The sequence below is a fragment of the Scatophagus argus genome, chromosome 17, assembly GCF_020382885.2.
Source record: "Scatophagus argus isolate fScaArg1 chromosome 17, fScaArg1.pri, whole genome shotgun sequence".
NCBI lineage: Eukaryota > Metazoa > Chordata > Actinopteri > Scatophagidae > Scatophagus > Scatophagus argus.
In genome coordinates this window covers 16689319-16759992 of record NC_058509.1, presented here as the reverse complement: position 1 = coordinate 16759992, position 70674 = coordinate 16689319, and the positions used below count along the sequence as shown (strand labels likewise).

The window sequence follows — 70674 nt, the reverse complement described above, 5'->3', positions numbered from 1 at the left end:
TTTGTGAATTTATCCCAGGGGATCAATAAAGTTTTATTGTCTTCTACAATACTACATCAAAATTTATTTGAAAATATGTTTTATTACTAGTCTGAACTTATGAAATAACTAAAGGCATCAAGTAAATGTTGTGGAGTAGAATTACAGAGACACAGAAATGGTACAGGTACCTCAAATTTGCACTAGAGTAAATGTAGTTAATTTACACCACTGATAATGCAAGTGTTTACACAGTCTGTTTATACAGTCACATTGTGGGGACCTGGACAAAATGCAAGTCCCCACAACATAAATCATTAAATATTAATGTGAAGACTTGTTTTAAGGTGAGGCTGCAGTTAGAGTTAAGGTAAGGGGTAGGATTAGGCAAGCAATGATTGTTGTTATGGTTAGGTGGTGGTTAAGTCTCCAGGAAATGAATGGAAGTCTATGTAATGTCCCCAAAAGTGATGGAAACAACACTGTGTGTGTGTGTGTGTGTGTGTGCGTGTATGTGTGTGTGTGTGTGTGTGTGTGATTGCATCCTTGCACTGAGTGGGAGGCAGCAGCAGCAGTTGTTTTCTGTCACCTAACTGCTAGACTCTGCCCTGCTGAGACTAACTAGAGGTGAGATTTCTTCCTGTGCTGGTTTATCCAGGTCACAACTATGCAGTCTGGGTCTGACAGTCTCACCAATGCTGCCAAAGCACTGCCAGGGAGCCGGACAGAGCAGAGGAACAGACACGCATAAACAAAAGAACCCATGGAAAAGCGTTTGTTTCAACCTCCCATATTAAGGATTGGGGTCTCTCTGTCTCTCATTCCTCATTCCGTTAACTTTCACTCTCTTAGAGGGGGGAGCAGCATTCGCTCTGAGGCCGGCAAGGGAGATAGTAAATTTAGTTTAAGTCTCAGTGGAGTGATTTTTCTAATACCTTGCTACCTCTCTGAGCTTGAAAATATACCAAGTCAGCATTTCTGTAAATGCACTAGAGCAGGCCTTGACAACACTTTCCTGGAACAAGAGCATTTCAGTACTGAGGGATAAACACAGACCTTGAGTCTTTAAAGGCAGCATTCATGCAGAAGTAAAAGAACAGCTGGAAGAAAGAGTAATTCGATATCCTCCTTTAAAGTATTGCAATTTACAGCATACTTGATTTTAAATCTGCTTCAGGCAACACAAATGTTTCTAACCTCTGAATCCCTAAACCCCTTGTAAGCAGTGCATTGCACATGCATATTAAGCTATGTTCAAATTATAATCACATTCAGCAATGTACTGGCCTAATTCAGTGAAAATGTCTATAAAATGGAGCACAAGACTAGATAAATTTCCTACCTCAATTTAATGGGGCCACATAAGAAAACTGTGTCCATTTTAAAGTGTATGTGACTTTGATGAAGCACGGGAACAAGCAGACACAGAAAATACACGGTGCAAGTGGAGAGGAACTTTTATCTGGCTTTGAAACCGCTGAAGAAAACTTGAAAGCAAACACTGAGAACATTTGAGTTCAGCTGGTTTCAAGAAACATGTACCATAAGATCTTAACAATATGATTCAAACTGATTGGCACAGTTTCTGACTTTTGTATCATTTTATTCTTCTACTGAATTGTCTCTCTCTTTTTCTACTCCATGCATCAAACATAGTGAGTGGGGATAACTAAGCAAAAATCAAATACTGAATTTCTTAATATGTACATTGCATTTATATTAAAATATATTAAAGTTAAACAAGCTTCTGTTTGAGAAACTTACCCTGATGATGTCATCAAGGTTATCTCAGCTTGAGCTTGGATACTACAAATTTAAAATGGAAAACCTGTGCTGCAAACTACAGATTTCAAAAGATGTTCAAATTTACCGGGCTGGGAGCCTGATGCTACTGATGCATTATGGAAAATGTAGGTAATGTTTTTGAGGCATTTCTCCTACAAGGAAACAAAAGTTAGCATCTCAACTTCTGGTTGCTTCAGTTTTCTCCATATATTCTATTAAAATCTCATATGTTTTTTTAAATTCCTCAGTTTTATGGAAGCACAATATTAAATTGGTGGAATACTTACCAATGCAAAAACAGTTTATAATACAGAAATATATGAGCACATAACCTGAACAATAATAATACTAACTTAGAATGACAGTAATTGCTATTTGTTAGCTCCATCTTTGCTGACAGTGAAACATGTAAACATGTCTTGTTGTTTCTCCAGAGAAATGAATGTTTGTTTTAATCTCATCTCATCAACACTTCATGTAAAATGTACATTATGAAGTCGCCCCCTTGTTGAGAGAGTTGTTTTCAGAGTCCTTTTGACGGTGACAGGAAAAGACGGGGGAGGCCTTTGCAGAGAAATGTTTGGAAGTGATTTCTAAAGGATGCATATTTTACATTTTCAAGCTGTTCTTATGTTTGTTATAAGTTCTGAAGTCTTCATTTTGACTCGCAAGAATTACCTTCACAATATTTATTCTGCAATTTGATCTTGTCAAGTCATTTATTTCTCTATTGGGTGTTAGTCTGCTCGGTCATTATTGTTACTTCCCCCTTCAGCTCTGGCAAAGCAATCTTTGCTGGTTGACATAAAATCCCTACCGGTGTGTCAACACTGGAAATTCGCCACACGCCATATTTAAAAGGTCTGGTATACTGCAAAATACAGAGAGATTTATCTGGCAGTGGTAGGCTTAATTAGCATTGCATGAACTCTTGGCAGGGGCTTGAATGTAACAGACGTTTGTTTGCATGAAGAAGTACGGCACTTCAGGTTTGGTAGATCTAAATATGTTTTGTCCATTAACAAAAATAGCTCTCTCTCTCTCTCTCTCTCTCTCTCTCTCTCTCTTTTTCTTTGTCCTTGTTTTTTAGACTGCAGCTGTTGAGCCCAAGTGACCATGTTTGCCCTTGATGTATCAAGGCAGAAAGTAAGGGTGTGGACGTCAGAGTTCACCTCTGATCACAATCCTGCAATCAGTGTGTTTTTTTTTAATTAACTGCGACCACCGTCAACTGTCCTTGTACATCTGATATTAACTGCATTTTGTTTACAGCCACAACATACATATCTGACCTGTAAATCACTTGCCCTGTGTTCTCCTTTGTCCAAACAAAGGGAGGAGAAAATACTTTGTATTAAATTGACAGTACACACCTATGTGGATGGAGATTTTATTTTGATACAGCCAATCAAATCTTGCCCAAAGCAGTGATATCAGCATTCTGACATAGACAGAGCAAACACCGAGCAAGACAGCCTGCTACACAAGGAGCCACAGACTCTGAACAACAACCTTACAACAACAGAACCTTTCCTGCTGAAGTCTTAAGTCTAAAGCAAAGTGACCGAGATAGTGTTTGTTTACACTGTATTCTCTGTATTTAACACTATATCTAAAAACCAAAAGCATACCCTAACCGCAGTTTATTTCAATAATCATCAACTGGTGGCCCTTGAGTCACATCTGGTCAGCCAAAGCTTCCCATCTGGTGCATAGAATATTAATGAACTCAGAAAATAGGCACATTTACCGTTACTCAACGGTGGAGGAAGCCCAGTCCTTAGCCACTTAGCTTACCAACCCCCGGCAGCAAGCCAAAAAGTATGTTATTCATTGTTCAGCTGTTCCATAGAATCTGATTATTGTCCAACTCCATCCCTTCTACTCCATGAACCCACCATCAAACCACCTGGCTCCCAGGCTGACCATTCCCTGAAGCTGATACCAGCACATTCACTGGACTACAGTGAGTAACTGCGGAGTGGTCAGAGAGTCACTGTGTTCCTTTGTTGGCAACAAAAGACATCATTTAGGTTCATTTTCCATGAAAAATATTTTTCATTAGTTGGCCTGTTGGATTGTATTGTTTCTACTGAAGTATCTAGTTATCACTCTGGATTTCCCATCTTCTCTAGTCTGGTCACACTGATATAGGTTACTAAAAATAATATTAATTTTGAAGAAAGCAAAAATCTTCTTGTGTAGATATTGCAGAAGACAATATTTGACAATTTTGTAGAATTGCTCTATGATCCTGGGTGCCAAGAAGATTACAATAACGTTACAAGAGATAACATCTTTTATCTATAAATATACAAGACACCATTGGCTCTGACAAAGTCTCATTCATTTTCCCATAGACGATGATATACAAATAAATGAATGAGTTACATCATCAGTACAAAAGATGAACAATATCTGGTTCTCTGGATAAAAAGTCTGAAAGTACAAGCCTGTATACATAAAACCTTTGAAGTAGAAGCTGCATTTTGGCAGTAACTACCCAATCAAAATGCTAAAATTGAATGTGACGCTTGAATCAGTTCAGTTTTAAATTCTGGATAAATCTTGGATGAATCCACCAACTACAGGGGCAACGAAGCTTTCTGAATTTACTACTGCTTTGATTTACACCTCTGACTAGCTTCTTATTCCAGCTGATGCTCCTGGGCACAGTAACGTTGTGAGTTGTCTGGCCAAATGATGAACAAATCATGATTTCTCAGTTAAAATAATTAAAAGTGGCAGACATGACATAAACTCATATGATTGTTACACCATCCAGAAGAGTGTTATGAATCTATGTGAGGTAACTTGATGATGTCATCAGAAAGAAAGAGTCCAGAGTGCTCAGAAGTTTGGTAAGGCGCTCTTTGGTAAGGAACACAAAAGTTCAAAAAAGATTCAAGCCACTTTTCTGGAAACATCTTTACAAGCCTTTTTATCACGGCAAACACAAGGCTGTTTGTGCCACTAAGTGTGAGTTGTTTGTCATTTTTTTAACATATATTGATCATGTTTTCAAGAAACTCACCATGAAATAGCCACCTGAATACAGACCTAAACATTATGCCAGCAGAGTTCCTTAGACCCTGCTTTTCTAACATTGAAGAAATGTGTTTAAAGAAAAAGAATTTAAATTAGATGGAGAGAATGGGGGGAAAAAAACTTCACCCTCTCCTCAACTCTCTCTCCTTCAGCTGCCCATTGTCAATATATGAATTCAGGAAACAATGTTGTCCTAATTACTGCCTTCTTCAAGCCTTGATGACAGACCGTAGCATCTCTATTTCTTCATCTCCAAGGTCACATCAGCATTTTCTATTTCACTGTAATAACTGCTAATTTTCAACCAAGTTCATTTTGCAATTATTTTATGAGACAACCTTAGAGCACCAGCTTATTGCTGACTTTTTGGGTTGAATCTCTACCGAGGGAAGTATCCAATTTGAATAACTTTTGCATTGTTTGACCTTGCAGAGATCGTCAAAGCGCAGACTTATACATACACCATGTTGGTCCATGCCTTGCCATGCCATATGGCAGCAAATGATCAAAGATCCTATATTTGACTTTGAGATTTCTCCTGAGAAAAGCAGCACTGCATTGGAGAGAAATTCACATTAAAAAGTCTCCAGCTGAATCTAATTGCTCCCCAGCTCCCCTCATTTCTTTAAGATGAAGCTCCTGCCATGCTGTGTGTGTGCGTGTGTGTGTGTGTGTGTGTAAAGAAAAAGCAAATCGGAGAGAGAGAAACCCTGAGGAATATTGGTCCTATGGTATGGTGGATATTACATCCCTTAATAAAAGGCTGATGCCACAGGCACAGAGGGGCTGGGCACAAAAACTGGAAAGAGAAGACACATTTGAGGAGACAGAAAAACATTCTTCACTCTTATGAAGACTTTGACTTCTATTATCTGCAAGATAGAAAAGATCTGCCTAAAATAACAATCAAATAAAAGATGACATTGAAATTAAGCCTCTGGTGAAATGATTAATGAATTGATTACAGAAGAAACCGGTTCAGAGAGTTTCTAATAAAAATGAATGTTTTTATTTATCCCACCAAGGGGCATCTAGCAGAGGATTTTCATCCTCGGAATCATAACAGGGACAGACGAGTTGAGATAATAAATTCAATGATCTTGAAATTGAAATAGTGCTGGCTTCTACTTATTGCAAACTTTGAAAAAACTGCTGTATTTTTTTCTCTGAGTTGACACAATCATTATTCCAAATCAGGGCGCAGGAACATAATGAAGCAAAGTGTTCTGTGTCATCTGGGGGTGAGTCATTTGATTTCAAGGGAACACAAAAGCACTTCAGTGGGCAGGTAGCTGGTGGAACAGGAGTCTGATCAGTTTTTCAGATAGCTTGCATCTGTGTTTCTCTTTTAAGAAAAAAGGAGGGACCTGCAGGTCTTTCTGCAAGGAGCAAGTTTAGCTACAAAATTACAGGAACATTGAAATGCAGTTAAATTTTGGATATGAACCTTGGTGAGGCTGTATTTCTTCAGGATCAGTTATAAGGTGCATGTTCTGATCATCTTACATTGGCAAGTGTGGTTATAGCTTACCAATATACACAAAAACATCTATCAGTCATTCGTTAGACAAAGTTAATCAAAATTTCTAACGACTTGCATACACCAGGCTGAAAGGCAGCGACCGAAAAGAATTGTGCTCTGATGAACACACCCAATGGTGAGTCACATCCCGTGCTTCATCACAGCAAGGTGAGAAGTTAAACCACTGGAGTTCAGCAAAGACAGATTCATTTAGCTGTCACTCTCCTACCAGTAGCTGTTTGCAGTATTGCTGTCTGCAGACACATTTGAACATTTGGTTTATAACATGATGACTGAATCAAAATATAGCTTATCTCAACAACTATGAAGGAAACATGCCATTAAGGAATTTTTATGTAGTTATAGGATGAGGATAAGTTAATAATAACTTTGGTTATCATCTGACTTTTCCTGCAGCACCACCATGACTTCTTCATCTTTTAGAGTGATGTCTTGATCAAAGGGATTACTGAGAAATATGGTATAGATGTCCACAGTGGACAGAGCATGAATACTAATGACTTTGTGGATCCCCTGACTCTCCCTGCATAGTATCCACTGGGGTATTGTGACTTGATTTTGAGCTATTCAAATAAGGATAACTTGACCAAGAGGTTGATGTTTGCGTTTTTTTTTTTTTACCTCTATTGGTATACATTTATGTTACCCCCAGGATGAATGGTAAAACCCCCTTCAGTTCATATTATTAATTTGTTCAATTCTTTGGTTTATGACCTGAAATACTAATGACATTCCCATCATCTCCAGGTGTGTTTTGTGTTTAGTGCTGATCAACATATCGTCATGCGAACACTCAGCTAAGATATGTTTGCATTTTTTGGCAGGGGGTTTAATCTTGATGTTAACATTCAGTTCAAAGCACGCTGTGCATAATGCTGGATTTGATTTGTACTCATATGTCATTTTCCGAGTTGATTTCAAACTTCTGAAAGTGGAAGTGACAAATTGAACGCCACCTGAAGTCTGATTTCCAACTTGCCAACTCAGTCAACCTCAGAGGACACCGACTTCTCAACCCAAGATAGCTGCATAGAGCATCCACTGTGAATAAAAGCTGTGGTTTTGCATGGTTTAGCACATTTGTCTTTTTTGTGTCCAGTATAGTAATCCGTCTACACAATACTTTCTTACTTTCTTACTATATAGGCATATAGCTATGGTCTTGTTAGGAGTGCAATGCAGCGTAATGTGTTGTTTATCAACTGATGCTGCTTGTAACCAGTCAATGTCGCTATAACAGCAATAGCTAAATAACGTTACAAAAAAGCTTGTGCTGAGACAAATCGAACACATCCACATCACATCCTCAGCTGTTGACGGATGTGATGTCTCTCCGAGTCCAGAGTTACGACTTACGAGTACAAATCGAATACAGCAAAAGTACAGCCTTGCAGAGCTTCTAGCATGGCTGAAGACTGACATGGGCACAAATACACCAAATACATACAAAATTATCTTGTTAGAAATATTTGCTCATGAATTGTATCAAATATTTGATTAAAATAGGCCTACAATTTTTAATTTGAAAGATACAAAAATCCTTTTTTTTTTACAAACAGATATCGTCACATTTTAGGCATTTAGTAGTCTCAATATTGGTCTGACCTGAATCCTGACCTAAAACCTGAGTTATTGGGTAATTAGATTTTGGGAAATGATTCCAAATATCTGACATATGTTGCAAAAATGTTTTGCTTGCTGTGATCAAAACCTGTTGTTGAGAATGTAATGAGGCAGAACTGCAAGTAACAAATGCTTGCATGATGCACACACAAACAGACACACACACAAACATGCCGCAGATAAAAGAAAAGACACACTGATGAGGATCCTGTGTGTCGAGCCTGCCAAGTGCTTACCCATAATTAGGTGGTGATGTAGTGGCTTTTGTTCTCTCTGATTAATTAACAGCAGCTTTCAGAGTGTGTGGAAACAGCCAATTAACTTTATCCAGGTTCTCATTCAATTACTCAGATGCTACATGTTAAAGGTCAGCAGAGGTTGGATTTGGTTTGGTAGCAGTCAAAAAGAAAGAACAAGAAAGGCACTTTTCAGGCCCGTGAAAGGGCACAAAGCAATTTGCTAATCCACTTATCATCAAGTCATGCTGTTTTTTCCATTTTCCACTCAATCTGCCTGTTACATCAATAATAAAGTGCTTGAAAAATAAGCAAAGGCGTTGCGCTGTTATGTGCAGTACAGGAATACATCCTGTTAAGTGACATGTTGTCAGGCCTTGTTTCTTGAATTGAACTTAAAAGCCATTTGTCAGTGTTGAACTAAATTGTTTTCTGTGGCCATTAATTCTACATGTCCAACACTTTTGAAAACAACAATTAACACTGTACAGGAGAACAAGAACACCAAATGAAAGGACTTTTAATTTTATTCAGTGAATTTTGTGTCCTGTCAGAAACTATTACGCTGCAGAGACCCCTGATTGACTGGTGGAGAGACTCTTTGGTTTCAGCTGCAGAGTTAATTAGATAGATTTACTGGAGGAAGGTGATTGTGGCAGACCAAGATGATCAGACCCCTGTCAGGGTCAGTGGTGGTGTTATTTACAGAGATGTGTGTGTGTGTGTGTGTGTGTGTGTGTGTGTGTGTGTGTGTGTGTGTGTGTGTGTGTGTGTGTGTATGTGTGTGTGTGTGGGAGGGGGACTCATAGTGCGGCAGGTCCCTCATTACCTCCTCTCTCCAATCACAGGGTGGATTTATGGCCGCCGCAGGGAGCCTGTGAAAGCCCCGTAGTGAGGTAGTTAGGCACTCCGACACATCCACAGACATGCACATCACCTTTATGTCACTCCTGTCCGTTTCTTATATCAAAGCCAACTATAGTGGGGCTCAAAATACTTGAGATCAAACATCAAACAGCTGCAATTAAAGTGTCCCTGCCACAGTCAAAGCTGAATAATTTGAGGGCTATTTCTATTTCTGTTAGGTTTTCTGCAGAGGAAGCATGACAAGAGGTTGACCGGAGAGAGAGCAGGTATTTCAGGGATTATGCACAGCAGAGCTGAATGCTGTGTTGTAAATAGGGAGGAATAGACATGGTGAAACCTCCCTTGATAGCCAAGGACTTTAGAGCCACTGTGTGTTACTTACTGAGACTCTAAAAATACAGATACAGTCATCCCCCATTCCCCATTACCATTGGCGAGGAGTATTGCAGGTAAATAAAAGCACTTTGAGTTAATAGGCCTTATTGAGCAGCTTCGACTGGACTCAAATTGGCTTGTAAGCTTCAATTGAGAGGAAGTCCTCCCAAGCCACGTGTTCATCAATTACAGTGCGTGCACAATAATCGTGCCATATTGATCTCTTTGCTTGGTCTACTCTGCTTCATTCCCAAGTGTTCTGATTCAGGACTGTCCTTCCTCCCCTCCCTCCACTCTCTGTATCGTACTGACTCTTTGGCATCAGACTGGTGAATTACTCACTCGGTGATGCTGTCCCATTTCACATGATAATTTGCCTTGCTAGATGAGTCATCAAGCAGTCACAAAAAGACTTGGGGGGCACAAGAGGATGGGTGTAGGTATGATTTCCTTTGAGCTCTACACAATCAGTTATACAAACTTAAACAAGTAACATGGACAGGATAATAAAGTTAAAAAAAAAATAAAGAGAAAAGACAAAACGTCCAAAGTGCAAACAACAGTGACAAAGCCCCCATCTAACCGAAAGACACAAATACAGACATACACATGCACGCACGAACACACACACACACACAGTAAAGTTGTACTAAAATAAGTGAAAGAACCCTCATTAGATAAAAACAGGATAATAAAGTCGTATCTAAATGATGAAGTTAGGGCTCACAATGATCGAAACAATTTAGCTGAAATGTTGTCTGGTGGGCGGCACGGTGGTGCAGTGGTTAGCACTGTCACCTCATAGCAAGAGGGTTCCAGGTTCGAATCCCGGTCTGGGCCCTTCTATGTGGAGTTTGCATGTTCTCCCTGTGCCTGCGTGGGTTTTCTCCGGGTTCTCCGGCTTCCTCCCACAATACCAAAAACATGCACATTAGGTTAATTGGCTACTCTAAATTGCCCCTAGGTGTGAGTGTGAGAGTGTGTGGTTGTTTGTCTTTGTGTGTTGGCCCTGCGATTGACTGGCGACCAGTCCAGGGTGAACCCCGCCTCTCGCCCGTAGTCAGCTGGGATAGGCTCCAGCTCCCCCGCGACCCTGACGGATAAGCGGTATAGAAAATGGATGGATGGATGTTGTCTGGTCAAAGGGACAAGGCAAATGTGTTTGTACTTTTTTCAAATAGTCATACTCAAACACATGGTAAATTGTAAAAGTGGGCATATATATATATGCACACACACACACTTTTGGACATTGTTTCCTTAAAGATCTTTGTGGTGTTGGACAAAACATGATGTAAGTACTTGTGTGAAATATGGAAAAAAACAAGTCCTGATTGGATTGTAGTTTAAGAAAGATCAAGGAATCAAGACTCCAGTTTAAGAGAAAGATGCAAAGTGAGATCACACACAACTCTATTAAAATGTGGTTGTCATATTTGTTGAACGACAATGTAATTTTCAGTCTCCGCTTTTAATCCACAACTACAGATTTGTCTCCCAAGTGTTTTATCCTGTGTGGAGATAGTTACACATTGGTATTCAAATGGTTCCTACAAATCTCCCTCTCACATACAAAGAATGATTGAATGATCCTTAAGAATATTTGAAAATCACCTATTCAGCATTTTACTTATCGGCCCCGCCACCTGGTTGATGTCAGAAAGCCAGGGGGAGACAGGGGGATGGGGGTGGAGGGGTGTGGGGGGATCTCAGTTGTCAGATAAAAAAGTAAGAAATGGACAGTGCTGAATGAATTTTCAACACTATATTATGAAGACATATCTCCTCTTTTCCATTCACGCCCCACATTCACTGACACAGTACTCTTGCCACGCGCTATCCTCCCCATGGCGTTATCTCGCTCGCCCTTTATTACTCTCACACAAAGCGTTCAGTGCAGAGTCTTGCAGATGTTCTCTCTCCCACAGGCAGCCTAACCACGTTCTCACGTTTCAGCAAACTAGCCTTATTATCATACTGGGTGTAATTGAATTAAGGAGCAGTTTAAACTAGGTATATTTGCACCATCAAATAAGCACCATCGAAACTAAACTGCTTTTGACGCTTCATAAATGAGTTTTTACCATGTAAACATGTTCCTTGATGTTGTTATCTTTTGTATGTGCACAAATTATTTTGTCTGGGAGGAGAGAATGTACAGAGCAGATTTTGTTTTCTTGTTTATGTATAGGCAGGTGTATCCACCTGCAGAGATCTGAGTCCCACTTGATGTTTTATCATGGATAGACTGCCAGGAGCATGATGCAAAATGATGCATACATTTGCCAATGAAACTTCTTTGCTGGATAAAGTTCAGAATCTCTACAAATTTAAAGGATCTATCTCAACAGTCAGAAAAACATTCAGCATACAGGTTCAGATCAACGGTGAAAGCTTTTTTAAATGCAGCAAATCTGCGCAAAAGGTGACCAAAAAATGGTTCAGCTGAAGAAATATAATTAACGAGCCCTGTTTTGTCTTTTCAGAAACTAATTTTGACAAAATGGCACTTAATAAACATCTTGTTGCTCTCATCATACTGTAGCAGCATTGTAAATTTGCTACTTGAAAATGCGGTGCAGTTTTTCAGTATTGCCGACTCAGTCTGGACAGGCAGTGGCCAGTAATAAGGTTTGCAAGAGAGGTCTTTCTGTTTGTTAATTCAGATCTTTTTTCTTTTTAATTTACAGCAGTTTCAATTTGGCTGAAAAAGGAGGATATTGCTTGTGGTGTTTATTATATCTAAATTAGCCGCTCATAGTGAGTGGCAGACCTCAGCAGAGGAGACCAAGCCCTGTCTACTGCAGTTTAAAAATTTTCTGTTATATGCCTTGCTTGGCTCTTATGATTCGATTACAGAGGCAGTCTTTACTCTGTGGCATTGACTAATGGATAGCCTTTGCTGCTCTGCAAAGGGTAGGCTACTGTATGATGTGCTTCAACAGGCCTAGAAATGAGAAAGATAAAGAACCCACAAAGGAGGCCCTGTGAAATCAGAGTCGATGAGCCCCAGTTACAGCCCTGCAAACTGGATCTAAGAACATTTGTATGCTGCCTCCATGCCACAAATTGGTCCTGTGTGTTTGTGCTGCTTGATTCCAGTGGAGATCTGCTATCTGGCAAGCTTTTCTTTTGATTCATCTCCACGCCAGCACACCTGCTGAAGGCTGTGAATTGCCAGCCCTCATAGCTCATCTGAGTGAAGCTCAATCCCATGTCTATTCTGTAAGAGCATGCATCAATGATCAGTATTGGTTTTTGTCTGGCTAGAAACTGTAATCATGGGAAAGAACAGTGCGGCAACAGTTGACTTGAACTCCCACACCCTTGGAAAAAAAATGTTCTATTACTTCCACTTTATTTGTACAACATTGCCCCCTAAAGTTTTTTTTCCTGGTGTATCTCCCCGGATACCTGAGGGGGCCCATGTCAGAGGACAATGCCTCATCACAATATAGTGCAGTACTTTACCACTACATGCTTCTACCAAATTGACCCTGGATGCTCCTCACTTGTATTACTCTGTCGCATTCATTTTGAGAAAAACACTGGGGAACCATGTTCTGTTTACACACACAGCATTACAAAACTGGAGGGAGTATGCAAATCCACGATGGCTGCAAAATAGGTAGAGGAGTGAGAAACTGAGTTTGAAAGATGACTGCAATGTATAATCATTTGTCTTTGCCCTCCACAAGAACAGGTATGGTGTTTCAGTGAAGTATGAATGGTCCAGCATAGCAGTTTCAGATCCATCCACAAATTAGTTTGAGAATTAAATTATTTCAGTTCTAAATTTATTGTGAATGTGTATGGTTGGTATTGTATGGAGGTTCTATTGTGAAGTGGATAAATGGGACAAGTTTGTTTTGTGAGGCTGGTGCGTCCCCTGGTGGCAGAAAGTCGGAGTTATAGTTTGACGTTTCCGTCTCCGGCAGACATATTGCTTACAGGAGCAAATTCTGGAAAGCTAGAAGGGAGAGAGGATTTAAAATTGATTTATATCTTCACAACTTGATACATTGAAGCCGCATAGGAAACAATGGGTAAGCTGTTCGTCAAATCGAGAGTACAGATATGTGTTCAGGTGATGAAAGATACGGCAATGTCATTGGGAGTAATGACTTATGAAGTCCTCACCCTGTCACTGTTGTTCAGCTAGTTAGCTACGTCATTAGCTAGATAGCCAGTCAACCATGCTACGTAGTAGCAAAAGATGAGTTGCTGTTTTACGCTAACCACCAAACTGTCCAATGTTAGTTCGACCACAATGTTTCGTGTATTATTAAATGCCATACAAGTTGTATTAACATAATTCTAACCCGAAAAAACAAGCACTGTCGTTTGTTAGCCAACTTAAGCAAACTTGGCTAATGGCTAACTATATTAGCACTGCGCTGTACCGTCCTTTCTTTCGTGGAAACACACACGCATGTCTTAACTCGGGTGTTAAGTTATTATCAGTGTTATATCCATGTTGTTATGTCAAGATATTTTCCAGTCCCTTCTTCAGACTGTCGTGTTTTTTTACCGTACAAGTGATAACAACAGTAACGTTAGCAAGTTGCTGAGGTACAAATGCAACGCTAGTGCTGTATAGCAGAGATGTCAAGCGGTATGTTGCGTTTGTTCTGTGCTATTTGTTTGTCGATTAGAAGTTGACAAGAGACTTCCGGCGACTTAGGAAGGCCATTACCTACAAGACGAAACAGTTTAATAGACATTATTTGTGATGCGCACATTTGTGTACAGTGTGTGCAGTGGCTAGCGCCAAAGTTAGCTTAGCTTTGTTAGCTTTGTCACTCAGCATTGTCCCTCAAACTTGTGGAATCACGATGCTGTGTTAATACAGTTTAAATTCGCCATACTTCGTCTTTGGGAAGACATCAGTGGAAATCAGCGCGCTACTAAATTCCATGCAAGATGAAAACATGGAATATTTTTGACAGCTTGCTAACATCAGTGAGCAATAATATATCATATCTGATGACATCCTTTAGTGTGTACATGTGACACCAGGGATCCCCGTGTTTTCGAGACTGTTCCCGCAGAGAACGATTCCTGTTTTGTTTGATTTATTTGGTGTTTTTCATTTCAAATTTACAGCAACATTACTGCAAACTATGTACTAAAAAGACGGATAAAAGAGGGTCAGGGAAAGTCTTCGAGATAGTTCATTGTATGTGTCAGATGGACGTGTCACACACTGAAAGAAGCTAGATGTCATATCTCTGGATTTATTATTTTAATCGCCCGTCCCTCGGCTCTATTATATTGATTTGCCTAAGTAGGCTGTTGCTCTCAACTCAGTCAGACTTAATTGAAGGGGCAGGTTGGTTCCCCTAAATCACAGACGCAACAAATGATTCTGTATAACTATGCAGACGGTTTATGATTTATTTGCAGAGGTGTGGTTTAATCTGCTGTTGAGATTTCTGCCACCACTCTGCAGGAGGTTTCCAGAGTTTAGGTCTGTTGTTTTAAGGTGGTGGCAGAAATCTCAGTAGTGGCTAACCCAAATCTCAGCAAATAAAACAGCTTAGCTGGATATTACTAGGTAAGTCAACGAATACTTGCAAATGCAAATGGAGAAGCGTGCTCTCAGCAGGGCTATTTCTGTGCCATCCTCTATAAACAGCAAACAGTCAGTGCAGTTCACATATAGCAGCTAATTTAACGAACAGGAGCATCCAGCCGCATCCTGTGCTTGTGTGTCATCCATGCCTGTGGCTTTACCATCTGGACACATTACACACATGCATAACCTTTTATGAGCCTGGTGGTGCTAACACCCCCCAAACCATAACATGACCTCAATTTGTGCCGCTTGTTTCGATATTTAACCTCGGAAACCCCCGCTGTTGTGATTTGGGGGGGGGGGGGGGGGGGGGGGGGGCTTTTGGCACAGAAAGTTGGCACCATCCTTGTGCTGGTGGCAAGTTTCAATGTTGTCCCCACCCCTCTTTCTCTCTCCTGTATCCCCGGGTGACTCAGGGATCTGCCCTGTTCTGGTAACATGACTGCACAAATGCAGAGAATGGGCAGTTTGTCCTGTGTGGGCACCAGTTTATGCTAACTCTGCGATTTAACTCTACTGAATAAATACATTTGTTCTGCCTGCCAGCTGTGTGTGAATGAGAGAGGGAGAAAGAGAGAGCTTGTTTATTTGAGACCTTTTCATGTAGGGACAGATGTACATGCAGTTTCATTTTATGACCTGTTGTTAGAGGAAAACAAAAACAAAAGTCTTTGTCACATGTTCACTTACTCTTCTCTACTCATGATGACATAATCCTTAAGTTCAACTTGGATGTAGCAAATGGAGCACAACATTGTTTCCTACTGTCTTAATCTACCTACCTTAATTTATCTGTGTCTGTGGCCCACCAGAGCCGTCAGCCAGTCCGGCCAAAGATAACTACAGGATGAACCGCTACAAGAACAAAGCACTGAACCCAGAGGAGATGAGGCGCAGGAGAGAGGAGGAGGGCATCCAACTCAGGAAACAGAAACGAGAACAGCAGGTATGACATCAGATCCTTCATCTTCCTGTTTTAGATTATATCAATGTGTAGCATATGTATGCTTAAAATAGTCTTGTTTGACTGATTTTTTTTTTTAATCACAGCTTTTCAAAAGGAGGAACGTGGACATTCTCAATGAAGAGGAAGCCATGTTCGAGAGTCCTCTGGTGGACTCCTACCTCAGCTCTCCAGTGACCGTGAGTGTCTGTTGTCCTAAAGCCACTCACACAGTATAGACAAAAAGAAGGCTCATCAGGACCAAAAAGAGGGTGATTTTACCAGAACTACACTGACTACAATTTTTTGACCTGCTGATATGAATTTTTGCAGAAGAACTTTCATAATAAAAGAAATTATTAAACTTTACAGTTTCATCTCAAAATAAAGTGCTCTGCAACTGGAAAGCACTACAAATAACAATTAACTGAAAATGAGCTCTCCACCCAACTTTATTAAACATCAATGTATTTGTCAGTATATTCAACTTTATCAAACAAAAGCACGTGCAGCTGATTTATGTAACAAAACAAATGTCAGTTACTGTACTAAAATCATTTTACAGTACGCTTATAAATTCACCAGGGCTGAGGTAATTTATCAGATTTCTGAAGCCTCTATTCTCAACTATGGAGAATGACTGATCATCCAGGGCCATGAATTCCATTTCCTCGTAACTGCTTTGGTCTTGTCACTCCTCATACCAAAGAAACATAAGACATGCTGCTGATTTGTGTCTAGCACTGAGCTCTGGCTAGTTTTAGCTTTAGCCATTTTTCCTTTTCTAGCTTCTTCAGACTGGGCATGTTCCTTGTGGTAGTCCCTCATGGTTTACTTTAGCGTTACATGTATTACAAATTCCGAGCTTGGTGTCTTCTTCACTCACAGTGAAGATCTTCCATGCTAAAGACATGTTAGCATGCAGCTGTGACGTTATTGCCAGTACGACACATGGTGCACGTGTAAAATGGATTGACTCAGAACAGCAGGCCTCCGCTCCAGACCAGGAACACTGAAAACCGTCTGATTCCGGTCCCTGACCAGTTGATTGGTGCATCTCTACATTTTACATTACAGCTCATAGTTATTGTTGCCTAGCCTGTGTCATGTGAATTGTGGTATCTGTGCTAAGTGTTGGACTGCTTGTGAATGTGTTGTTGCAGGAAGGAGTTATTACCAGGGACATGGTTGAGATGCTTTTCTCAGAGGACCCAGAGCTTCAGCTCACCACAACACAAAAGTTCAGAAAACTGCTTTCCAAAGGTATCTATTGTGTTTTAGTAGTGACTACATAATTTAAACCAATCATGAGGTTGTCACAGATCGAACAACAAAAACAAAAATACTCACATCCAGTGTTTCATGTTTTCATTTCAGAGCCCAACCCACCAATTGATGAAGTTATAAACACACCTGGAGTAGTGGAGAGGTTTGTGGAGTTCTTGAAGAAAAGTGTCAACTGCACACTTCAGGTAAGTTTGTACAAATATTCACTTCCACACTTCAGAACAATACCTTCTGTGAACAGAACATGTACATAACAGGCTTTTTGCATGCCCTTAAAAAGTCTAAAATTCTAGTTATATTCTGGTCAATTCTAGTAATTAATTTAAAGCAGTAAATTTCCCGATTAGTCATCTTTTCTGGCTGTTCTGCACATAGCTGTGAAGTGAATGGATCAGTACTGTAAAATGAACTGAAATTAGTGTGACCATTTGCTTAGCTGACCCAAGGTTTCAATAAGGATCCTAAAGTTTCCTCTCCTTTAATGAAAACATGTTAAGACTCCAGAGTAAAAGATGTTTAAAATGCTGGGGGTTTTTTTTCTATATTTGTTTCTCCTGCAGTTTGAAGCAGCTTGGGCACTGACCAACATAGCATCAGGCACATCCATGCAGACGAAGACAGTGATTGAGGCTGGTGCAGTGCCAATCTTCATAGAGCTACTTAACTCTGACTTTGAGGATGTCCAAGAACAGGTAACGCACAGAGTGACGGTCCGTCTTGATAACTGTTGTGTCTGTAGCTAATGTCCACAGGTAACAAAGGTTTGATGTGTTATGTTTTCTGCAGGCTGTGTGGGCCCTGGGAAATATTGCAGGGGATAGTGCAGTGTGCAGGGACTATGTGCTGAACTGCAACATCCTTCCACCACTATTAATGTAAGCCCTCCCTTTTTGCTGCTCTATAGTCAATACTTAGTCATAACATATTTATCATGCTGAGTTTTGCTCTTCTTTGTCATTTCAGGCTTCTGACCAAATCCACTAGATTGACCATGACAAGAAATGCAGTGTGGGCTCTGTCTAATCTCTGTAGAGGAAAAAATCCCCCACCTGCTTTTGAAAAGGTATCAGTTCCTCTCACGAAGTTATTACCAGAAATGATCATTGATCTGCGAAATGGCTAACGCAGTGGTTCACATAATGCTTGGACACACGATAAAGTGAAGGATTTGTCAGCCGTCAAATTACTGTGATTGGAATTCATGCAAAACCTGAGTCTACAGCTTAAATTTTATACATATTTTCAAAAATGATGACTCTCTCTCACCACAGCTGAGTTAAGTGCTTTATTGTCATTGTACAGTGCACAAAGAAATTACGTTTCTCCAATATTTACACTGGAGATCGAATGAAAAGTGGAAAGATGTTGTAACTTTATGTGATTTCTTTTCTTGGTCATCTTACAGTACAGTTGGGTTACCTGTATATATTCATTCACAGCAACAGTAGAGGCTGGTTGATCCCAAGTCACATCTGCTGTATGTGAAGGATTTTTGAAGCTAATGATGAAAGTCACAATTATATTTGAATACTCCTACCCTGTGATCTCATGACCAGCACTGTAAAATCACTAAACAGAATGTACATATTTAAGATATGTATAGCTGCTAATGTTCTGAAAGGTGTGATTTGATGTGTCTCTGTGTTTCTTGGGTCATTGTTGAAATCATTTTGTTTGTCATCATGAACATGCATTATGTCTGTGCTGTCTAGGTGTCCCCCTGTTTGCCAGTTCTGTCCAGGCTTTTATTTAGCAGTGACCCAGACTTGCTGGCAGATGTCTGCTGGGCCCTGTCCTACCTCTCAGACGGCCCCAATGACAAGATCCAGGCTGTCATCGACTCTGGTGTCTGCAGGCGCCTTGTGGAGCTACTCATGTAAGTCCAGCCTTGCTTTCCCTGTTATCTTTCTCACAGTAAATATACCCTCTGAATATTTACAGTCCTCTGATGATTACACCTCAATGTCTGCAGGCACACTGACTACAAGGTGGCCTCCCCTGCCTTGAGAGCTGTAGGAAATATTGTCACTGGAGATGACATCCAAACACAGGTGAGAGTGCTTGTTCTGATTTTGTTTTTTGTAGAAAACATGCCTAAAATTGGACAATTGAACACATGAAAGAACCATACCATTGCATTGATTGGGATACAGTATTTTATAGCTATTCATATTGTCAGTGTAGTTTTTAGGCACTTTTGTTTTTGCAGTGATTTGCTCATTTGACAAGCAAGAGGGAATATGCAACGCTTGCCACAATCATCATGTAGAAATAGATCACACAGTGCAGAAGTATTGCTGTTTGGTGTGTCCAGTTGTTGTTGGAGGAGAAGTATAGTGCAGAGCAATGTTGGCTATATTGTGGCTGTGGTTGCACAGATAATATTTTTTATATATTTTTTATACCAAATGACAGTAAGGCTTTTACCCACTCTGTCGCTGTTTTCAGGTGGTGTTGAACTGCTCAGCCCTGCCCTGTCTGCTGCACCTTCTCAGCAGTGCTAAGGAGTCCATTCGCAAAGAGGCGTGCTGGACCATCTCAAACATCACAGCAGGAAATCGTGCACAAATACAGGTGACGCACACGCACACAGAGCTGTTAAGTGAAATGGGGACAACCTGCAGAGCACTCAGTTTACCCATGAGAAGTGAATGAATTGTTTGGACTCGAAGGGAATAACTGATCAGGTTTTGCCTGTGAATAAAGAAAATTTAGTGTTATTCTGTTTTCGATTTTCTTCCTTCTTGTAATCAAACAGATAATAAGATGGCTTGTTGACATGGTGTTATTTAAGTAACATCAATTTAACTAACATCAAATTTAAATAAGATTTAATCTTTTATATCTTTTTTTTAGTACCTTTTTTGTACTTTTTGTACTGTCTTGTCCTGCTGGCTGGTGTAATGACCAAATTTCCCCAAGGGAATCAATAAAGTCTCATCTTATCTTATCTATGTAATGAATAATTTAATGAATCTTTGTTGCATTTTCAGGCTCATTGCCCATTTTAACATTTTTCATATTGACAACGTAGCATTGATGTATTATTGCAGTAACTGAAAGTGCACTCTGTAGTACACTGTAATAAACTCATTAATTATTCATGGTACCCCACTCTCTGACATTTGCCTCCAGTAATCCTAGTCATGGTGCAGAAGTCTTTACTTCGGTGATATTGTTTTGTAATAATGACATAAATGTCAAAATTACTGGCAGTGTAATCATTTGGTCTTAGGGAAGAACACAAATGGTGGTTTCATGTTGTCTTTAATCACATAATCTTGGTCTCAGCTGCATTGGGTGGTTATTTATTACATGTACAAATATGATTGAGCTTTAAGTACAAGGGCTCGCTATGTATTAAATTATTCCTGTTTTATGACACAGTTCACATTAGTGATATTATTACGTCCTCGATCACCAGGGTAGGGTTTTGTTGAAGCTACTTTTTGAGACCCTTCCCCTGATATCCTGTCCTATCCTGCCCCACAGACAGTAATTGATGCCAACATCTTCCCAGTGCTGATCGACATTCTGCAGAAAGCAGAGTTCAGGACCAGGAAAGAGGCGGCCTGGGCCATCACAAACGCCACCTCTGGAGGAACACCAGAACAGATCAGGTCAGACTTATAGTCAATAAATCTGCAGTATCCCCTCAGCCACTAACAGAATTATTATCTCTCTGTTTCATCTAAATGGACTAGTTGTTTGAAAGTGTTTCATGATGACCTTAAGTTGAGCTGTGTGGTACAACAAAATCTAAGCTCCCGGTGTGACAACTCTTCTTACTTTCTTTGAATCCTGTTGATAGGACATTCTGAGCCTTTAGCGCTGTTGGAAGTGGACATGTTAGCAAGAAGTGTGCAGTAATGTATGGAGACAGTTACTTTTTTTGTACGAATTGGGCCCCATTTTTAGACTGTTTTTAGTTATGATTTGGAAAAGCAACACCATTAAAAATATGCCACTTCAGCTGTTATCAGTTTATGTCTGCAGTGTACCTGTGAATACAGATAACTATCACTGGATTACTGTGATATGAAAGAACACTTGAACGTGATGATTCTCAAGCAAGTTCTGGAGTTACAAGGAGTGTCTTTTTTCTCGGGGAATTAGCGAACATTTGTTTGTGGTGACTGTCGGAAATGTGCAACTCTGTGAGAACTCTGTATATTTTAATTTATGTTTCCTTTTATCTAGAATCAAATCTGAAAATGTGCTGTGTGTGCCTTTTTGCCTATAGATATCTGGTGAACCTGGGCTGCATTAAGCCTCTGTGTGATCTGCTGACAGTGATGGACTCTAAGATCGTTCAGGTGGCTCTGAATGGGCTGGAGAACATCCTGAGGCTGGGCGAGCAGGAGGCCAAGCAGGAGAACAACGGCTCTGGAGTTAATCCTTACTGCAGCCTCATTGAAGAAGCCTATGGTACTGTGCATGAGGCAGTTTTGGTATCAATACCAAAACAATACTTTATTCATACTTTGACTTGAGGATTACAAATATGTTTAATCCTCTTTTCTTCTTTTCCAAAATATGCAAACCTGTTCAGTGCAACAGTGTTAAATAAAGAATGTTACCCAGGCAGAATAGTCCAAAACCAGGTTTCATGTTTTGGATCAAACACAAGTTAATTAAGATAATTTAAGCACACCCATTCTATGCCATACTCATTAAGTATCTGGGTTTGAAACCCAGTCCAAGACAGCAGTGAGCAGTTCAATCTGTTTTTTTTTTGTTTGTTTGTTTTGTTTTTGTTTTTTCATTTTAGAATAAAATTTCACTTTCCAGGTGGAAGGTTTGCAACAACAAATTGTTCTAACATTGCTTGTCTTTCCAGGTCTTGACAAGATAGAGTTCCTCCAGAGCCACGACAACCAGGAGATCTACCAGAAGGCATTTGACCTAATCGAGCACTACTTCGGGGTGGAGGATGAGGACAACAGTCTAGCCCCTCAGGTGGACCAGGCCAACCAGCAGTTCCTTTTCCCCCAGCAGGAGGCACCCATGGAGGGCTTCCAGCTCTAAATTTGCACCCCCTTATCTCAAACCTAAATCATTTACTCCCCGGTCATACCTCTCCATCTCATGGAGAGCCCCAAGATGCCTGAGTCATACCTTTACGCTCTCTCCCCTGATCTGCAATTGCCCCCCCACCTCTCACCACCTCTACCGTCACCACAAACACCTGCCCTTTGGAGGAAAGCGAAAACTGTCCTGCTCTCCAGCCTCAAAATGCCCAACTTTCTTTATTCTCCTCAGCCAGTGGACTGACTTGTTGCAGGGCAGACTCGTGTGTTGCCTGGCCAAGGGGAGAACACCACACAAACTCCATTACACTTAGAAGAGGAAGGGATCACCTCACAGCCCAAAGTGTGAGTCTGTCCTGACTTAAAACGCACACGCAGACATCCTCCTGCCATGCGATAGCTCTTAGATTCTCTCGTTGGCAGTAATGATGGTTTGTAGGTGATTATCTTTATATACACTTTAATTTTCTTTTCCAGTGGGACATTCCTGTTTTTGGGATTACCCATGCATCACCCTGAGTCCACATACTAGGGTGCATGAGTTGAAATATGCCTAGCTCTTGATGTCAGTTTGACTTAGTGCAGTTGAAAGAAAAATCTAGTAAGATTATCCCTTTATTTTGTTTTATCATTATATTTCCACAGCCCTTATTTATCTGCTTCTTTGTTTTTTGAGGTTTTTTTTAGTGGTTGTGATATTATTTTTTTGTTTTCCTTACTGGCTTTGGGCAGATCTACTGATTGGGAAAAAAAATTCTCTCTATTGAAGGAGGCACAAATGTCCACCCAAAGTGCTTTCTACTGCCCTGAGTCTGATGCCCAAACTGATGCCTGAGATGTGCGATTTTTTTTTTTTCCATAATCTGTCAACCTTTTTTCTTTTTTTTTTTTTTTCTTTTTTTTAAGTGTGATAAATTTTGGGGGGAGGGTTGATGTGGGAAGACATGTTTAAAAAAAAAAAAAGAAAAGAAAAGAAAAAAAAAACTATCTGAACTGAAGAAAGGCTTTGAATGAGGTATTGGGTTTTTAGAGAATATGTTTAAAGCTCTAGAAAAAAATAATTCAAGGGTGGTATAGTTAGAGATCCAATGTTCGTTGTGTGCTGTGTTATTAATAACAATACATTTGAATTATGAAGTGATCTAACTATTAAGCAAGGCATAGATGGAGGTTTGGAGGGGAATGAGCCAGCAGCAGCAAACTTATTTTTATATTCAGATGAATTGAAGGAATTGCAGATGTTTAAAATCGTACGAAATAACACTCGGGGTTGAAAGACCCTTCATGAGACGTTCCTAGTTTGGACTTCAGCAAAGTCCAGTGTAAACAGGTTGCTGCTGGTTAGCTAGGCCCTGTGCTCCCCTCCCCGCCTCAGATGTGGTAGGGATTTTTGCATGGTGTTATATTACCCTGCCTACAGTCACTGAGTATCCCTGGCCAAACACTGACAGATAGAGAACAGTGTCAAGAAAAACATAGCTGTACAAAGCAGGAAGTGGGCCACAACTAACTGATTTGATGTTAACAGTGATAGCGTAGTGGCGGTGGTGGTGTTTTGTATAGTGGTAGAGTTGATATATAACCAGTCTATATCACTATATTTTTGAGGGATGGGGGTGACAGCTGTTAATGATTTTTGCATGGGTCCGTTGTGCTATGCTTAGGTATTTGTGTAAATAGTCTATCCTCTGCCTGGCTACGAAAGTCGACGCCATTTCTTCGTCCCCTCGTGGGGTTGGTAACACCTGAGGTTTGGCTAGGGATAAAACTCAGATGAGTGACAAGCCTAACTGCAACAAAAAATTCAAGTATGAATATATATTTGAATTTTGATGTATTTGCATTATGTATACACATATTTGCACACACTTCATGCACACTTGCATACAACACCAGCAGACACTGCACACACACCTCACACAGATGAGTGGCTAGTGGCAAGTAAAATAGTTTCCATAGTCTCTGAGATGAAAAAAAAGAATATTATTTTATTTTATTTTGAAGTTTAGCTCTTCTCAGAGTATGAAAATTGCCATTTTGGCTGTGTTTTTTTTTGTTTCCTTTCCAAACACTTAGTATATTTTCTTTTATTTATGAAAGTGTTGCCCTTGGTTCAGTTGTAATCGAAACAATGAAAAGAGGTGTTTGGAATTCATTAGAAACTGGGAGGATACATTGGTCTTATGGAAACTTTTTTTTGTTGTTTCTAGCCACATGACTTACGATAGTGTATATTAGCCCTGTAAAGCCTGACCTCAGATCAGCTCTGCTCGTGACAGAAGCTGACCTTGGATCAGGGTTTTAGGTTTTGTGGATGGAGCACAACTTTGGTCGCGTGATGTTTGACTGACAGGCACTGTGTGAGGAAGAGGTTGATTGACTCTATGACTGTGTCCCCATCAGAGTCTGGGAGCCCGTGTTCTGTGGATTACTGAAGCAAGCCTGACATTCAGTCATGTCAACAGAATTATGTTACACACAAAAATATGATGCATCAGTTTGATTAATATTGTGTATATTTGGGAATAGATTTACATCAAAGAGGATTGTTTTCCTTTTATATTACAGGATGTCTTTGGATGGACAGAGTTAGATTCTGCCATTTGGTTTGGTTCAGTAGTCTATGTTTTACATACCCCTTTAACTTCCTAAGTCAGTGCGGAATGGCACTACTCAACAGGGGAACATATCAGTGAGGTTCTCTATTTTTGAGAGTTTGAGATGTTATCCACAGAACACGTGTGTTCCTAGAAGACATAAGAGTTGAAATCATGAATAATTGAGCAGCAAGAACTTAACCTCTACACCACAAATGTGTAGAGCAGCATTTATAACTGAAGTCTTCGATTTCATGGCCAATTCTGTGCTTGGCCTACAAATAATGCCAGAATTGCAATGTTAAAAAACAAAACAAAAAAACAAAAAAAACAAAACCGTGCATCAACCAGGAAAAAATATTTATATTTCTGAAAAATGAAAATGCACTCCTATTCACAAAAGTGCCAATCTGACCAACAAAGACTGGAGGTTCTTATGTATCTGTCTTTGACTTGCAGATTATTTTTCTTTATATCTTTTATTTACTTGAATGTGCACACATTTTGTGCAGAACATTGCTGCTCTATTTTCCTTATCTTTAAAGTTACATTATTTGCCATGGTTTCTTTGGAAAAGTGGCATTCTTTACTGTGGGCACCTAAATGGGGAAGTGTAATTGTCTGAGGGAGGGGGGTGGGTTACTTGATTAATTGCATAAAACTGCTCTTTCAAGCTACTTGTTGTCCATTGGCATGATGGTCCCCACCTGTTGCAGTCTTCTAATGACTTTCACTGTGCATAGTTAAACTGCAAATGATTTGGTGTCAAAGAAATTATTTCACATGGCAAAAACTAAGTATTTACTTAAGTATTTAGCATATTGTTGAGCTGAGCCTATGGCCTCTCTGCAAAAAGAAACTCGCTGCGCTGATAGAAATATTGAAGATGTGGCACATAATGGAAATTGAGGAGGCATAAGCGACTATCACAGCAGACAATTGCAGGTACTAACCTTATTGTCATAGTTTACCAAAGTTTTGTCATCCTGAAGGCTGGTTGAAATTTTTTACTGGATGTTTTGTTTTGAAATAATTGGCTTGTGTTGACCCAGTCAGTGTGACTGAGAGATTGCTTTGGGCCATTTAAAACTTGCTTCTTTTCATTAGAAGCTGCAATAGCTCAGTCCCTCTTTGGTTAGTTTAATTTTTCTCAAGTTCAAGTACTGTTTCAAGCAGTTTGACATCTGCAAAATAATCCAGAAGACTGCAATAAATATTGTCCAAAATCAGGCACCCCAGAGGCAAAGGGCCACCTACAAACTGCTCTCACAGGTGACACTCCTTCCACTGGGTGGAGATAACAGAGGCAACTACTTGACATTTTTGTAAGATAAAAATCTGGGATTCAGAATTTGTGCAGTGATTTACATTAAAAAGTATTATAAGTTAAACTATATGTATGTTCTGATACATTGACAGGGATTCAGATGCAATTGTAATCACTTCTGAGAAGTGGAGAAAAAGCCTCATTAGAACACATCACAGGAAAAAAAAATGAAATAGGAGGTGAGGATACAAGCCTTTTCTGCTTTTCTTGATCTTTTTCCTGATCAGGATATTCTGGGCTATATTTTTGGATAATTGTGTTTAGAGTTCAAGTTTGTCCTAGTCAGGCTGCATGATCAGGAACCTTGTTATCCATAGGGGAATGAACAGACATCACTAAACATCTCAAATCTGACTTGTCTTCCGTCCTAGAAGCTCTTCATGTCTATATCAAAATCTGAAGCCGTGCTTGGCTTCGACAAGTAATGTTGTCTACGCTACAAATGTTTACAGTGCTACATGTATGTAAAATACTTTTCATATGCCATCACTGACCAGTCCTGATATAATCTCTATTCTGGTCCTCTCTTTTCTTTTACATGTATTTATTTTTCCTCTATTCTTGTTTATGGTTTTTCATTTGCTCAAAATTACCCATCTTAAACTGTGACTTGACTTGACTTAACCGACGGTATGAATGAGTGACGAGAAACTAATACACTTCAACTGAACATGACACACAAACAACATGAACATGAAAAAATACATACAGGAAACAGCAACAATATTAAAAATGTAAAGAAAATATATCAAATTTAAAATTGTTCAGTGGAAATACTGTGCAAAACAAATAAAGTTATGTTGCAACCCTTTAATGCAAATGTTTCTTCTTTTATCACTGCAATATACTGTATATAGCCTTTGAACCAAGTGGCAAATCAAATTTCTTTGCCAGAAGGTGGGAAACTCCTTATGGAATACATAATGTCATAAAGCTCAAAGAGACTGTCTGAGTATTTCATTCATTTTTTCTCAGATTTCGTTGGAGAAATGTCCTACGTTATACAACATCAGAGATACCTCACATTGGGTAGCAGTGTGTGACTAAACAAAAGGGATCCTCGTTGCATGTCTTTTTTAAATGTCCTAGTGTAGTAAATCTTTGTTAATCAAGTCAATCAGGAAAATCCTCTTTGAAATATTATGTTATTGCTGTGAAAATTCAGAGACTCAATCAAGACTAAATTGCTTCAAATGTAAATTCTAAAATTATTTGTATTTTTCATTTTTATTTAAATAGCATTAACTTCATTTGTTACATCTAATGTCTTCTCTTATGGCTTTTCATCAGTTTATCTGCTTTCTTGAAATTTATGCTTATATTAAAAACATATTTATTTATTATATTAATTTCCATTTATTTAACCCACTCACAGTTTGGGTTTTCTAAGATTTTCCTGAGTACACGGCTGGTAATTATTGAATCCGATGGATGGCAGTAAAGCGTCTAGCTGAGACGTAAAATTGTTAAAACTGAAAAGAAGAAGAAGAATCTAAAGTTATGACCGGAAGTCATTTTTTTCTGGCTCACGCTGCTGAGGAACCTTGCAGTACACAGTCACATTAGCTATTTCCTTGTTGAGCTTGAAGGTAAACAATTGTCTGTTACCTGAGAAGGTGGGACATAATTTAAAAACAAGTATATGTGTAGTCTGCTTATGTTTTTTGATGTTTTTGTCCTTTATACATAAGCTAACATTGACTAACTTGTAGTCGTGCGAGCTAATTTAGCTACATCTGGCGACTAGCAGGTGTTAGCATATGCTAGCTAACGATAAGTAAAAGCTCGATAGCAAGTGGTAAAGCGAAAGCTGGCGAGGACAAGGCACATTTGATAAGGCGTGTAGCTTAAATTTGCAGTGACACTTCTAAGCTCACATGACAAGCTAAAACTAATATTACTGACGTATGTACATGTAGTGTTAGTGTTCGTAACGAGTGGCTATAGATTAATCTATGTAACTTACATAAGAAGTTACAGAAATTCCATTTAAGTTAGTTACGGTTGTGGTGATTATAAGTTTCTGTATACATTATAAAATACACATCGTTAAGACCAGAATCAAAACCTTGCAATTTCTAGGCTTCAGTTCAGTTTTCACCAAACTTGAAAGCCACAGTTATCATTTGCTTTAAGATTTAACTTTTCCCCGGAGGACGACAGTTAAGCTAGCAACATGGGTTTCAGATTTGTTAACGTCAAATAATCAATTAAAGGTCAATTTGGTGATTAAGTTGCTCTTTTACGTAAAACTGTCTAATCACACATGAGACTCAGTTGGGCACAGAAAATACAAACATGTTTATTGTCTACAGTTTTTTCATTAATCCATGTCAGTTGAAAGTATTGAAATTGTGTGAGTGTGAGCAAGATCCACTACTATTTTAAAAGGGTGCTTCTGTTACAGCTTTTTCTACTTCTGCCAAATTTCCAGAGATGATCAAACAAGACACAGAAGAGTCTGCCACACAGAGCAGTGAGGACACTCCACCAACAGCAGGAGGGATGGAGTCACCTGCAGCTGCAAAAGACAGCTTGGACAGCAACAGCCCCAAAGAGTCTGAACCACAGACACCGCAGACCGACACACCTCCACAAAGCGACGATGCAGGTAGTGAAGGTAAAGTTTTAATTATTTACAAGGTCAGTTAAATGTTGATGATATAACTTTCTGATTGTCGTGGTTAAAAATGATTTCTGCCTGTCACTGTAGTTGGTAAATTCTGGGATATATTGCTTTGTAATTCTATAAAAGATATTATGTACCATTATTGTTTAATAACAGTAATGACTTGTAGATCAGTGTGTCAAAGTGTCTTGCACTTCTGAAAACTATAAGCCAAATCCCACTTAAATACAGTGATGATGCCCACATGCTCTGATGGGAATCTATTTTTGATAAATTATTTACCTCTGCAATATGCATGTTGTTGTTATTGGCAGTGTTACATGTGAATTACTGACACATGTTATGGTATGCTATGTCAGGGTAGCTTGTTGTCCCAATCTGCCAAATTGATGAACAGCCTTCAGATTTTTCCATCCTACTTAACAGAAACAGAAAATATCCATCTAACACAAGCTCTAGGTTCAGTTGCTTTAAGAGCTTTTAGAGTTGCTTTTTTAAGACTAATAGTAGCTAATGATTTCCTTTATTTTAAGAGATTAAACCTTTTTGTTTGGAGGAAAAATAACAGTGCTTAATTCTGACCAGGAGTCAGAAATGCAAGATATCATTAGTAGCTTGCAAGCTTTTGTTGTAGGCCATTTTCTTTGTTTCCTTTTTAGTCAAGTATTCATTTTCCCTCCACTGTGTTTAGTTGCAGAAGCAGCACGGTCTCAGTGTGACATGGCAGAGGAACTGAGCCGGCAGCTGGAGGACATCCTCAGCACCTACTGTCGGGAAAGCCTTTCAGACGATGGCAGCACGCTGCCCAATGGCCAATCACACAGCCCAGAGCTCAATGGGCTGACCAGGGAGGACGACAAGCCAGAGGGGGGCAAGGTCAACGGCTCAAACAATGGCATGGAGAAGGAGCAGAGGAAGACTCAGGAGAAGAAAAAAGTGAAGGGTTTAGGTAAGTAGTAATTTACTTTAATCCCCTGAGGACAAATTAAGTGTTTTTGCATTTTGATTTGAAATTGAATTTTGAAAGAATCTCTGGAGAGTCTTAAGATCCATTTTGCTTACAAGACCTCCAGAGGACAAAGTCAGTGTGCAATGTGAGCTTCATGTTACACACTGCTTGCCCAAGAGAGACTGTGTTTAATTTTATGGCTTATTAATTCTACCACACTGTGTGATTGTTGTACATGCTGCAAAATACCAAAAAAATGTGTTGATACAAAAGAACATGCAAAGTACAATTTAGTTTGCTAAGGAAGCTAATCAGTAGTTGGATTGTGCTTGCTAACCGGCTCTCTGATTCTGTCCTGTCTCTGTTTTCCTTGTTCATTCAGGCAAAGAGATCACTGTCCTCATGCAGACCCTGAACACGCTGAGCACTCCAGAGGAAAAGCTTGCAGGACTCTGTAAGAAATATGCTGAACTGGTGAGTGTTTTCTGCAGTCAGTGCAGATCTCTGTCCCGTGACCTCAACACACGTTTAGCAGCATGATGCAGCACTGACGATGACCTCAGATGTTGTACTGGGCCTGTGTCTGCTTTAGGAAGTTTTTACATTAAATGAATGCGTTTGTGTTTGTACATTTGCAGGACAGCGTGTTTGTTCAGATGTGTGTGATTTGGCAGTGTGTCAGAGCTGACTGAGGAAGATTTTCTGCTGTTGTTATTGGCAGAAGGTTGAAGGAAAGCCTCCAAAATTTGATTAATGCAGTATCTGAAGGATTTGTCGTTTCAGCATCATGTATGCATGTGCTGTTGTCACATTTTCTTTTTGTTTTTCTTTTATTACTTTGTAAGGACAACATTAAAACGTTAATCATCACTTCTGTAAATGTGCCAGTGTTGTCCATCTGGCTAATTTTCAACTACAGTCCTCAAGCGAGATGTTTACAAAGTGATCAAATTCACACAACGAAGATAACAAGATGGCATAGAGGAGGCAGCAAAATGAGGATTCATAATAAAGAATATGAGCCGACAACAATAGGAACAGGAAACAGCTAAACATCAGTACTGTAATACTACAACAAACATTTTAGAGCATAAATAAATCAATTTACTGCATATAATATAGATCAATAAATGATTACACATGTGTGGAATCAAATCGGTTATCAGCCACTGATGTAAATCAAAACTTGGCTTGACAGCAGACCCCCTCAAAAGGTGTTTGTTTTTATTTGTGACAGCTGGAAGAGCACCGTAACACCCAGAAGCAGATGCGAGTGCTGCAGAAGAAGCAGAACCAGCTGGTCCAGGAGAAAGACAACCTGAGGAACGAACACAGCAAGGCCATCCTGGCTCGCAGCAAGCTGGAGAGTCTCTGCAGGGAGCTGCAGAGGCACAATCGCACACTCAAGGTACAAAGGAGACACTAGAATCATGAATGTAGACTCTTTACTGCTGCATTGATTTGGTAATTGACTTTCTCCAAACACAGTTTCTCTAAGGCCAAGCTGTATATTTATCAGTTTATTTAAATGTGGTCTTGGCTCTCTGTTAGCTGCCTCCATCTCTTCTGTAAAGAATGCAGTGATTTTAGTAAGTAACTATTAACACAATATAACACAAATGGGGGCATTTACTTCAGGTTTTTGAAATAAATTGATTAGGAACAGCTGTTTGCCAACTTGCAGTTTGTGGAAGTAAAATGTCTTCTGTGAGTTACTGGCCAGAATGTGTCTCCTTAACATCTGAGGCAAGTCACGTGTCCAAGGTGGAAGAAGGAAGCACAACAAGAGCGTTCCTTTCACACACGTTACATCATCAAGTTTGCTTTGCTTTCTCTCCACAGGAAGAAGGGATGCAAAGAACACGCCTGGAGGAGGAGAAGAGAAAGGAAGTGACTTCCCATTTCCAGGTGACACTGAATGACATCCAGGCACAGATGGAGCAGCACAACGAGAGGAACGCCAGTCTTCGACAAGAGAACACAGAGCTGGCTGAGAAACTGAAGAAGCTGTATGAACAGTACAAACTACGAGAAGAGGTGTGAAGGTTGCCCCCCCCGACACACACACACACACACACACACACACAGCTGTGTTTTCTGTGGTTGCAGTATGTGAGTGGAGTGTCATGTTAGTTTACCACTTTTTTACAAGATGTGTAATAGATTTTTTATTTGCACAGCACATAGACAAAGTGGTAAAGCACAAAGACCTGCAGCAACAGCTGGTGGACGCCAAGCTGCACCAGGCCCAGGAGCTGCTGAAGGAGTCAGAGGAGCGCCACGACAGAGAGAAAGAATTTGTAATCATACATTTAACTTGCACTCGTACATTTAGAACGTACAAGAAGATACAAACATTGTGTTTGGTCCCGTAGTTCTGCGTAAATGATAAAATAATTTGTCCTTTCCCCTCGTCTCCTCAGCTGCTGAAAGAAGCAGTAGAGTCTCAAAGGATGTGTGAACTGATGAAGCAGCAGGAAGTTCACCTCAAACAGCAGGTTTCCCAGCAGTTTTTACACTCCATCTTTTATACAGTTGGCTTCATCATGAAAATGGGCTTCTTTGTATGATCAAACCTGTGTTTTGTTGTTTGCCAGCTGTCACTGTACACAGAGAAGTTTGAAGAGTTTCAGACCACTTTGTCCAAGAGCAACGAGGTCTTCACCACATTCAAACAGGAAATGGAGAAGGTGAGGTGTCTGTGATGGTGTATGATGGAGAGAGGGGAAGTTGTTTATTACCTTCTGCTGGATGTGACGGGCTTGTTTCCTTCGTGTTTGAAGATGACGAAGAAGATCAAAAAGCTGGAGAAGGAGACAGCTATGTATCGGTCCAGGTGGGAGAGCAGCAACAAGGCTCTTCTGGAGATGGCAGAAGAGGTAAAGATTTCTGTTTTCACTGTAAAGCTCAGACCAAAAAGCTTTTACCCTAAAACTGCCCCATTTAGTATGTTTTGGGGTATTTTGATTCTGGTCTAACAGCATCCCATGTGCTGTCCCGACTAATATTAAATTAAGACCAACCATAAAATGGACCAGCATAAAGACCGGCTTTGTCATCTTTGTGCTTGTGTATTGTCTCCAGAAATCTGTGCGGGAACGAGAGTTCGAGGCACTTCAGGGTAAAGTCCAACGGCTTGAGAAGCTGCGACGGGCACTAAAAGTGGAACGCAACGAGCTCAACAAGAAGGTTCAGAACCTCAGTGACGCAAACAGCGGCACAGCAGGAGCCCCCATCTCCGACCCAGGAACTGACTCCCCCTCTCCTCCACCTACAGACTCTTTGCTGGAGCCCAGCAGCCACCCCATCCCAAATGCCACCCCCTGCTCCCAGTCCTGCCACTGTGAGCCTGAACTGGACACAGACACCCTACTCGAAGGGGCAAAAGCTCAGCCAGTCGCTGCACAGGAATGAATTAACCCTGCTCACCTTCTCCTCTCCCCCCCTCCAGCATCAAGCCACCAAACAATAAGCCACCAGCCTGCAAGCCACTTCTCTTCTGCTGGATGAAGCTCATGTTAAACACTGGTCCAGAAGCAGAGCATATAGCAAGGTTAACTTGTGTCCTCCCAACATGCTCTGCAGGATATAAAAGGTGATTTGAAAATAAAGCCTCATTTGTCAGTACATTTACATGCACACCATAACTCAGTTACTGTGAACAACCCGATTAAGGTAATAGTTTGATTAGGTGATTTGCAATAAGTTCATTTTCCTAATAATCAAATTTTCATGATCCATTTATTAGTGTGGGTAATTTTCCCAGGCAGCCTACAGCAGACACCTTATTAGCGTCACAAAGTAGAGGAGTAAAATTAGGGGATTTTGTTTTTGGCGTTAGTATTTTCAAGTTGATTAGTAATTTAATTTATGAGTATTAAAATTGACACTTTTTTGTTGACACTCCAAAAATTGTGCTGCACGTGCTGCTGTTTGTGTACAGAAACATGGCTTTCAGTCTACAATCTCTGGCATATGCAGTGAGTCGAAATCCAGCTGTCCTGTTACACTTGCTCCAACTTAAAGCTTAGCTTGATGCAGTGATAGTTGCATGTAATAACATAATTATTAGTGTGCATGTAAATGCACAAACTACCTCTATGCTGTGTTGTTTTACCACACTTTCCCTTTTTTGACTGGCATCAAACACAGAGCTGCTTGGGATGACACAAGACAAACATACGGCAAGAGGAGTCATCAGAAGTTGAGTGTGTGTGTGTATGTGTGTGTGTGGGGCCAATCAGGTTGCCTCATGTGGATCATTAGTGTCGATGTGGAATGTTGAACGGGAGTTGATTGTCTTAAGAGATCATTTCTTAATTTCTTTTGCTAATCCAATTCTGAATAACATAAAGATAATATAGGATTCTAGAAGTTAATTTCACATTCTGATCCATCCTGATTCATCTTCCTCGTAGACCAGGTTCCTTTGTTTTCTTGTTTGCATTGGGCCTCTCCATATGCACAGTGTTTGATTTTTGTGGTCTGTATTTATTATTTGAAGCATAATCTCTGATATTAAAATGTATGTGTCTTACAGAGTACCACTTTAAAATAAATCAGTTTATTTTCATTCATTTATTAAATGTATAAAAGTGTTACTTTAATGACCAATGTTTCATTCCTAACCTGTCTGGTTTTAGTTGATCTGTTGTGTTTTACATGCTCTTAAGTCCACTTATAACCTTGTGATGATGACCACTTTAAATTTGTTCAACTAAGTGTGTGTGTGTGTGCGCGTGTGCCCATGTGTGTCGCTATGATTGTCTCCTCCCAGTCCTGATAATTGCAGTAGCTTGTAATCAGGTTTTAACTTGAGAATGTTCACGACCTCTATGCAACGCTTGCCTCTTGTTTTTTTTTTTCTGTGGCAGTTTGAACTGACGAGCACTTAGCTGAGAATGTATGTTCATTATATCCTGCATGGATGTATTGTATTAACAGACAACATAACTCACAGCCGAACTCAATTTTTTGCTTAGGTTTGAACCCTGTTAATTGCCTCTCAATTGCTGTTTGACATTGAGCCGAATATTGTGCATCTCTCTGATGGTTTTAAAAGGTGCAGTAACTGAGCCAAGTGAGAATAAGGAGGGAAAATTGGGAAAATGTTATTGGATTTCTAAATTGTAGTTTAACTCCCAGCTTTGTCATTTCTCCTCAGACATTTTATGTACCACTTGAAATGTAGCATTGATAACAAGGTGTCAACTTATAAACTCAGACATTTCAACTTAAATAGAAATGGCAAACCTAATTTCTTCTGTTGTCTCACAGGACAGATTCATCTGGTTCAGTGGTGGATGTGGAGGTTCATTAACCATGAGAAGGAACCAAAGATGTTTCCTTTTTTGTCTTTTGCAGTACTTTTATCTTGCCCTGTATATTTTGTTTCTTGTTAAATAAAAGATGTAACATTGTATATTTGTTGGTGGATTGGCCTTGTTGTTTTATTTTGAAAGGACTAAAAATGTAAAAACATGTTTTGATAGAAGAAAGATAAAATAAATAGACCCTGCAGTACCATTCATTCTGCTCTAGTTCATATGTATGTTAGGGATTCCCCAATTTGTGCACTTCAGACTACAGAGCCTATCAGAAGACGGTTCTAAAATAGAAAAACAGTCGATATACAAGGGCTACTTTTTTATACTATGTTTTTAATTGTGTTCCATGTTCAGTAGAATTGCTATCCACGTGCTATATGTGCTAAAGTGCCGTATTACAGTTAGGGGGCGCACCAACGCCATTGTTTTTCTTTTGTGTGTGACACAGGAATTGCGTCACCTTCCTTTTCCGCTGCAGCTCCGGCGCCTGAAACACGAGTGTTCATCTTTTCTCTCTTTACGGGAGGCGCAGTTAACATACTGGACCGAGTGGCAAACCGTAGCTGAGAAAATGGTTAGTATATTGCACAGTGATAGTCTGCTACGAGTTATATATCTTTCCAAGACTAATGTTATATTTTTGTTGTGACCGTTAGCTCCAGTTTAGCTAGCATATCTAGCTAACATTAGCTTAGCTTTCAAGTTAGTCATCGTTAACATAATCGTTAGCTGCAATGTGTGGGTGGTGCAAGATGATTAGCCGGTCCCTGACAGCTGGTACATTTGTACACGCGTAACTTTGAAATATAAATAAATAAGGAAACCCAACGTTAATTGGTTTGTCACGACAAACGACTGCTTCCCTATTTAAGCACGTCATAGCACTTCATTTGGGTGGTTTGTTATGCTGAAAACTCCTAATTATTATTACTACTAGCTGACAGCTCAAGGTCTGTTCTAAATTGGAAGACTCCCCAGATGCTAATACACTTCTTTCCACAGAAACCTATCCTCCTCCAGGGCCATGAGAGGTCCATCACTCAAATCAAGTATAACAGAGAAGGAGACCTGATTTTCTCCGTAGCTAAAGACACGGTGAGTGCGTTGATAATAACTGACAAAGGCTCTGATCCCTGCTGTTCATCATTATTATTCCACACAAAAGCTTGTTTGGTTTTGACTTAATCTGAATATTTAATGTCTTCCACTGTAGGTAGCCAATGTATGGTACTCTGTTAATGGTGAGAGGCTTGGCACCTACAATGGACACACAGGAGCTGTTTGGTGTGTCGACTGTGATTGTATCCTTTTCGGGAAACGTACTTGCTTGTGTTGTGTAATCTCATACAAATATCGTGGTTGATCTTGTATAGATAGTGCTTGTAGTTGTCCTAGCTGGGGTCATACTTGGTGGACTCCTTAACATGTCCTCTCAGGGGACACAAAAAATGTATTGACGGGATCAGCAGACAACAGCTGTCGACTGTGGGACTGTGAGACGGGTAGGTAATAACAACCTGCACTGTCAGAAAGAAGTGTCTTCTGTGTTTCATAATTTTCACATTCAGTTTTGAGACTCTTTCCACACATAGATACGTCACTCTTGATCGTCTAGCAGTAATTTGAGGTTTGTGCATCTACTAAACCCTGTGCCTTTATCCCTCTGTGCTGCACAGGTAAACAGCTGGCCCTGCTCCACACCAACTCTGCTGTCAGAACGTGCGGTTTCGACTTCAGCGGCAACATCATCATGTTCTCCACAGACAAGCAGATGGGTTACCAGTGCTACCTGAACTTCTTTGACCTGAGGGATCCACAGCAGATCGGTATGTAGCACACAATGCATTCAGATTGTTTAAATTCAGCTGCTGGTTCCATTCATTTCACAGTAAAGTGTTGATTAGATTGAAAATACATGTCAGCCACATCCAGCTTATAGCAAGGTTTTTCTGTGGTTAATTGTATTTTTAATTGTGCACTGAATGAATTTGATATCATCATTGTTAAACTTGTCAGATCGCACACTATAAATCTACAGTATGATCTACAATATGAATATTTATGGAGCCAAATAGGGTCATTTTCAGTAAGATAATGAAATGATGCTCATTTAATTTAAAAATTGTATGCGCATATTAGTATGTGTGAATTTGTTGAAAGAAAAAAAATTCACAAATTTATTTTTGTCAGTGTAACAAAATTTTGCACCTGTAGAACTATTGTGTGCATGTGCTAAGAGGTTTTGTGCACACAGGTGTAATAAAGACCGAAAATACAAACTCACAGTCCTTCAGACTTAATGTTTCCCATAACTCAACATGCTGGTAATCATTGAATCCATCAAATCTGGTTCCATGCCACTGGTACTGTAGCTGTCATCTTTAACCTCCTGACTGACTTCTGATTGGATGGTCCATGGGCAACATGGTAGCACGCCGATTGGCTATTCAGCTCAGGCATAAAAGAGGGTCAAGATTTCAAGACATTTTCTGTGCCATCTGATGTTGTTCTGTCGGTCTTCACACTAAACTGAACCGGAATGGACAGTTACACTGAGTTTCCCCCCTCTTTCGCTCTCTCCTCAGAGGACAACCAGCCCTACCTGTCGATACCTTGCAGCGACCACAAGATCACCAGTGCTGTGTGGGGACCTTTGGGAGAGTTTGTCATTGCCGGTCATGAGAATGGAGAGTTCAACCAGTTCAGTGCCAAGGTTGGACACACACACACACACACACACACTGTCTGTGTGGGAGCATATGGGAATGTAATAAACTGAGCTCTTGAGGCACTGGCTGAAGGACTTCAGCACTCCAGTACCTTCTTAACTTGCCACCAAGTATATTAAAGCATTCAAATGTGACAATTAAGATTTTTTTTTTTTTAATTAAAATTCAGAATCCTTAAAGTTGAATGTTGTTCCTGTGTTAATTGTGGGCAGTCTGGAGAGATCCTGAAGAAGGCCAAAGAACACACCAAGCAAATCAATGACATCCAGACATCAGTGGATCTCACTATGTTCATCAGTGCCTCTAAGGACAACACTGCCAAGGTAAGACCCCCGCCTACTTCCTGAAGACACAGCCATGACCAGACAGCTGGTGAACGTATGGGTCATCGGTTACTTTTGTTGCATCACCTTGTCTTTATATCATGCCATTTGTTTCTGAGTGTTGAGTGTGTTCTGTGTTTCCCCTCAGCTGTTTGACTCCACTTCTCTGGATCACATCAAGACTTTCAAGACAGAGAGACCTGTCAACTCTGCTGCCATCTCCCCCATTATGGATCATGTAAGTGACGATTCACACGGCAATGCCTGTAAACATGAGAAAGGGCTGTGTAACCTGTGACCATGTAGTCGTTTCTTTGCCACTTAGTGCTTTGTTAAAAGCAAACTGCATCTCATTTCTCACTTTTCACGCTTGTGTATCGTGTGTGCGGTTCAGGTGGTGATGGGGGGTGGACAGGAGGCCATGGAGGTCACCACTACTTCCACCAGGATAGGAAAGTTTGAGGCAAGGTGAGGAGGAAATAAAAGGGCTGTAGTAGATTAGAGGTCAAGAACGAACCTCCTCTCCACAGGAAGTTAAATGTGTATATATAGTGTATGTATACTGTTTTAATTTGATCTGTTTCCATCATGCTGAGCACTGCCTGGGGCAGGTTTATACTATCTAGAAACTTTTGTACTTGAGTTGACATTTTTTCAAGCATTTTAAGCAGCCTTTGTTCTCTATCCTCAGGTTCTTCCATGCTGCATATGAAGAGGAGTTTGGAAGGGTCAAAGGTCATTTCGGCCCCATCAACTGTGTGGCATTCCACCCTGATGGCAAGAGGTAAGAGAACAAACTTACTTGGAAATGCGAAGCTCTAAAATGTTTTCTGATCAGAAGTTCTTACTGCGTACGGCTACTAACATCTTTCTTGTGCTGTGGTTATTGTGTACAGTTACAGCAGTGGAGGAGAAGACGGATACGTAAGGATTCATTACTTTGACCCACAGTACTTTGACTTTGAACTGGAGGCGTAAACAGTCAGGATCCTCAAATCCCACAGCCACAACTAACATCGCACTCAGGCCAAGAACACCGGACCTGAGTGCATTCGCAGTCAGACAAGCTCGCCTTCCTCCTTTCATCTGAACTGATCTGAAGTCAGGTCAAGTCAGACCTCTAGAGGTCAGCTGCCAGTGACTAAATTCAGCCTGTATACTTTTCACAGATTGCTTCAAATAAAGGTAAAGTGGTCAGAAGAATTAACTTCAACTCAGTGACAAGTGTGGTCATTTTTCTAACATTACTAGGAAACTGGGTGAAATCAGTGGCAGTTTTTGTACCCTGGATCTGCAAAACTATCCTGACTGGACTTTAAAATCCACACTCTGATTTCTCAAGTTATTTAATTTGATATTTTCTGTTGTAAACCATTCCACTAGAAGTCACCATAAAATTACTGAATTCAAGATGTGTCTGTGTGATATGTGCCACTCAAAGCCTACACAATCAAGGTAATGTGATCTAAAATGAGCATAAATCTTACATTTGATTTGTTTTTTCCTTTTTTAATTTAGTCGTAGGTGTGATGCAATTTTTGTTATATTCAGTGTACTCTGAAACATAAAGTAAAAACACAAACTAGCTCTCGGAAAACACTAGCTGGACAACGTACGAGTTAAAATGTGTAATGTGCAAGTGTTTCACTTTGTTCCGGGTGTATAAATGATGATCTTGAGAGGAAAAATGTGTTTCAGGTTTCTTTAGTTTTTTTTTTAATTCTTTTTTTTTTTATATAACAAAGATAATGCACATTTCACAAGGATAGAATTCCAAACAACCACATGTAGAGGGTCATTTTAGTAGCCCACTCTACTTTAATGTATAATGGTACAAAAAATCTAAAACAAGTCGCTCACTTCCCAACATAAGCCTCTGGAAAGGTTCACACTCATTCATACTTCAACATACAAACGATGCAGGAAGAATATAACAGCATAAACACGGGCTAAAGGGACACATGTATTTAAAATAACTTACTGAACAGAGATCAGGGACTGTGATATGTACATGCTAAAGGCGAGATCATTCTAAACATGCATTCACTGATAAATTAACACAGCAAGCCAAACAACAGTTTGCCAAATGCTGGTTATTCTAACAGTATCATAAATAGAAAAGCCTTTTTACATGTCAGCGCTAAATTTCAACTTCTTCTACGTCTCTGCAGAGATTTTGGCGCGAGCCCCACAAACTTGTTTGAATTTGAAGTGCCGTGATAGGAACAGTAACAAGTGGGGTGGTTTTCTTCACATTAAAGCAGACCTGGTTCACACAACAGCTGAGAGGATTCATGGTGTTTGTTTTATACTACATGCAGGTCCAGTTGGGTGGGTTTTACACTCAACACATAGTGCAGAAACGGGCAGATTCTCAATCAGACATTTGTGCTAAATTTATGATCGCATACGCAGCTGTGTCTGTGCAACACCCACTCAACTGGTGCCTCAATGTGCTTGGAAATGAATGCAAATAAAAAAATAATAATACAGTGTAAGCCAGGTTTGCTCATAAGAACACATGATGAAATAGGAATACAAAAAAGGTCCTATCTTTTGCAGCAGGAGAATTACAGGAATTGGAGGGGCTTGAGAACAGGTGGACCTTTCATTTCTCCCCTGCCAGACTTCAGGTTGCCTTCACTTCTTCTTTTGGTCTGAAACACAAATGGGTAAGGTCAGTCTGAGTGACTGACTTCTTTTTACTGTTACATACAACAGCTCTGATCATTCCTAAAGTACAAATACCATTTCAGTGGTAACAGTCTTACTACTTTTCTTCATTAATAAAATTAGATCCTCCAATAAGATGGAGTTAATGAGATAAAGTCTATTATTAGCATTTTTGTTCCCACCAAACAAAGCTAAGTGACCAGCAAAGAGGGGCACGAGTTGTACCTCGACCCTATAAATGTCAAGGGAAACTGGTTGTTAGGCACATCCCTATTTAAGAGTTTATTCATTGTTGTAGTGCACACTGGAACCACAGCACAACTTGTTACTGGCCACAAGTCACCCCTACAGCCCTGAACCACTACACACTAAGACTTGTTAATCAGAATTTGAACGTGCAGATCTCTTACCCAGATGTGTCCATCTTCTCCTCCTCCTTCTCCTCTTCTTTCACTTCTAAGAGGCAAAAACAAGAGTGATTACTGCTGTTTGTTCTTCTACAAATGCCGATGGGTCTTGTGATCTCTTACCTTTCTTTTCCTCTCCTTCCTTCTCTTCCTCCTTCTTCACTCGTTTTGCCTTCTTGTGGTTGGCTGCATTCCTGCGGCCTCCTCCCTGCCCCTCCGCCTCATCCTCAGAGTCAGAAAACTCCTCGTCACAGGCTATCCTTTTGTCGTGGGCTCGGACTGAAACACAGAACACACATTAACATCCGTGGTCTCTGTATGTAACAGTTTCCTATGCTCCCATGTAGATCTGTTGAAGTCCCTTACTAGAGATGCGTTTATCGGGGTCCTCCTCATCCTCGTCTCCGCTGTCCGGGTGGGGAGCGTCCTCTGGGATCGCCTGCATTTGGACGCCGGGTGCATGAGGCAGCATACGGAGGTTTTCAAACAGACGCTGCTTGATCTTCTCCAGGTATTCGTTGGTGTTCTGGTTGGTCATATTGGACGGGCTGATGTGCAGCTTGAAGTCGGGCCCAAAGTACTCAAAGTAATCATTATAGGGAAGCTCGTTAGGGATTGAGCAGTCCAAGGCCACGGCAGTTTCATAGGTCCAGCAACGGGCCACGTTGCGAATGGTGTAGCCTCCACCACCCAGCATCAGCAGGGGCAAGTTGAAACTTTTGATGTACTCAACACATTTGGCGTGACCTAGCAGAACGCACACATTAAAAATAAAGCACTTCTGAGGATTGTCTTGGCAGGGTGACTTGTGTTTATACACACCTTTGATGGTGAGGTTGAAGCAGCCCAGTCTGTCCCCAGAGAGAGAATCAGCTCCACACTGGAGTACAACAGCACTTGGCTGGTACATCTCCATGACTTTAGCCATGATCTAATACACACAAACAAACACATTAACAACCGGGCTCAGAGAGAGGTTTTGGTGAGAACACGACACCTAAATAAAAGCACTTACAGGTTTGAAGATGGCTTCGTAGGACTCATCATCAATACCGTCTCGAAGAGGGTAGTTTACTGCATAGTACTTGCCCTTTCCTGCTCCAATGTCCTACACATTGGAGAAATCATGGAATTACTGCCCACATATGCACAATATATGCCTATGATCTTAGAAGGAAAATAACAGCTAACTAACTCACCCTCAGGTCTCCAGTGCCGGGGAAGTATTCCCCATACTTGTGGAAAGAGACAGTCATGACTCTGTCTGTGGTGTAGAAGGCCTCCTCCACTCCATCACCGTGATGGATGTCAATGTCAATGTACAACACCCTCTGGTGGTACCTAAACAGGTGAGCAAAGTAACAAGTTAACATGCTGTACATTTATCTAAAACCAAGCAAATCTCCATACAAATGAAACACGCAGCATAATCAACTTAATCTATATCTAAAAGGTGCATGCCACATTTCTTCAGGGCCCCTAAAGAACTAAAACCCGACAGCAGCAGCTTACTTGAGCAGCTCGAGGATGGCCAGGACGATGTCGTTGACGTAGCAGAAACCTGATGCCTCAGACTTCTTGGCGTGGTGGAGTCCGCCGGCCCAGTTGATGGCGATGTCTGTCTGCTGCTTGTTCAGCTTTAATGCCCCAGCTAGAGCACAGATTGAGCAGAGTAAAATTACAAAATAGGTGTAATGATTTTGCTGTATTGATCCAACTAGGATTACTTGTTTTATTTTTTATTTATAAGTGTGGTTTTAAGGTTAATATTATGATGGTCTTTATGTGATCCAGTAGCGCTCTTCTGAGCACCCTCTGTGTAGTGCAGGGTGCACATATTCTTCCCAGTGAGAACTATTAAATTATTCTAGTTTAACTTTGTGCAAGAAGACGTGTAAAGTAACTACTCCAAATTTATGCTATGTTTCAAAACCACTGTTTAGGTTAAGACTAACTAAACTGATGCCTATTCTTTAAATTTATTCATGGTTCCCAGCCTTAATATCGCATGTGTCATTCTCGTATAAAGCTGGTGCAACTGCAAGATTATTGGAAGTGCGGTTGGAATAACATACCAACAGATCCACCTGTTGAGAGTTGGCAAAACTCAAACAGGCCATCGAACACGGGACAGTCCTCTCCGACATTGACTGTGACCAGAACAATAAGACAAAAACATTTAGCACATGTGGATAATAGGAACGCTTCAGCTTTCACCAGAAGAAAAGTGGACACTCACATCTCTGCATCTGTTTGCTATACTCAGACATGTTGTCTGGTCGGATGGACCTCAGGAACTTAATGTAGTCGTCACTGTGGTATTTTGTCATCTCTTCACCGCTGGCTTTGTGTGGCCTCTGGAAACCGACAGAAAGATAATGCAGGAGAAAGCGCTGGTGACACATCACTAACTGTCAGTAACTGTTGGGTTTGTTTGATTGACAACTCGCTCATCACCTGCATCTGTATATGGCTGTCCAAATATTCTAAATATAACTCATTTAAATGTTCAGATTTTTAGTCAGGTCTAGGGTAGCCAAAAAAAAAAACAAAAAACAAACAGTACACAACCAATGAACAGCCGACACTTTTTCGGTGGAAGTCACACTTCTGAATGCATGTTCTGCACATGCAAAGATGTAGACTGTGTTTCCATTGCATTACTAATGAGACTGTACTGACGAGACTACTGGGCCACATAAAGCTGAAACGTGTCCCATATAGACCTCGACAGCCTGTACTGAATGGTTCATGATCAGTACGTGTATCATTACACACCTAACCACAATTTCAAAATAATACTGCAAATTCTCGAACACCACCCTTTCTGTTGCCTTTATCAATTAAGCAGCAATTTTGTAAGTTGTTGAGCACACTTCTCATTGATCACAGACCAATGGATGGGCTTGGGACAAAGTTTTAAAGATTATGAGGCAATTTTCTCTTGTGGAAGCAAGCGACTCAGTGCGAGTGTGGATAAGTGTTGGTGGTTTGCGTGAAGTGATAAAACTTACATAGATCTCCATTTTCCTATAGAGTCCATAGTTGAGAAGGAGGTTGTGTGTCATGCGGATCCTGTGGGGTTTCATGGGATGGCCCTGGCCGTAGTAGTAGTTCCCCACATCCCCTTGGAAAGACAGGATTATCCAGACAATTTTAAATTATACAGTTTGCTCGAAAACATGCTGCCACAATGCATTTTGGATCATCTTTGCGTAGGCAACTTCATACCAAACTCCATTAAATTTTTACAATCATATGAATCGGACTGAAGCAGTCCTCAATTTACCCAATATCCAATCTCAAGAGAGTTTTTGTTGGCAAAGCTTTTAACAGGTGTGTTTGTTATTCGCACAATGTCAAACTGCACGTTATGCAATAGACATCGGTTTTGAAATCTTAAACAATAGCAAATACCAGATGGTTCATTTTGACAGGACTGTAACTTGAATTATTTATGTGGTACCTGATTTATATGTACAACATCATAAGAGTTCGATTTGTTTCTTTTTCCACACGAAAAAAATTAAAAATTTCATTAGAACGCCCGACAAGCCAAATTTAACAGAGGCGTTTATTCAGCTAACAGTAGATCATACAACTTGTCATTAAAAAGCAGTCAAATATGAAGCATCTCCTTTGAACTGTTTGTGTAACACAAGAAAGAAAAGTAATTTAATTCAATGGCACTTATTTCCACGAAAGCGTGTCGCTAAATAATCCAACTGTCAAGCGATGCACCGGCCATCACTTCTACTAAGTTGTTATCAAGTTGGGAGAACACTGATGTGACTAGCGCCGATTAGCTTCATGCCTCCTCTGTTCCCAAAATGACCAAGTTACCTCGCGTACCTCACAAGTCAACATCCATTAAAATGTTTTAATGAAATAAGGGAATTGGTCTGGTTATTGCAAAACTGGAAAACGAGATGAACAGCGGGTGATATAATGCGCGCAGGTTCAAGCTAACAGCGAGCTAGCTAAACGTACCAGGTTAACTAAAACAGGCTAGTTAGCCAATCAATGGTTAGCACGCTACACCGGCTAGCTAGCTTGGCCGTGCGGCACATTTAAAAATATATCTAACACTTTCTAAACGTCTGCACGCCCTCATTGCCACTTCAGTCATTGATAGGCTATAGTGAACATGCTGGATATTTACCGTCATAATAATAGCAAACTTTTTTCTTTGTTCCTTGAGACAGCGCCATTTTACACCAATTACTCCTGTTTCGTGCCCACCGGTTCCTCTCTTGCACCAAGGAACTCCCGTTGAGCTCATGTCAACCAATCACAGATGCTCAACCGCCCGACTGGGATGCGCCAGTGTAACAAATCAAGGCCTACTGAGGTTGCAGCTACAACCAGACAGTGTCTAGACTGCTATGGAGAATACAGCGCAAGTTTTTTTGTGTTTACTTCAGTGATGTGATGAAAGAGTCAGTTGATAACGGTTATGGGCACATAGTTTGTCACTGGGGTTAAGGGTGTGTCAGTGCTCCAGACGACATGGATAAAAAGGTCTTCCAACTAGAAGTCCCCACTTCACCATGTAGTGGAAACTGCAGCTCCATCCTGTAATCCCACCCTACAAACAAACCACACCATAAATTTACCATTTCACCAAGATTTCATATTTTTAATTTTATTATTGGTTTTTGATTAAATAAAATCAGTGGCCTGTCTCAGTTCAATATGTCCAGACATGCCTTAAATAAATAATTTGTGTCATAAACTTCCATGTCACCCTTTTAAGCTTATTATTGTGGTTTTATGTACATGCTCTCCATTTATCGCTAGCTTAGTTACCTTGTTTTATTTATGCATATGTGTATCTAAGCTTGCCGTTTGAAATCCTTATATGTGCATTGTCTCCATTGTTTCATTTTAACTGCTGTAAACATGATTTCAAGACTGAATGAAATCAAAGTAGGTCAAGTAAGTACTCATTGTCCTGTTCTATACTGCTGTGTACAATGAGACTGATTATGCATATTGATGCACATTTAGCAATCAGTCTCTTAAAATGCACTGGACAGATTGGGAAACCAGACAATAGATGGCTAGCTTTGTGGCATTCACATAACGGCCACCAGGTGTCAGTGTACGCTCACTTTTCTTTGGATGTATCTTCAAAATCTCTGCAGATAATGTCGTTGCTGAATGAGAAATGCTGCTCCCCTGAGCTGATCAAAGACAGAATCTTATGTATAGTATGGTGTACAAACAAAACATCTACATACAAAGTAAAAATACACCGGAAAGGTTAACTCCTTGTGGATCAGTGATTATTAATTTACACCTTAGTGTATCTGCTGCCACCATGTAGCGTACAGACATGGAAGATCTACACAGTTTAGGTTTCTTGTGATTTTGCTTGCTATTGAAAACCACTTCTTACAAAATTCATCTGTGTTAGGATAACTAATCGTCTACTTCAAGAGGCAGATAGCTGTATCGATGCGGAGCTACAGCTTTGCTTAAATAATTCATAATTGTTGGAGGGTTGGGTCAAAATGTAGCTCAGATCTCAGCTCATCATATCACCATGTGAACTAGGTCAGTTCACTCAGAGCAGGATTGCTGTGCTCAGTAAGAAATGTTCAAGAGGCCATTCACCTCCTTCAAATGGAGGGAATTTCAGGGTCATAAGACTAATAAAGGTCCAGGGGTCATTGGAGCTAACATGGTAGTGTCGGTGTGTTCAACTGCCTCCAAACCAGTCAGCTAGAAACATGAGGAGTGTTTCTTGTTTCACTGAAATTACAGAATGACCCATGTGACACGTGAAAGGAGTGCCACATGGAACCTTTGGAGGACTGCTGCTTCTACACTCTTCTTCTTCTACACTTTTTTTTTTAATACTGTCCTGTCCTATTTTTTGTTTGTTTGAAGCTGGGCCAGAGTGAGTGCCTATCTAATAATGGCTAATGATTACATGAATCAGTGGGTTTAAACTTTATTGATGTCAAAGTTTAATCTATTCAGATTTTCTGGGTTGCAACTGATACAAGTATAGTACCAATAGCCCTACTGTAATGTACTAGTTTCATACTATGTACTGTAGCTACATGGGGTTTTTTTTCTGGTAATATCACATTTCTTGAAAATAATGGGAATAATAAAGCAAAACTATGTATTGGTTGTGTTAAACAACCAATGGAGCCCCAAGTGACAATTACGAAATGATGGCTACATGGTAAAACACAGCGAGACAAGTAGAAAACTGACCTCAGTAATGGCAGTCACAGAGCATCAAGCTCAAGTTTGCTAGCATTATCTACCATTATGCTTCTGTCATACCAGATCAAGTCTTTATCACTTTTAAGTTCAATCTTTAATTTGATGATGATGTTTTATTTCATAGTCTAAGTTTAAGTTGGAATTTGAAAGCCAAATATGGAAGGAAGTGGAGCCTTCCCTGTACTTTATATACTACATACTACACGACAACAATGGGAAATGTCAGTCAGTGGAGCACCAGTCTTTAAACCGTTTCTTTGTTCTTAATTATTGCAATGGTCCATGTGTATCTCTAATCATTACTTTGTTGTTACTAGACTAGTAGGTGCTGGTTGACACTACAGTGATATTAACACAATGCAACAAGCTCCAGACCCTCTCATTAAAGTATAGTACTCTGAATTAACAAATGTAATGCATGATGGGAATAATCATAAAGACACATAAACAGGCAGGTAACCAACATTTATTTACCATTATCAACTTTACAATAAAACCAGTAACATCTGTCAACATTAGCAAAATAAAGAAACAAAATCAGTCCAATGTATTTACAGAGACAAAGCAGATTCAGGCTCACACACGACAGATAAACAACTCTGCTTCATATCAAACCGCAACAGTGAACATAGCAAGCTTAAGTGTTCTTTCTTTTTTTTTTTCATAGTAAGGTAAAAATCAAAGTCGTCTATTTTTTTTTCTTTAAACAAACAAGTAATAGCTTCTCTGAATCTTTAAGATGGTTCTCTATAATACACCACAAAATACTTCAAATTTGGGTTAAAATATAGGAATGTAAAAAGTTGGCGAGTCTCTTAATTTTCTGATTTCATTTTTTGTCTTTTTTTTCTCTATTCAACAGTCATTTCAAGTGGTGGTGGTTTCCTAGTATCTCATCTAACTTCATTCCTTCAGCAAGGAGGCATCTTGATCTGCAGGTTTTTAGGGAAAAGATGCTTTGACTCCATCCTTCTCCATCCATCCTTCATCAGTCTAAACTTCATGGTGTCATTAGCTCGCATTCTTGCCTTTAAAATCCATTTTCCACATAGCGACCAGCCCACAGCCTAAAACTCAGTCCAGGTCCAGATGTCGAGCAGTAACCAGGGAAGTGATCTAGTGAATCTAGTCTGTCGTCTTGTTATCATGACGAAAAGTGGCACGTCAAAGGAGTCTCTCACATACATGTGTATATATTTACATATACATATATCCATATACATATGTATACATATACACATATATATATAAATATATATATATATACTCTTAAATTTTATCTCTCTCTCTTGAAAAACAGTTCACCCAGTTCATTGTGAGCTAAAGGAACAACAATCACTCTTTCTTTTCAGAGGGAGCGGGAGTCGAGCTGCTCTCCTCTGTTGGTTTCGTGGCTTCAGGGGCCGGAGCAGCTGCCTCCTTGGCCTCCTCCTTGGGGGCCTCCTCTTTAGCCGGCCCTTCCTCTGCCTTTGGGGCCTCTGCCTCAGCGGCAGCCTCCTCCTTCACCTCCTCTTTCTTCTCCTCCTCTGCAGGAGCAGCAGCCCCATTTTCAGCAGGCTTCTCCTCAGCAGGGGCAGCGGCAGCAGCCGCTTCCTCTTTGACAGCTTCGCTCTTCTTGCTCTTCTTCAGATTCAGTTTGAAGTTGAACGACTTCTTCAGAGAGAACTTCTTCTTCTTCTTCTTGGGTGTCTCTTTAGCTGCAGCCTCGCCTTCTGGTTTGGCCGCCTCTCCATCCGCAGCAGGCGCCGGTTCAATAGTGTCACCTCCCGCGCCAGCTTCAGGCTCCTTGGCTGCCTCAGCTGAGCCATTAGTGGCGGCAGCGTCCCCATCAGGCTTTGTAGAGACATCACCATTGGTTTTCACATGTCCATTCTCCTGAGGAAAAAAAGGTTCACACAAAATAAGTAATCTTTTCCTAAAGCCTCAACTTCTCACACAGAAAACCGTGTTATTTTGAAATCCTCTCTGCACATGCATGAAATACAAAGCAGATTGCTCATTTCTCTACAGAGCATCGTCGTGCTCATCAATTAACCACCGTGTCGCCCGTCTCAGAGGCGACGCCTTGCAGTACCCTAATCAAGCGATAGACGGCGTTAGCGCCTCACAGATCGTCTAAGGTACCAGACTGACTTCGACTCAACAAAGACAAGACAGGCGTTCATCGATGGGAGAGTGAAGACACTTTCAATTGACGCTTTTTAACACCAACAACCGCCTAACACTTAAACGTATCATTTTACACTAAAATTAAGTCTATTTTGTTGTCACTAAACAAGTTTAATAACCATATGATTAGAATTGACATGTATAATGATCAAATAATGGTCTATCATCATCAGTATGACTAAATGTGACTCATCCTGCTTGTATCAATTTTAGGAAAGTCCCAGTTTGTAAAATAGGTGACCAGACGACGAGCAGGCTCGTATTTTAACAAGGGAGGAGTAGTAGACTGCGTACGTGCGCTCCAGCAGCCCCCCTCCCCCTTTCAGCCTGGCACCGTCAAACTCGTTGTGCGGATTTTGGGTTAGACCTCAGTCACAAAGAAACACACACTTTGTTCTTCTAACTGAAGCGCACCTCGTCAACCGAAACATGTAACAACCTGCTGGCTGATTTAGTAGTTTTCAGGTTGCTCTGTGACCAACCTATCAGCAGGAGACAAAGATGCTAAACGCCCCACCTAACTTGCCCAAAATGTTCTCCCCTTCAAGTTTTATCAATTCAGCAACGACTAAATTTGGGTAAACTAATATTTTTCCAACAATTCAACTTTAATCGATTTCTGTTTTACTCTCTCAATGCAAAGAGTAACAGCGAGCCGGCTGAGTGTAATTACCTGTCCGTTGGTTTTGACAGCTGCAGCATCAGCGGCAGCAGCGTTTCCCTCAGCGGCAACATCTCCCTTGGATGACTGGGATCCCATTGTTTTCGGTGACTTTAGGTGTCTTCGAAAGCAAATTAAAAAGAAAAACTAAAAAAGAGTGGTTTTTAGTTAATCCAACCCCAGGGTTAGTTATGTATCCAGCGGTGAAACGATGGAAAATGTGTTTTTTTCTTCACGCGGCAGGCACGTCCCCCTTGGTTGCTCCTGCGGTCAGACTTGTCACCCCGGTAGAGAGAGACCCTCTAAACTCATCACTGGTTGAACGCAGCCCTTCAACATACAGCAGGTTCAAGGCGCCACCCGTGGGCGGGACTTGTTAAAATTTGACCAATCGCCGCGTAGTCTAAGGGCAAGTCTAGCCAGCTCTGGCCAATCACCTCTGACTCCTTAATTGTCCCCGCCCCTCAGAGGACCCCCAGCAATGAAATCAATTTAGTGCAACTGATTTCAGTGTTACAGACACGCAAGTAAAAAACAACACTGACGTGGCATCAAGGTAAAAGATAAATCTGTTTTTTTTAATTAAATCGTTTTTTTCCTTGTATCAGCCTCTATGTTACTGTGTGCTTATTTACTTGTGCTCTTATGATGACTGAGTTTGTCACTGAGTTGATTTCATTGACAAATCAAGAATATCTTCCAAGCTTTAGCAAATTAATAGTTAATGTTTTCAGAATTCCGTCTGTGGTTAAGAACCTGGGATGCCCCACTGCACTCTGTGTGAGTAATATGAGTCATAGAAGCTGGTGTAAACATACCTTGTGAATAAATGGCATTAGCTCCCCTACGGGGATGCTCATTTTCATTATCAGTTGATTTTTCATAGGTCAAGTTGATGTCGTCACACTGCTTATATTAGTGAACCAACAATCACAAACTCAAAAATATTAAGTTTATAATGACTAAAGACTAATCATCAAACAGCAACTTTTTTTCTTCTCTTTTTTCTTCCCTGCTTAAAAATTACACTAATGATCAATCAGTTATGAAAAATGTTGTGTTGCAAATTTTCTGTTGATCGACTAATCGATTAATCAGCTGATCTTTTTAGTTGTAGTTTCCTGTAACTGTCTCAGTTCATGGCATTGAAGTAATGCACCCCACTGCAACACTTTCACTTTCGAATATTTAGACCGGGAAACTTTTGAGTGAGTGTCTTTTGGTTTCAGTATCACCAAAGGTGCTCTCAGTCTGATTCAGCACTCAGTGAGTTCCAGTAACATCTATTACAACAACTCCTCATCTCATTCGCAGTGTGTAGTCAATGACATAACACATAGTAACACGTGTATGTCCTCATATAGCAAATAATTACATTTCCAGAATGTGGATTGTTTTGTGCTCTGTCAGTATGATTAATTGTCCAGAAACAGAACACATGCAACCAGTTTTCACTAACTCTAGCAAGCCATTTAACACAGCAATGATGTTTAATAAGTGAATTATAATGGTCACAAGATCAGGGTCACAGTGTTTCATAAACATCACGTGCAAAATATATGACAGATGACATGACCCTTCTCCTGTCTGTCTGTCTGTCTGTATGTTCCTGCTAGTAGGAGCAGCTGATTAAAATGGATCTACTTTAGTCATACAACAGTGATGGACAGTTTCATCTTTTGTTCCATGTTGTGTTCTCATCGTGGACGTGGGTACATATTTATTGGACTGAGGAGCAGGATCTGCGTTGGGACCAATAGCTCGTCAGGCTGTCTCCTCATGGCTCCATGACTAGATTTGTTGTTCACTTCCACTTGTCAGCATCATACCAGGAGCAAAATATGTCAATGTGATGATCATGCACATTCCACCTGATCATTTTCTCCCACATACATTCCTCTCAACAGCTGTTAACTCTATGCAGAATCAGCTATGCGGAATCAGTTATGTGAGGAAAAGAACTCAGTGTTCAATGCCACAAATGGTCTTTACTGCAACCAATCAGCTTAATTGATTTTGCGAGACACGGGAACATTGGAATGCATGTCAGCAGCCCGTCTTGATGCTATATCCAGCAGCTCTCCTCTTAATCAAGTTCATCTAAATCAGTGCAACCGGACAGATGTTTGTCTTGCACAATAGACACATAATATGTTAATTTGTCAAAAATGCGTGCAGTGAAGACAGTGATTTGGGTAATACACAGCCCATACAAACATTTTCTGGTCCTGGTAAAGATCATATTGCAGATACCACTTTCTATAGAATTCAATAATGCCATATTCATGTGACTGTATGAATTGGATTATGCTAGAATAACCTTTACATACAGAGTTCTCTTTTTACATGATGCTCACATCAGATGTGTGGACCCATGAACAGAGAAGTGGAACACCTGATTATTACAACCATTTGTGATGAAGACCAAAACCTGTTGACATTAAAGGTCTAGTGTGTAGGATTCCGTGGATGCTGGTTTGTCCACTTATATAAATGACTCATTCTATCAAAAACACAATGATTCTTAGGGGATTATAGAATAATAAAAACATCATTATGAATGTTATCTTCCATTTCTGCCCCTAAATCCTCTACACTGGACTTTTAAAGGAATAATTTAGTTTGAATTATTTTGTTTTTTGTTTCATTTTTGTTTTTGTTTTTTTTGGTTTTTTTTTGCTTGTTTGTTTTTTGTTGTTGTTGTTGTTTTTCTTTTACCAAGATTTAGAATTGAAGATCATTCTCTCATCTGTGCAACAAATTTGAAGCTACAGTCAGCATCTGGTTATTATCTTAGCATGAAATCTCACCTGTAGTTTCATATTTAGTGACCAGACATGAAAATGGAATAACTCTCAGCAAGAAGATTACTTCCCTAAACATCTTAATTTTTCATTTAATATGACGCTAGAACAATATTCACTTAGTAACATAAGGAGTTTGGGAGATGTGACTGGGAAAATTTTACACAAATGTCAGAACACCTACAAGATGCAGGCATGTTGATTCAGTATATAGACAAAAGTATCCAGGCACACCTCTTAATGGGGCTGTTTCTCAGGGGTTGGGCTCGGCCCCTTACTTACTACCAGTGAAGAGAAATCTTAATGCTTCAGCATACCAAAACATTTTGGACAATGCTATGCTTCCTACTTTGTGGGATATGTTTCCTACTGTTTGGTGAAGACCCTTTTCTATTCCATTATGACTGTGCCCCAGTGCACAAAGCAAAGTCCATAAAGACATGGTTGGATGAGTTTGGTGTGGAAGAACTTGACTGGCCCACACAGAGCACTGACCAAAACCCCATCCAGAACCTTTGGGATGAACTGGAATGGAGATTGTGAGCCAGGACTTTTGGCCCAACATCAGTCTCTGACCTCACTATTGCTCTACTGCATGAATGGGCAAAAATTCCCACAGAAACACTCCAGAATCTTGTGGAAAGCCTTCTCAGAAGCGTGGAAGCTGTTAAAGTTGCAAAGTTGCTGTCTATGTATTCAGAATGTAATGGCATTAAAGTCCCTGTTGGTGTAATTGTCAGGCACCCCAATACTTTCAGCCATATTGTGTATCATGATGATAAGGATGATCATATTCCTCTGGAGAATAATAGCTGACTGAACTCTTAAATTGAGCAAACAGAAACTAGTTCACTCTTGTATTATTTAGAAAAGTCTGTAATTTTTTACTGACTCCCACAGTTAAAAAAAGTATTATCATTTCATGAAGGTAAATGGGATTATTGTGGGATGTTCTGGGTGGTTTTATTGCTGTATTTGTCAGCTTGTTTTTTAATATGCATTCAAATGTGATAAAATATCAGTTTCATTGGCTCTGTTATCACTTTATCTTGAGTCTTTTACAATAAATCAGAGTCCTTTTCCAGTTCCGTTCACTCTGTGTGACTGTGGCTTGCCCTTGCTGTGCTTACTTCATAGTAGTCTCACTGGGAGGACAACCTTTTCTCACACACGTATCACACTGTATCTATCTAGCTGGCCTTGTAAATGTCATAATAATGTGTCCACTGTGTGCTGTGGAATGCCTGGCACGCAGGCCCTCCAGTCTCCTCAAGCCATCTTCCACTGTGAATGGGCTTCTTTAGCCTGCCTTAGGTAACTCAGCCCTGGGGGGGGGCTACGAGAGAGACGCCATTATGGTTAACTTTTACAGATGGAACTATATCAAGTGCTCCTTTTTTCCCCCTTTTGAGTCCCTGTGTGATGGTAGTGACGACAGTGTTAAAGGTAGTGACGAGGAGAGGGCTCAGCATCTCCTCATCATTATACTTGACACTTTGCTCTATGTAGTGTGTGTCTGTGTGTGTTTGCACAAGTGAAACTGTGTGTTATGTGCATATAAGGGAAGCATTGTCATGGGACTAGTGAGCGTCAGGGGGTGAAAGGCACAGAGAAGCAATCCTTCACACATAGTCACACATTATGCACCCTCACTCACACACATACACAAAGCAAGGAGGGCATCAGCTGTGACAGAGTTCATATAGATGTGCTGAGGGTTGGAATGCAGAGAGGAGGAGAAAAGAGGGAAGGGATGGGAGGGTGGGGGTCTTATCTGTGTGATAGAGCCGAGTCCTTAGATGGAGAGAAAAGGATGATGGAGGAGAAGGAACACAGCCAGAGGTAGAGGCAACAGAATGACGTACTGATAGCTAAGTGACAGCATTAGGTGTGGCCATGGGATATGATAAGATGTCATCAAACACCTGTTTTAACCCTAAGCTTTGTATATGTGGTGGGACTACATATATAAAGTTCCAAGGAGGAGAAGATAGCATTGTCAGTTGGTTGAGAAGTTGACTGGCCCACACAGAGCCCTGACCAAAACCCCATCCAACACCTTTGAGATAAACTGGAGATTGTGAGCCAGGACTTTTGTTTCAACATCTGCCTGAGCTCACTATTGCTCTACTGCATGAATGGGCAAAAATTCCCACAGAAACACTCCAAAATCTTGTGGAAAGCCTTCCCAGAAGAGTGGAAGCTGTTACAGTTGCAAAGCTGTCCATGTATTCAGAATGCAATGTCATTAAAGTCCCTGTTGGTGTAATCGTCAGGCACCCCAATATTTTTGTCTATGAAGTGTATGTGTAAATGTTTCAAATTTTTAATTCAGGTTTAAATATGAACTCAATGCCCTGTGTATTTGGCTGTTGATCAGGAATCATTAGGATCAGAAACACACGCATGTACATGTGTGCAGTCTGATCAAATTGTATGGTCACTTCATGATGGTGGTTTCTAATCAAGGTTCAAAGTATTATTCATTATATTGTTTAATTAATTTATTTGCTTTTTCTACCACTCCATAAATCATTGACACATTTTTAGTGCATGACCATTCAGTGAAGTTTAACTTTCCTCTGAGGAAGCCACCTCAGTCTCTCTTGGCAGTTCAGGGTGTGCTGGTGCTTTCCAAACAGCCAGTTGTGTCATATAAACAAGAAGGTGGGGAAACTTAAAATAAGATGTCATATTCACCCACCAATATGAAACAGATTGTTTAGTTTTCATAACCAGACTCCAAAAACTGTCATTTGCACAGCAATAACATAGAATAATTTATAACTGATGATCCAGAATTATGTTGTATTCATCTACTCAATTCAGTTGAGTGTTCATGGTTTGCAAAACTAAAGACATTAATTCCATAAAAGATTAACTATTTCTTTAACCGATCAAACTGCCGAAAAAAGATTATTAGGGAACCTGTTACCTCGTTGGAAGTCTAATTGAACCAATCATATCCTTTAACTTTCTTTTGCTTTCTCTTCTCTTGCTTGCTGTCACAGCATGCTAAACTGCCCCGCCTCAGGGGAATTCTGACTTGCCCACACCCTTTGACCCAGCCTTCTACCACCACCCTTTGATTGCATGACTGGAGGTCATCATCTGAGGTTCATACAGGTCATTCAGTTTTGCCCTGATCTGCATAGGAACGCTGTCTTCATTCTTTAATGTTACCTGCCCCATTTCTTTTACCCTAATTTATTTTCATGTTGGCCCACCAGATATCTACTTACTTAAAGTACACCCCCCACCCCCCACCCCGCCTGCTCTTTCTGTCTGGCTGCAGTCAATGAAGCTTTGTGTATGTTTTCCTGGATGTCGGGCTGTGTGTGAGCTTGGTCTCCCAAAGGCTCCATTGTTCTTTGCTTCATCACCCTATGGATGAGCATCACAAGTGACTGGAGGGGCAGAGGAGAGGAAGCACAGGGTGGTAAAGACAATGAAGGACAGAGACTGAGGGGACAAAGGATTAAGGGTATTAAATCAGTAGTAACTGATCTGATCCTCTAAAGAGTGTGCTGAAAATGCTATTTCTGGATGTTGTCATCATAAACAAACACACAATTTAATGTTTAGATGATTAAGTGAAAAGTTTTTAGAAGCACACATCCCCTGGCCTGGATTCTAATCAGCCATTTTAATCAGTCAGCCTCGCTGCAGTCAGTATCTCTTAAAGTGCTCGCTCAGTCGCTTAAGCACTGATTCCCAGAGCTCGTGGAGGGACAATAGACAGCATATGGCTTACTGTTTGAGCTGACAGATGTCCACGCTGCACAAATAGAGAGCAGAAACAAAATAATCATGACTTTAGCTTTGAGTGATGGTAGTGACCTGGGGGTCAATGGGGGTCAGAACTGAGGGGCAAAGAACAATGGTGCAAGGAAGTATGTGTCTGTGTGTGTGGGGTGGGTAATACACCCGTCCGGTTAAATATCAGCTAAGTGGGTCATGTTAACTTGTTGTCTGCAGTGACAAAGAAGCAGTTTGACTCTACAGTACAAGACTTTGGTTAATTCTTCTCTGGAATTGAGGGGTTTCCAGTACTAGCAGAGAAACTGTAACAAAGCCAAAAAGTCAAGGAGTCAGTGAAGTGATGGGGAATTTTCAGTAAATGTTAAATACTCAAATACTACTGTTGACCCATTTAGACCAATGGATCACACTTCCAAGTGCACTCACAACATTTTGCTTTCACTTTCAGTCTGCTTCTTCTTTCTCCTTCGCTCAGTAATTTACAGTCAGAGAGGGAAGGTCCCGGTGGGGATTTCCCTAGAGCAGGTGCGTATGTATCACTATGTCAATAGTGTAATAGAGAGAAGGCGTGCTGGCTGTTGTGAGAGATGTAAAAGGTATTTTACAAATAGTAGAAGACTTTACGGTATTTTTTTTTATTATTAGCTTTGACCCACGTTTTCAGGAAGTAAAGCATTGTTTGTTTAAAATTTGGAATTTCAGCCTTGTGGTTGCTTACCAGTGAAGAAATTACCAGACTCAGCCTTCCAGTCTGTCTTTGTCTAACATACTGTACACTCATACATACACACATACACACTCGCCTGGCACGTGCAGCACTGGAAATGGTGTCAGCCCAGTATAAATCCCTTTTGACATATGAGCATGCCAGTGACCTTATTACCATGACAACAGTTTCTACAGGATAATAATATTGTGGCAATGCTGACACAATATGACACAACATCGTGGACCCCTATTGTGCGATGCGTTGCTGAGAGGTGAACCACTCATTCCTTATTTTTTTGTTTTTGTTTTTTTCTTTATTTGCCCTGATTTTTCTGTGTTTCTGTGTGTGTGTGTTGGGTAATGCATTTAGAGAATTCAGGTATATGGAAAAGTCTTTGAGCTAGAGAGAAAAGCATCCTTCCAGCGGCTTTCAGAACAAGATTGATATAAAGGTAGGTCAGGCCTATCTCTGGGCTTGTGAGCTCGCACTTCCCCAGTGAGTGTGTGTGTGTGTGTGTGTGCGTGTCAAATCTGCGTACACCCACGCGAGAGTCCTAAAATAAATGCTTCTTCTTTCATACATGTGAGCGCATTCAGTATAACTGAACAACACATCCACCCCCTCCCTTTTCCTCTTCTGCATCCTCCTCTCTCCTTGGTTTTCCACCATCCATCCTTGGAGAAGGAAAGCGACAGGGAGAGAATGTCAGAGGAAAAGTAGGGGAAGACCAGGAGAGAGAGAAAATCAGGGTTTTGCATTCTATTTTGACGACAATTATTGGAGTCTTGGTTTGTCTTTTGTGTTTATCTCATAAATGCATGGGGGGTGGCGGGCAGGCAGTTTTGAGGAAAGGAAGGATAAAATAGGAATAAAAGGAAACACTGCACTTGTGTTTGTTTTAAAGACTGTAGGATAAGAGCTGTGTATTCAGTATGGAAGCCAAGCGCAAAAAAAAATGCTGCTGTCTCTGGGCCTGTCACAGTATATCCGTCCAGTCATGCCTACCTGTGCTCCTAGATATTTATTTGCTCCGCTGCAGGCTTTATTGCACAAGACCAGAGTCTTCCATGCGACTAGATTGATATACTGTTAAATCTAGTTGAGCTATTTGAATATCCAACCTAAACTTATGTAGCTTTTTTTTTTTTGGTTGGATACCTCATTGAGTGAAGTCTAGCTATTCTTGTTTGTTTCTCCAACTTAACCAACGACAACTGTGAAAACTGTTGTATAATATCAAAGTATTAAACTCTAATCATGTCACTAAATGGTATCTAGTTGCATTATGGGAATTGTAGGATCCAATGGCTTTGGGCTTCACCTACACAATAAACTAAAATTAAGGATGTCTTGGACTCTGTTGCTTGGAGTTTGACTGCTCTTGTTTTAATGTTGGTTTTTGAGTTCCCCAACTTTATGAGCTGCTGTTGAAGTACCCCTTTGACAAGAAGACTAAATACTTCCTGTAGCATACCATCTCACAGACCAAACTAATATGCATTTATTTATTTTTTTTAACTAATGGTTTGATTATCTGCTGCCCCAATATATTATTGGAATCAATGCAGCAAAACCAGAGATATCATCTGTTTTATTCCATGCATTCTTCTCCTTTGTCAAAACCTGGCTCCCATAATGCAACTCAACCACTGACACTTCTGACAAGGATTTAAGTTTGTTATGCTAGTAGGAGCTAATATAGCCTGCAGCATGTACCCACAAGAAGAAACGAAAGCAGACCCCACACCTCTTGACTCATACTGTTTTTACGAAGTAATACTCCCCAGAACCTGTTAGCACACTTTAATGTGTATAACTCTTTGAGTTTCCCTTTAAGAAGAAGATACTGGTGTCCAACACCATACAAACATTTCAACCTACTGCCTTCCTATCTACAAACTGCTTTCACTTTATTTGGTAGAATTACATGATTGATTTCTTGTGCCTACTCTTCAATTGACCTTACTGATTTCTAAGAAAAAGTCTGAATCATCCAGAAGCCCATCTAACACTAGAAAATGTTGAATTCTGCATGTTGAATCACCATCGAATCAAAATGAAGGCTGAGCTGATGACCCTTGTCCTCTTGAGCTGCTACCTGCATTTTTCTATGAAGTCATATCTTAATGAAACGATTTCAAAGCTGTTTTGACATGTGTCTTGAAAAATCTCAAATTTCTAATTACTTTGGATGTTGAGCTGTGCCACCACCTGCACATTTCCATCTGTCAAATGCTTGCCACGAATCCATTAACAATTGCACTGATTGCATGCATACACCATGTTAGCCAAGTTAATTTAAGCACCTCATTTGGCATTGTCAGTCTGAAGGAATTCATTCAGAACTAAGAAATAATCTGTACGTGGAAACTTTGTTAACATGAGTGAGCAGGAGAGGAAGCGAGAGGTAGGTAGCTGGGGATGGATGGACGAGGGTGGTGAGTCAGAGGGGAGATGGAGGCAGAGAGAAGAGAGGGAGAAGTGCTGATGAATGGTTTGATGGCACACTGACCCACTAATGCTGCTGCTGCATTGCCAGTGGCTCTCCCTGGCCTGGTAAAGGCAATACTCTCAGTGATACATGCACGTCCACATACAAATTAATAGACCTTTCTTACTTACTTTTCATCATGCCGTGGGACTTTTGTCCGGACAAAGACCTTTTGACAGGGTTTCTTGTGAATCATGCGTATTTCCATTGTTACACTTTCATGTATGTGCTGCTGACTTAATCACAAAACCGCACACTGGCACACTTCTGCTAATATCTGAATGTGTGTTGTTAAAGGCCATGTGATAGAGGAAGCAGCAGAGTGCCTGCACAGGAAACTATTGCCCCCACTGGGTTTCTTAATTTGTCAAATTTATTTTTGGATTGGAAGGCTTAATGAGTTTCAGTATAGCTTTCTCTCTCGATTGTGTGGGCAAGGACTTAAGTTCAAGTGTAAAACATGCTATGTATTGTATGTCAAGTAAAAACTGTTAAATCTAAATTGTACTGTTTGAGTTATACCTTCAAATTAAAGTTGACCAGTCAGATCCACTCACTCCGGTGGTTGAACTGAGTTAAAACAGTAGCTTATAAATGTATACAGATTAAATAAACTACTCCTAGTTGGTGTATATGTTCTGTGCACAGCCTTGTGGCTCATCCTTTGAAGCCAAACAGCTCATTGTAATCAAAACATCTGCACTTTGCAATATGAATATAGTTATCATCTCAGATAACAACAGTTAAAATTATCTGCGCCTGTTAGTTTGGTGCAAGTGTAAGTTATAAATTTGTGTGTAAAATATTAATGTTATTTTCGGTTGTGATCTGTGCATTTGTAAAGATATTCTACACGGGTTCAAATTTTTTGGGATGCCAAAAATCATATACAAATCGTCCGCATTTGTAAATCTTTTGTAGATTCTGTAATAAGTATTTGTGGCCATTTTGAGACTCGCCACAAGATGACATTTCAACATTTTTATGAGATGCTGGGACATTAAACAGGGCTGCCTTTGTGTCACAAATCCAAATAGTTTTTACCAAGGCATCAAGACAGCCCTGTTTGTCCCAGAAATCCAGGTATTATCAGCTAAAACATGACCTTTTCCTAACCTGTAATATCTACCTTTATTGTGATTACAACCATGAAGGAACTAAACGATTCACCGACCACATGAGTGAGTCTGTCTTTGCTGTTAGAAAGGTTCATTATAGTTAACTAAGTCCATCTGTGAGACGGTATGTTAAGGAGATAAAGATCTAATTAAAAACTTAACATCATCTAAGGACATCAGTGCTGCCAGTGATGGATGCATCTCTGAAATGACGTTTAATACACAAACACACACCAAAAAAACCCCCCAAAAAACCAAAAAAAAAATAAAAATGAAGACACACATTTTCAGGGAGTTGAATCACATACACCCATGCATGCAGAGTGTCTGTATTAGGATGTGACGTGACTGAGAGCTAGTGACAGGTCAGTGTTAGAAGGTTGGCTGGATGTGTGCTCTTTCAGGGTGGCTTGACACTGCCCCTTTAACATCACCATTAGAGACTGTCCACAACGAAAACACACACCAGTGGGATGCTATCTCCTTTCTGAAAAGAAAATAGGCCAGACAGAGTGCTGAGAACTCAGTGAATTTAAGGTCTTTGTTTGTATTTATTAGTGCCATTTAGTGACATTTCATCATCTCATTTTGTGTGAATAAACAGAAGGTGAGACAGATTTTTTGCCAGCCATGTGGGGGTTTAGCCTACAGTGCTGCTTGCATAAGACAAGGCAGTCAGCTGGTTATGGGGAATAAAGGTTCCGCTATGTAAACCTTTGACATCAAACCACAACCGTTCCCAGCCTAATTCAACTCGAGGCTGTAGAGACCGCTGGCAGGTCACATCGTCTCCAAAGAATGTGGAGAATCTGTATCATTCTAAGTATGGGGTGAATTTCTTTAGCCTGTGGTCTGCATGACGGTGAGGTAATGAGTGCAAGCATGGGCGATGGAGAAGGCAGCATTGGATGGAAAATGTCGACCTGTAAGAAAAGGGCTGGGGCACTGACATATTGGCAGCCAGATAAGCTACAGTAGCAAGGCTGTCCTTGGCATCAACATACACACACACACGCACACACACACACTGATTGAGTTTGCCCTCCTAGCATACCCTCTAGGCTGGCACATGGAGTGGTGGGGGGAGGGAAGCTGCATGCCCAAGGATGAGACAGAAAAGAGAAAACGATCCGGGGATGGCAAGATGGCTGCGTGGCAAAGCCTGCCGCTCGCACTCCCTTTAAATTAAAGACCGCGTGCGAGCCAGTCTGTTAAACTAGACACACGGCGTGGAATAATTCATCTACTGAGATCAGAACATCTGCAGCTTCACCATTAGCAATCACAGACCGTGTTTTTGAAAATTCCATATCAAAGATCAATATCAAAAAAACGCACATCACATACTGGGCAAATCCCAAAATCATTCCTGGTGGATAATAACTGGGAATATTTTCAAAGTACAGACTGTGCACCTTTGACATGGCACCTAAAATACATCTAGAATTACCCTGTAGGCAGAATATATGCACAGTATGTCGTTTTTCAGTGCTGGGGTGTTGTATTAAGTTGGGGACTGTATAAATTACAGTAAAAAGAAATAATCGCTATGAAGCTAGACGAGGCAAATAAGCTGGTAATCAGCAAAGACAGAGAAAGAGAGAAGGAGGAGTGTTGTGTGGAGAAGTGTTGACCTAATTCTGTGCAAATGGCTGCCCGTGTGATAGACAGAATTGTTGGTGCTGTGTACTATAACGCATAAGACAGTGTGTGTGTGTGTTAAGGTTTTACACACATGTAATCTATTGCTGTTGTTAAATATGATATGGTATATGTGTATATGTTCACCTTACTGCTCAAAAAGGCGTCCATCTGTGTGTTGGGAAGGAGAGATGGGGTTGCAAAAGGAGTAAGATAACAAACTGGAAACAAACTCATGCATTGAGTTGATCAAATTGTACAAGTTCGGTGCAGGTTTTTGAATTTCGGGTACGTAATAGAATATAGTTTTCAATTAGCAAAGTAGGAGATTTACATTTCAATCTCAGTGGAAGAGAAATAAAATGGAGCAAAAGCTGAACTTTTCATCTAAATAGCTGTCTGTCTTTCCTTTATTTCTTACTCTCTCTTTGTCTCTCTCTGTCTCTGGTTACCTGTCCTCCAGTTTGACAGAATCATACATGGCACCAATTACCCCAGTCTTAGCCTGTCAACTGGAGGAGAGCAAAGTCAGAGGAAGTCAAAATAACATCAGAGCATCTCCTTACCCTCCACTGTGGGGTTACAGGCTCTCACAGTGGCAGGGATACACATCTGTGATCTGCAGTGGCAATCTAGACCAATATCATATATATATAATACCAATATCTCAACCAATACCAATATCTAGTTGACTGATTGCGTGGAATTTTGTGCAAATGTGTGGTCCCCAGAAGACGAACCTTAAGAATTTTCTTTCTTTCTTTCTTTCTTTCTTTCTTTCTTTCTTTCTTTCTTTCTTTCTTTCTTTCTTTCTTTCTTTCTCTGGTGCCATTATGAGGTTGGAACTTGTGACTTTAACTGAACTGTCTCAAAATTGACAGACAAAGAATGAATTGTTACATATTTTGGCACAGACATCCAGGTTCCACTGCCGAGAAACAGTAGAAACAGAAGTGATCCCTTTACTTTATGATGTAATGGATATGACAGAGCAGTTGTGTTTTGTTGTATGCTCATAATGTAATCGTTTAACTGTGATCAGTCACATAGGTTTCAATTTGTAATAACTGCCCCAGTGGAATATGTTCCATTTTTCCAGGAAGGCCTGAGACAGAACTGTTGAGTGAGAGACTGCAAAGGAAGGGTTAGCCTGGTGATGTTATTACAAATATAATTACAAATCTCATACAATAAAAACAATGAAGTGTGCATTTCAGTGTGCATTTTATTGGTTATCAATTGCTCGTGGAAAGATCATAAACTGAACTGAACGAAGTGCAACATTTTAATTGGATTAAACACATATATCCATAAATGTTTTTTAATGCTGTTGTCAAGCTGGACTTCCTAGCAGCATTATCTTAATTCTGGTGCAGAAGCTTTTTTCCATCTTGTCAAGAATAAAACCTGATGAACTGTAATTGTGTAGCATTAAAGTTGTCAAACTAAATGATACTGAATGTCAGCACAAAACATCTGTCATTGGCAGTTTCAGCTTTGGTCATCAAAATTGGTCATTGTCAGCATAACACCCCAATGTTTTCAGTCTGTGTATGTGTGAACAAATGCTTTTGCTTTCCAAATGGGTGTTTATTTTTGAAGTGCATCCACCAGAAGTGAACGGGCCTGATCTGCTGCCTGCGATCAACAGATGGCTGATTAACATTTCCAAATCTGTAGTCAAACTCTGGAATGAAACGGGGAATGATTGGAATTCAGCTGGAGACTTTATCTGCTCACACACCATTGAGCAGTCTCTCTCTCTTTCTCTTTCTCTGGCCTTTCCTCCTTTTGATTAGCAAGTAAAACATTATTCTGATGGCTCATTGATCGCCTGGGACTTTTACACAGATAGACAGTATTTATGGCTGTGTGCCCGTGGAAAAACACACACAAGAGCAGCGAAATTTACTTCTCCTTTCACACTGCTGCCTCCTCATCTATAACACACACTCGGTCTCTCCCTCTCTCCTTCTGTCCCTCTACCCTGCTCGCTCTCTTCCGTATCACTTTCCAATCAGCTAAATTCCCCTGGCACAGCTGAATAATGTGTCATCATTCACTATAATAAGTGCCTGAGCACACGTGCACACACACACACACACACACACACTAGTCCTCTCCTATAATGTCATTATGGCACCTACTGAGTCAAATTACACTGAATCAATAGGTCTTGTTTATCTGTTGGGGGCCTCCCTGCTCTCAATTACAGCCCAGGGGAACATCTAGGTAGGCAGGAGCATGTGTGCGTGTACGTAGTATGATGTGCATGTGTGTGTGAGGTCTCTTTAAAGATGGCACTGGTGTTATCATGGGCCGGCATGCCTCTACGTGCCTCTACAAGACTCTCTGTAAAGGAGCGGTTGTGAGTTGTGATGTGGACCATCCCTTTGCTGGCCCTGCAATGGGATGACAACAATAACATCAGTGCAGATATTGCCAATAGCGAGATAAGCTAATTGACTCCCTGACTGTCTCAATGAAAAGCCCATTGAGATGCAGCCCAGCGTCTGAGAAGCAACGCACAACAATGAGGAGAATGTTAATGACTTGCTGTTTTGACTGCAAGGTAAACAGCACTCCAGCCCGAATGCCTCTTAGCATTCATTCTGCCACATTATCACAAGGCACACAATACAGCTGTTATAGGATTCAGTGATAAACATTCCTGGAATCACAGGCAGTGTTTGCAGAACATGGTTAACACTTGGATGATGCCAGCAGGAGGGATTGTTCTAAATTAAAACAAGGCAAAAGAGCATAGGTAAAACTTAATGTTCATCATATCACTATAAAAACTGACCAGATGATTAAATCTTTTGACTCTGGCATGAGAGCTATCAACCTTTTTGTAGTCACTTCAGTTCCTGAATCTGACCTCATTCGCTGAAATGACTGCAAAACCTGAAATAGACTCAACTTCTGGGAACAAAGCAGAATGATGACTTTTGAGTGGCAAGATATTACTTGATCAGTGTGATAAATTAATAGGCATAGGTCACCTATTATTAGCTAAGATGCTAAAAGACATAAACCACATCGTAATATTATGTTTAGCTTACGTTTAACTGTGAGATAGCCTCACTATGGATCTACCCTGTAGGTGCATGCATTATCACATGGTGCGTCAGCTGATTTAGTTTATAGTCTTTGATAGACCACGTTTTTGGCTCAGTTAACAGAAAACATCTTCTGTCTGTTCTTCGTGGGACTTTAATCAACATTAGGCTGACCCCCGCTCACATTACTTTAAGTAGTATCACTATACCACGGAATTGTTATTAGCTCATATATCCACAGCAGCTTCTAATGTATAAGGAAGAAGTGACTGCTGAGCTGTTGCTTTCTGTACAGACATAAGAAACGCGAAACTCCAAACTCTAAATAGGAGCATGTGTTTAGCTAACTCAGCCAGCCCAAATGTGCCTGTCTTAGCTTGCAAGTTGACTTACAGATTAGAAAAAGTTTATCATGCATTGCAGGTTACTGACAGGATATGTGAACTGTTCTTATATCATTTATATTACCCTGTCCTGTCCTACACAATGTCAACAGATGTACCATATGTGTTCATTCATTTTGGGTTTTCACAAAGGTATTGCAGAGGCATTCTGGGTGGGCTGTAGGGATTGACAGCCAAGGCAATAAATGCCTCCCATGGGGGGTCGGTCAGCCCTTGTGTGGACACTTTCACAGACAAGCAATTAGCACACTGAATACAGACCAGACAGCCAATTAGAGCACCACTGTTAACCCCCCCCAAAACACACACACACACACACGTATGTAAATCCGGCCAGGAATTTGCAGAAAAACAATCAAGAACTGCCAAAGAAGGATAGTATCGGCAACTGAATTGTAAAAATGAATGTAGATGTAATTAGGAAGCTCAGAGAGTGAAACAAGATGAAGAATATATGTGAGTTTAAAAGAGAGGAATCCAAATTATGAGTGGGAAGAAAGCAGAGCAATAGCAGGAGGGTTGGAGGATTAAGAAAGAAGAAGCAAGAAGAAGGACAAGAGGGTGAGGGGGCGGAACAGAGCAGGAAAACAGAAGAAAGAGAATGGGATGAGACCAAATGCAGGCACATGAATGTTTCAGAGGCGTAGTGAAAGAGGCCTCCAGTCACCCTACATACTGACACAGCTCACTGTATTTATAAGACAAGCAGCGTGTGTTTGAGTATATGCAGGTGCAGACTCAAGGCATTCCTTTTGATCATATAGAGGAAATTGCGTGTGTGTGCGTGTGTGTGCATAGGAGGATAAATTCAGCTGCAGAGACTTGATAAAAATTCTGCCATGTGGTGAATTTTATATGGGACCGCACTTGATCACTTGAAAGACGTGTCATGGTGCGGAGTGTGCAACACCTCTAACACCTTTGAGATGTGTACACACACACACACACACACACACACATCTGTCTTCTTCCCTCCCATGTGGTTCAGCACACTTCATTTATTACAGCAAACTGCACACGTCCCAGGACTTATTTGCCTTTAAACAGGTAGTTTATTATTTTATGGTTATATGAGATTGTTTCTGTCGTTGGTTGGCAAGCGATGCCTGTCATTTCATTAGTTCATGTGTTTAGCCCCTCATCACACATACTCATGTTCAGTAATCTCAGCATGTCACACTCAGCTGCTTGACTGGAGCTGTGGCTTAGCCTGAGTATATCTATGGTAATGGGATTGAGCTCATGATGGTAAATCCAGTCACATCAATGGCATTTCCTCCTTTTAATTTTCTATCAGTGAGGCCCTTTCTGTTTCATTATATAGTCACTGGCAAAATGTCATCTGGTCTAAAAAGAAATCTCATAAAATATCAGTCCCTTGGGGCTTGATAACTCCATTTGTTTTATTATTTTTTAATAATGAGAAATTACACTTTTTTTGAAAATGAAGCTGATATTAAATCTGTCTGTTTAACATACAGCAGACCTAGCTTTTTCCATGGTTCACAAATATCCACCTACCACAACCTCTAAAGCTCCATAGTAAATGTTGGTTTTTTAAAGCAAATGAAAAACAAAGTTGAAACATTAGTGAGCTGTATGGGGGGCTGGTATGATAAACTAAGCTAATCATCTGCAGTTTCAGATTGAATGGACAGATGTGACAGTGGTATTAATCCCACCATATAACTCTCGGCATAAACTCCAACAAGCACATTTGCCCAAAACTTTAAAACCAAGAATGTCCTGAAAGAAGCTGTTCTCCATTTGGATCTAAAATGCAGATCCCTTCCCCCGAGTCCTAGTAGCATTTTTTTTTCTGAATTCTGAGACTTTCAAGATACATATTGTTGAGGATTCCCTTTCTCTGTCTAATCCTCTGTTTACATCTGGTCTCTCTCTCCCCTGCCTCATATCTTCCCCTCCATCCTTCTTCCATCCTGTGTATTGACTCTCTGTATAGTCTGTCTGTTGACCGAGAAAGTAAACAGTGGAATGAATGTGTGGGTCAGTGTCAGGGTCACTTTCTCTGCATCCTTCCCTCTCCTCTTACCATCCATCCTACTCTCCCTCCGGCCCCATCGCCCCGTCCTTACCCTGCCCCCTGATTATGTGCTGGTAATGAGAGGTCTAGACATGCTTTATCAGGATTAAGGCCCAGCAAGGCAGGCAGGCAGGCAGAGTGAGGTCAAGCAGGGAGAGGCAGCTTTAGCCTGGACACATACACCCCTCTGGGCCTGGGATGGGCACCAAAAGGCCCAGCTGGAGGTTTTTGAGGAATATTTAAGGATAATGAGAGGGAGAGGAATTAGGAGATAGAGGTGATGAACAAATGTAGCTGTCATTGAAGTCCTACTTTCTACAGGCTTTCTCTTTACTGATGCTTCTCTGGTGTACCAATAACACAAACAGCATACTTGTAGTTCTGTAGTGGGATGGAACTGTGGAGAGCTTCAACAGGTATGTGTCTGTTGAAGTGTCCATCAAATAACAGACTACATGCAGTGTTTGGGTTTCCATCAAACTGTTGCATGAGGACATTTTAGGATATTGCAACAATATAAACAATAAACAGTATCAGTGCATGTTTCAGTGTAACTAATAATGTGTATGTAATGTAAAGCAAGCTTTTCTAACTGATTGAACACCAGAAACCCAAAGCAGGATGGTATTTCCCTGTGGTGTTTTTATCAGCCACCATTAAGGTGATAAAGAGACAGGTGTCCTGCAACAAGACATCTCATCTGGGAATATTTAAATGTACCAGTTTGGTTTGATAGCTCAGTCATACAGTTTAATACATGAGGTAAGACGTGAGCTTAAAAGCTGACTGAGATTTTTTAATCTAGTTTGTACTCGTGCACCTGTTGTTAAAATATCATCTTCATGCAGATCATTAACCTTAGTTTGAGTAAGCAGGTGAACTGAGCTAGACAGGTTTCAGTGTCCCTCGTAGGATGCCAAGAAGTTAGCGCAAGTTTATTGAGGAGAAGTTTTTTATATATGTATATGTTACTTTGTCCCTTTGTAAGGAAAGCTTGTTAGCGTTTCAGGTTGCCTCTCCTGGCATTTTTCCCCCTGGCACACAGCAAATCCACTTTTAAGGTTTCCACCTTTCATGATGGAACCCACCCAAATGGAGCCTATACAGGCATGTGGAAGTCATGTCTGCCAGTATTTTTTCTTCTTTAATATTTGGGCTTTCTGTCGCAGTGGATTACAACAGTGAGTGGCAGCAGGGTGTGAATTCTTTCTCTACATAGAAGATGTCGATGCACATGTCACAAACTAGATGTCATGATGAAATTAAACAGTCTTCCTGTCTACTTATGTTACACATTCTCATTTTCAGCATGCAGACTTTTCTGTGCACAAGCTGAATACCAGCAGGTGATCATGTTGAGACAAATATTAAAATAATATTACATTTTGACATTTTGATTATTATTTCATGTTTTTTTTTCATGAATAAGGATTGAATAAAGTAGGCTTAAGGAACTTCCAGGACACGTTTGTCTGTTTTTCATTTGCAATGCATTTGAACTAAAGCCTTGACATTTTAACCATTCCATCTGTGTTTATTGACTCTTCCCTTTTCAGGTGCATGCAAATTCATATGAGTGTGTTTGAGGTGCAGGACACCAGCTGTTGACACAGGTGGCGTTCAGTCCACTGGGATTTCTCCGCTACAGAAGAGACGACACAACGGCGGCATCCAATTCCCATCCTCAGAGCTCCCAGATGTAACTGATTTATGGTCATTCCTAAACATCCAGGAGAGGACAGGGATCCTGACACTAGGAATGTCCAATCCATGACAGGATACCTCAGTGAAAATATACAGAGTGACTGTGAAAATAGCTTTCAGCAAGAGGATAATTCTGAATTTAACGCTCATAATCTTTTTTTGGAACCAGAATGGTCCAGATAGAGAATATTACCCTTCTGCTGAATGACAGGATCATGGACAGTGTAGCTGACCTTGAGCAAAACGCTGAGGGTCCAACCCATTTTTGGAAATGTTAACACACAGTTTCCAGAGTGGGATCTCAGAGGCATGTTGGATACAGAGTAAAAGGTGAAGGTTAACTGAACAGATTTCTGACGCTTCACTTTATTTATTTATCTATTTACTTCTTCACTGACATCATTCTGAAAGACAATAAATAACAGACAAAACTACATTTGGAATATACAAATACAAACAATCCCTCATTCTGACACAAGTTAAATTAATGATTTTGTAGTGACCTGGTCAGGGCTCTGGATTTCACTAAGGAGGTAGATAAGATTTGCACATACAATGTGAAGAAGGAAATGTCTATTTTACTTAAGGTAAGACAGCTTGCCTTGAT

General features: G+C 40.4%; 5 protein-coding genes across 9 annotated transcripts; 3 read left to right on the top strand and 2 right to left on the bottom strand.

Annotated features, from left to right (window-relative positions):
* The first annotated feature begins 13345 nt into the window (after positions 1 to 13345).
* On the top strand, positions 13346 to 23021 carry kpna6 (karyopherin alpha 6 (importin alpha 7)). The gene is made up of 14 exons (XM_046418501.1): positions 13346 to 13502; positions 15847 to 15980; positions 16085 to 16177; positions 17141 to 17240; positions 17355 to 17449; positions 17825 to 17956; positions 18051 to 18139; positions 18228 to 18327; positions 18977 to 19140; positions 19237 to 19315; positions 19713 to 19838; positions 20757 to 20884; positions 21508 to 21692; positions 22105 to 23021. Exons 1-14 carry the CDS (start codon positions 13499 to 13501, stop codon positions 22290 to 22292), a joined length of 1617 nt encoding a protein of 538 aa, XP_046274457.1. The 5' UTR covers positions 13346 to 13498; the 3' UTR covers positions 22293 to 23021.
* Positions 23022 to 27649: 4628 nt separating this feature from the next.
* txlna (taxilin alpha) lies at positions 27650 to 35215 on the top strand. Of its 4 annotated transcripts, XR_006845951.1 has the most exons (12): positions 27650 to 27807; positions 28653 to 28838; positions 29539 to 29796; positions 30179 to 30270; positions 31034 to 31204; positions 31639 to 31833; positions 31977 to 32096; positions 32220 to 32294; positions 32394 to 32486; positions 32580 to 32675; positions 32881 to 33391; positions 35074 to 35215. XR_006845951.1 is itself a non-coding variant. In XM_046418505.1 (11 exons), the coding sequence occupies exons 2-11, from the start codon at positions 28655 to 28657 to the stop codon at positions 33208 to 33210; spliced, it is 1605 nt and encodes a 534-aa protein (XP_046274461.1). In that variant the 5' UTR covers positions 27650 to 27807; positions 28653 to 28654; the 3' UTR covers positions 33211 to 35215. The 4 variants fall into 4 exon arrangements, 3 of the variants coding, with proteins under 3 accessions (XP_046274461.1, XP_046274459.1, XP_046274460.1); XM_046418505.1 differs by having other exon boundaries at positions 28653 to 28829; positions 32881 to 35215; XM_046418503.1 differs by having other exon boundaries at positions 32881 to 35215.
* Positions 35216 to 35454: 239 nt separating this feature from the next.
* On the top strand, positions 35455 to 39585 carry eif3i (eukaryotic translation initiation factor 3, subunit I). The gene is made up of 11 exons (XM_046418508.1): positions 35455 to 35697; positions 36126 to 36218; positions 36337 to 36424; positions 36560 to 36625; positions 36800 to 36949; positions 37709 to 37836; positions 38065 to 38175; positions 38324 to 38413; positions 38570 to 38643; positions 38867 to 38959; positions 39072 to 39585. Exons 1-11 carry the CDS (start codon positions 35470 to 35472, stop codon positions 39151 to 39153), a joined length of 1203 nt encoding a protein of 400 aa, XP_046274464.1. The 5' UTR covers positions 35455 to 35469; the 3' UTR covers positions 39154 to 39585.
* A 388-nt stretch (positions 39586 to 39973) lies between these two features.
* On the bottom strand, positions 39974 to 45583 carry LOC124075102 (probable histone deacetylase 1-B). Its single transcript, XM_046418506.1, has 12 exons — positions 45418 to 45583; positions 44270 to 44382; positions 43495 to 43612; positions 43331 to 43405; positions 42768 to 42906; positions 42455 to 42596; positions 42271 to 42363; positions 42078 to 42186; positions 41622 to 42002; positions 41379 to 41534; positions 41259 to 41304; positions 39974 to 40832 (listed from the first exon to the last, which is right to left on the bottom strand). Exons 1-12 carry the CDS (start codon positions 45464 to 45466, stop codon positions 40805 to 40807), a joined length of 1449 nt encoding a protein of 482 aa, XP_046274462.1. The 5' UTR covers positions 45467 to 45583; the 3' UTR covers positions 39974 to 40804.
* A 2365-nt stretch (positions 45584 to 47948) lies between these two features.
* Positions 47949 to 50658, bottom strand: marcksl1b (MARCKS-like 1b). 2 transcript variants are annotated; one of them, XM_046418462.1, is made up of 2 exons: positions 50341 to 50658; positions 47949 to 49373 (listed from the first exon to the last, which is right to left on the bottom strand). In XM_046418462.1, the coding sequence occupies exons 1-2, from the start codon at positions 50425 to 50427 to the stop codon at positions 48834 to 48836; spliced, it is 627 nt and encodes a 208-aa protein (XP_046274418.1). In that variant the 5' UTR covers positions 50428 to 50658; the 3' UTR covers positions 47949 to 48833. The 2 variants fall into 2 exon arrangements, with proteins under 2 accessions (XP_046274418.1, XP_046274419.1); XM_046418463.1 differs by lacking the exon at positions 50341 to 50658 and adding an exon at positions 49832 to 50235.
* Between the last annotated feature and the right edge of the window lie 20016 nt (positions 50659 to 70674).

Excerpts from the sequence above, each read along its gene's own strand:
- kpna6 (XM_046418501.1), top strand. Across the intron at positions 17,241-17,354 it reads CAGAAAACTGCTTTCCAAAG|AGCCCAACCCACCAATTGAT; the intron begins GTATCTATTGTG and ends TTTTCATTTCAG. Across the intron at positions 17,957-18,050 it reads TTGAGGATGTCCAAGAACAG|GCTGTGTGGGCCCTGGGAAA; the intron begins GTAACGCACAGA and ends TGTTTTCTGCAG.
- txlna (XM_046418503.1), top strand. The coding sequence starts at position 28,655 with ATGATCAAACAAGACACAGAAGAGTCTGCCACACAGAGCAGTGAGGAC. Across the intron at positions 28,839-29,538 it reads CGACGATGCAGGTAGTGAAG|TTGCAGAAGCAGCACGGTCT; the intron begins GTAAAGTTTTAA and ends CACTGTGTTTAG. Across the intron at positions 32,676-32,880 it reads TTCTGGAGATGGCAGAAGAG|AAATCTGTGCGGGAACGAGA; the intron begins GTAAAGATTTCT and ends TATTGTCTCCAG.
- eif3i (XM_046418508.1), top strand. The coding sequence starts at position 35,470 with ATGTTCAGTAGAATTGCTATCCACGTGCTATATGTGCTAAAGTGCCGT. Across the intron at positions 38,414-38,569 it reads TCTCCCCCATTATGGATCAT|GTGGTGATGGGGGGTGGACA; the intron begins GTAAGTGACGAT and ends TGTGCGGTTCAG. Across the intron at positions 38,644-38,866 it reads ATAGGAAAGTTTGAGGCAAG|GTTCTTCCATGCTGCATATG; the intron begins GTGAGGAGGAAA and ends CTCTATCCTCAG.
- LOC124075102 (XM_046418506.1), bottom strand. The coding sequence starts at position 45,466 with ATGGCGCTGTCTCAAGGAACAAAGAAAAAAGTTTGCTATTATTATGAC. Across the intron at positions 42,597-42,767 it reads GCCATCCTCGAGCTGCTCAA|GTACCACCAGAGGGTGTTGT; the intron begins GTAAGCTGCTGC and ends TCACCTGTTTAG. Across the intron at positions 42,003-42,077 it reads CTTCAACCTCACCATCAAAG|GTCACGCCAAATGTGTTGAG; the intron begins GTGTGTATAAAC and ends GCGTTCTGCTAG.
- marcksl1b (XM_046418462.1), bottom strand. The coding sequence starts at position 50,427 with ATGGGATCCCAGTCATCCAAGGGAGATGTTGCCGCTGAGGGAAACGCT. Across the intron at positions 49,374-50,340 it reads CTGTCAAAACCAACGGACAG|GAGAATGGACATGTGAAAAC; the intron begins GTAATTACACTC and ends TTTTTTCCTCAG.